The following is a 72,089-nucleotide window of genomic DNA, read 5'->3' as shown; positions in this document are numbered from 1 at the left end:
GAATTGATCTTAACCTCCCTGGCGGTATGATTCTTTTGGATTTTAGGTGCTGAAAGCGGTACCATTATTTTGCATGTAATTCTTGTGAATGAGCAGTCCAAACCAACTGTATACATTTATTATATATATTATATATATAATATATATATATATATATATATATATATATATATATATACAGTTGGTTTGGGCTGCTCATTCACAAGAATTACGTGTATATATATATATATATATACACGTGTGTGTATATATATATATATATACATATATATGTATATATGTATGTATATATATATATATATATATATATATATATATATATATATATATATATATATATATATATATATAATGTATATGTGTATATATATATATAATGTATATGTGTATATATATATATGTATATATATATATATACGTATATATATATATATATATACTGTATATATATATATAACTGCAGGAAAGGGCACTGGGGGGCAATGTAATGTGATTTTATTTTATTTTGAACGGTATCAGTGTGTTTGGTGCATTTTACATTTGAATTTGCCGCCGGTTCCACCCCCTGGCGGACGTCACGTCGCCGGAGACGGAAGCCGGGGCTCGCAGACGATCGGGAGGAAGCTCTGCCGCCGCACACCGCCCGCAGACATCGCTGGATCCCCGAGAAAAGGTAAGTAAAACCTCCTCCAGCATCCAGCGATCTTCTTAGCGCTACCCCGAGTGGAGTGTGACTCGGGGTTACCGCTTTTGGCACGAAAATCTTACCCCGAGTCACACTCGGGAATACCGCTAGGAAGGTTAAGGATATGAGAGGACAGGAATATGACAATGGAGCTAATATGAAGGGAAAAAACAGTGGTGTACAAACCAGAGTGCGAAAGTTAAATCCCATGGCCTTTTTTGTCCCGTGCATTTCCCATTCATTGAACTTGGTCATCAACGATGCTGCCTCAGCATGTTCTAAAGCTTCCGAATTCTTTAATGTAATACAAACTATATATGCAGTTTTCTGTGCATCTACCCACCATTGGCAAATCCTAAAACAACATCTTGGACATTCACAGATTACAGTGAAGCCACTGAGCACCACACAATGGGAGAGTCGCATGGAAGCAGTGAAGGCTATCCAAAACCAGGTTGGAAAAATGTATGATGCCATTACTGCAGTTATGGAGGATGTTGCTGTACTCTTCCATATAAATATTGTAAGCAAAACCCTGCAAGGGATTGATGTTGATATTTCTACAGCAGTTCAACAACTTCATGACAAAGTAATTCCTTCACACATATCGGTCAGATGAGGAGTTTGAAAAGGTTTTGAAAAGTGCAGAAAAGATGTCAGAGGAACTTGACAAGTTGACATGGAGACGACTTTTCCCTTTGCAGAAGTTCGGGCTTACTGCAGAAAAACCCATATTGACTATGAGGCAGAGGATGAAAGCATCAGTGATCCTAAACAACAGATGAAGGTCATTTTTTTTTCCCAAGGTCTAGACTCTGCTATCCAGTCACTGGAAGAACATTGTTTGCAGCTTCACGAACAAAGCAATATCTTTGGGGTGCTCCATAACATTCCCATACTCAAGGAAACAATACCTGAAGACCTACTCCAGCAGTGCAAAAAATTGGAAAGCGTTTTGTCCAATGATAACATGCGGGATATAGATTCCAATGATCTCAACGATGAACTGAAAGCTCTGTAAAAATATGTCCCTGTAGATGTGTCGCCAAAGGGTGTGCAGGAGTATATCTGCACAAACCATTTGACTGCCCTCTTTCTTTTTACACTCCCTGTAACCGTTGCTAGTGGAGAGCAAAGCTTCTCAAAGCTGAAGCTAATAAAAACATACCTGCCCTTCACAATGACAATTGAGCGCTTAGAGACAGGCTTGCAGTTGAAGAAAATCCCAGGTGAAGAAATCATGGACAGTCACATAATAGCAAGCAGGAGGCTCCACAGTAGGTGAATAACGAGTAAAATGAAAGCCTTTGTGGATGGCTGCCTCGATGCATGACCTTAATAACTCAATGTGTCAGTGTCTGCATCCCTGTTGTACAGCTGAGAGGGAAAGCCACGGGTGCAGAAGGAAGGCCAGGGACCACGTGCAAACCTCCAGGCAGGGGACACACTAGAAGTTCCAGGGGGATCCGTTTAACTGTGTCTTTTTTGGCTGATTGAAGCTAGTACATTTATTTCACCTACTGTGGAGCCTCTTGCTTGCTATTATGTGACTGTCCATGATTTCTTCACCTGGGATTTTCTTAATCTACAAGCCTGTCTCTAAGCGCTCAATTGTTTAACATGCATTTTGACTATTGTTCTCCTTCCCATGGAAGTTACCTTGAGCAGCTAAAGATGAGTTAGGCTGCATTATTTCACCACTATCTTCTCAGCGGGGGCCAGATCGTTTTTGTGGATTCCCATTTCATTCTTGGACCCAGGCAGCACGATGTCTTGGGCCAGCCCTGGTTGATGGGGACAAGGGCCTATTCCTGACAACCATGGGCGGTGGTTGTGGGGATCTGCAGGCAGGGGGCTTATTGGAATCTGAGCTATGACGAAGGACATTCTTCATTTGTAATAAATAACTTTTCGCAAACCGTATCTTGTTTTTTGTAACACTACACTTCTTTTTTTCCAGTGAATGGGTAGAGGTACAATGTACCCCATACTCATTCACATAGGGAGGCAGGAACTGGGGGCTTCTAGATTCCAAGAAGCCCCCTGCCCACAGACCCCCACAACCACTGCCCAGGGTTGTCAGGAAGAGGCCCTTGTCCCCATCAACATGGGGACAAGGTTCTTTTGGGTGGGGAGAGGGATCTGGTATGGTCTTGGGGGGGGGACCCGCGCCATTTTTTTTATTTTGGCGAGGAGTTCCCCCTCAAAATTCATACCAGACTCAAAGGGCCTGGTATGGTTGGAATAAAGTTGTATCTGTTCATTGAAATTACATGGAAATTGGACATAAAGTTGCAGGGCAAAGTCAGATAAGAAGTCATATGACTTTCGTGTTGGATCAGTGTGAACACGCCTAAAGGAAGTAACACTGGAGAAAGGCTGGCAGTGAGGTGTGGCCAGTTGAATGTCTGTAGCTGGAAGAGTGATCCGGAGAAAGGCTTGGAATTCAGGAAGCGGAGACAGTGTCATCTACCAATTGCTGAGGCTTGGAGCACAGTGAGCTGGAACTGCTCTAATCCAGACAAGCTCAGTGTGGTCAGTCTTTTGGCATTTCTACTGTGGAACTGGTATGTTATTTTTGACACCATGTATTACAGCAAGATTGTTTAACAGAGAGAAGTCTAGGAAGATCAGAGCTAAGTTGGGACTGCTTCTGGAAAGTAAACCATGGACTTGAGATATCTGTATACAGTATGTGCAAGAATAAGTGAAGGGGAATTCTGGAATGTTGTCATTTTTTGTGTCTATTAATGTCAATTGGGCACAGAAGGTGATGGAATTTGGTCAGTTGTTCTAACTAGGATTTAGCATGTTTTACATTATATACTATTGATTTCTGTACATATTTAGTTCCCCCAGTCTCTTCTGACATGTTTTATCCCTCAAACCTATACCCACTTTGTTGGCTATCGTTGGACTTGTTCCAGTAAGATCTTTAGAAAAGGACACAGTATTCTAAATCAAGGTCTAACTAAGGATTAGGAATGAGCAAAATTTTGATCAGTCAAAATCCATGTTCAGCTGAATACAGAAGGAAACTGTCAGTGTTGCCTCAATAATACATAGCCAGTGCTGCAGCTGCTCTTGCTCTTCCTGCCTGCTAATATACAATGAACATTTCCAGGGCTGTGTGCCACAGAGAGAACAGAGTGAAGCCCTGCCCACCACCCAGGAAAACAAAGAAATCAGTAATGCTGTTGCTGTGCAGCCTGGGAGAGGACAGAGCCTTCTGAAAGAAGAAAGCACTTGTGGGAGATATAGTCCCTATAAAGGCTTTACCTGGTACAGAGTGTTTTGGAAATACACATCCCAGCATGACCAGAGTTCTGAAGAGGACGAAAAGGAAGACTGTTTCTGGGCTCCAGGATATTGTAGTCCACCGTTATGCAGGCTGCTGATGGAATGATTTGCTTCAGTGTCGGGGATGTCTGACATCTTATGGTCTGGTGGAACACAATTGCCAAGTCTGGTATCGCCACCTGATCGAGGGGGGGGGGGGGCGGCATCACAGCAGCAGAGCTCCAGACAGAGAAAAGGTGGAGACAAGTTGTCATCCTATGTGTCGGTGAAAGACTGATGGCTGTACATTCTACATACTATTAAAGTGAACAGTATTGCCACTTAGAACAGCATTTAGGAACTTACACCCAGGTGGTGGGACTCACATTTGAGTGCTCCAACGTTGAATTTGGGCCTCAATGCACTGGTCAGTGGGAGAGAGTTTGCCAGAGACTTTTGGACCACTACTTTGGCATTGCTCATTAGTCAGGCCCCCTTAACATAGAAATTAGGGGTAAAGTCATTGGTCCGCTTGTTATTTACTGAGTCACACATCAATTTGTAACTGTTTCTATAGCTTAACCCCTTTGCCCCTAAGAACAAATTTGAAACGTTGACATGTGGTAATAAAATTGAACATATAATCACAAATACTTTGTGCATTCAGGTGGATTATATTGCATTTTTTTTTGCAGGACAAATTGGGCTTTCTTTTGGTGACAAATGGTAATAGAAATTTCCTGATTATCAAAGGAAAACTGGCCCAAAATAGTAAAAAAAAATAATGTTTTTTTTAAATTTAGCTGTATATTTATTGCTACTACCATAACCTTCCACCAAAGAAAACCCACATTCTCCTGCTTCTGCCAATTTCAGTGATACCACTAATGTGTATGTTAGTTGTTTTTTGTACCCATACTACAGCCCAAAAACAATAGTGCTCATTTTACTTTTTTGTATCCTACCTAAAACACAGTGATGCAGACAAAAACTGATATAAAAAAAAAAAAATCCCAGTAAAAATAAAGGAATACTGACCCTGACCTTTGACCCTGACCTTTACCTTTGACCCTGACCTTGACCCAAACACTAAAAAACCATGAAAGAAATAAACAACACCATTTAACTACTAGATGCCAGTCTAAAGAATATCTTTTGCACTTGTTTGAGTAAGTACCAAAACACACATCTCTGTCTACAGGTGCTCTAGGGCAGCACACAGTAAGTGTCAAAAGGGGCACAAACTAGGCAACAGGGTTCTTAATAGTTTTTCAAATTGTTGTCTTCCTCCTCCCCCCCCCCCCCCCCACATTTGGCACCTTTTGGGGGGAGTGGGTACCTGGTTTTGACATGTACCCGCTCCCACTTCCCAGGCTAGCTGGCCAAAGTCCCCCCCCCTCTTTTCCCTGCAGTCTTCTGGAACAATTCACAGGTCTCAGAAGACTGTGGCCCATTCACAAAGCACAGAGCATTTCGCTCATGCGCAGTTGGGAACCGGCTGTGAAGCCGCCAGGTTCCCCTTACTCAGGTTGGCAGCACCAGCACCTGATTGCTGACTGAAGAATTGGCTTTGGTGAGGACACCGCTGGGTGCCTGGACAGGTAGATTCCCTAATTTTAAAAGTCAGCAGCTACAGTATTTGGAGGGGGGGGAGGAGGAGGCGAAGAGCTGCTCTTTTAGGCTGAATTCCAAAATTTCAGCTCCTTTATAAAAAGTGTAGTCACACTATGAGTTAAGTCCAAGAAGCTGCATACCATCTCCTGGGCTTACGTCTGTTATTTACATCTGACAGTTTTATTGCATTGCCAGAAGACGGCTATCCAGGTATTTCAGGGAGCCTGACGCTGATGTTTCAGGAGTAAGCATCTTCAATATGAGTCGGTGCAGTTGCTATGCCTGACCCTCCCCTCTTCCTGCCCAATCACAGAGGCATTTGTATTATATGATTATATGTATCACAAAATACGAAGACTTCTCTGAATGGGCAGCATAGGGGAGGGGTGGGCATAGCTACTCTACTGTATGTGCCTCTCTCTTCACTCTCACAGCCATTATTGTCAGAGTATGCTTTAGCAGAGTCATAAACCTGTCAGATATAAATAACAGAGATTAGTTCAGAAGATGCCATGCACCTCCTTGGACTTAACTCATAATGTGCCTGCACTTTTTACAAAGCCGCTGAATTCCTGACATTCAGCTTTTAAAACATTTCCAGAACAGTTTTGAGTGTTTAAAGTAAATACACATTGTTAAACTACATCACTGGACGAATTTAACCACTTTAAGACCGGAAGATTTTTCCCCTTCCTGACCATGCCCTATTTTGCGATTCACACTGCGTTACTTTAACAGACAATTGCGGGGTCTTGCGACGCTGTATCCAAACAAACTTTATGTCTTTTTTTCCCACAAATAGAGCTTTCTTTTAGTGGTATTTGATCACCTGTGCGATTTTTAATTTTTGTGCTATAAACAAAAAAAAAAAGACAATTTTGAAAAAAAAAAAAACAGTATTTTTCACATTCTGCTATACAACATTCTAAAAAAATAAATAAAAAAAATCTAAATTTTTTAACATTTTAGGCCAATTTGTTTTTTGATACATTTTTGGTAAAAAAAAAAAACCCAATAAGCGTATTTTGTTTGGTTTGCGCATTTACTAACTACGGGAAAGATTTATGTCATTTTTATTGTTTTTTCTTTTTTTTTTACTAGTAATGGCGGCAATCTGCGATTTTTTGCGTGACTGCGACATTTCAGCAGACAGATCGGACCCCTAACTGACATTTTTGACACTTTTGGGGGGGGCAGTGACATTACTACAGTAATCAGTGCTATAAATATGCACTGTTACTGTAATAAGGACACTGGCAGGGAAAGGGTTAACCCTATGGGTGATTAAAGGGTTAAATATATGCCTCATGCTTACTGATGTGTGGGGGGAGGGAGGGGTCTGTGACACAGAAAGAGATCGCAGGTTCAGCTATGCTGAATCCTGTGATCTCTCCCTGTCTGTCACTGAGAAGATCAGCCTGCTTTGTTTACATAAGCAGGTGGGCCTTCTCACACTTTCCCCTAGGATCAGGGAAGGGAGGCGGCGATCACCGCATCTCCTCCTCTGGCCCGACTCCCGCGCATGCGCGCGCCGCCTAGACCACTAGGAGTCCAGCGACGTAGGTCTACATCGCTGGACCCAGGGGAGCGACACTGCACAGTAGGATTACTGTGAGCAGTCGGCAAGTGGTTAAAAAAAAAAACAACTGTGTTTAATAAATCCCCCCTTGGTACATTTTACTTTAGATTTCCAGTTCTTTAGGAATTAGCTTTAATGAATAGTAACCATTCTAGTACCTGAGAAGGTGCAGAACTTCTGGCTGTCACAAGAAAACCACAAAAGGTGTCCTAAATGACAGTGAAGGAAGTGGGTGATTTTCTAATAGTAAGCGAAAGAACTGTGTGAAAGCTGCTACTAATGAGCAGGGCTCCATTTGCACCATTAACACTGGAAAAGCTGCAGAATCATACTCCTTTTTGTGTGTTAACACTGGACCTATTTCAAGATTTGGGTAGTTGAAGCCAAATGAAGCAAGTTGCCAGGCAAATCATTTGCATTACAGCTGGCTCTACTATGGCCCCTCCTGGAGTCATTGTCACTGTTGATTACCCAGATTCATATAAATGTGAGTAAAGAAGCAGATTCACAGATGGGATGAGCGTGTATCCACAAATTAGTAGGATTGCAATTTGATCCTGACTCCCTTATGCGTGTATCATATCTTTATTTAACCCTGTAAGCCATATTTGTCATCAGCTTTACTTTGATATGTGGCATCTGCAGATGTTATACTGCAAATTAACTGGTTATACATGCAGAAAGCTAGTAGCTATTAAAATTAGCTAATACAACAATTTTCTATGTGATATTGCTTGCTTTTGTTAAAACAAATGACTGGTACTTATGGGAGCAACCTCCAAATAACACCCTAGAATACAATGCACCTAACTCATTATAGAAGTGAAGAGTGGGGTGAAATAAAATCAACCTGCACTCATGTGTAACATTCAATCATATGCAGGAAAAAGTTACCTTCTTCTCAGGGCCGGATTAAGAGCATCATGGGCTTGGTGCTGAGGATTTTGAAGGGCCTTAAGGGCAGGGGAGGGCTGGCAGCCTTAGGCCTGGGGGGCAAGTCCAGTCAAGTGGCCCATTGAACCATGGAATCAGTTCACCATCCATGCCCACCTGGTTTTGGACTGACAGTTGTATACAGTGTCTGGCCCCTACATTAATCCAGCCCTGAGTGCAGCCTTTTTACTCGTTTTTACCACTTTTCAGAGTGGCCTGGGGGGCAATTGCCACCCTGCCCCCCTTGCCAGTCCTCCCCTGCTTAAGGGCCGTTCCTTGGCATGCACCCAGAGGAGGAAGGGTGCAGCCATGCATGCCTAATTCAACATGGGATGCTGTCTCTGAAGCCCATAAACACATCCATGCATCTGCAACTGTCCCTCCTTGTCCGGCCTTCGTGCTGTGTGGGGAGGTTCTGAGGGAGCTGCCTGGGGAAGCGAGCATAGAAGCCAGACTTCTGTGTTTACAAGTGACAGAAGAGCGGTAACAGTGAATATGGCCAACCCGGGGCCTATATAAAGGTAGGGGCCTGGAGCTGCAGCTCCAATAGCCCCTACGTTAATCTGGCCCTGCTTCTTCTTTAACAACTTCTGGACAAAAAGATTTTCCCCCTTAATGACCAGGCCATTTTTTGCGATACAGCACTGTGTTACTTTAACTGACAATTGCGTACTTGTGCGACACTGTACCCAAATAAAATTGATGTCCTTTTTTTTCCTACAAATAGAACTTTCTTTTGGTGGTACTGTATTTGATCACCTCTATGATTTTTATTTTTTGCGCTATAAACAAAAAAAGAGCGACAATTCTGAAAAAAACAATATTTTTCACTTTCTGCTATATAACATTCCCAATAAAAAAAAATTAAAAATCAAATTTTTTTATCATTTTCGGCCAATTTGTATTCTGCTACATTTTTTTTGGTAAAAAAAAAAATCACAATAAGTGTATATTGATTGGTTTGCGCAAAAGTTATCGCGTCTACAAACTAGGGGAAAGATTTATGTCATTTTTATTTATTTCGTTTTTTTTACTAATGATGGCGGCGATCAGCGATCTTTAGTGGGACTGCGACATTACGGTGCACAGATCGGACATCTAACTGACATTGATGCTTTTGGGGGGACCAGTGACATTACTACAGTAATCAGTGCTAAAAATATGCACTGTTACTGTACTAATGACACTGGCAGGGTAGGGGTTAACACCATGGGCGATCAAAGGGTTAAATGTGTCCCTAGTGGGTGCTTTCTAACTGTGTGGGGGATGGACTTCTGGAATGAACACAGGGATCTGTGTTCCTAAATAGGAGGAACACAGGAGCCCTGTGTTCATTGCTGACAGAACAGCAGTCTGCTGTGTTTACAATGGCAGACTGCCGTTCGGTGTCCAAGGGGAGCGATCGCGGGTGCCCAGTGGCAAGAGCGGCCACTGGTCCCGCAAATCAGCTTCCCCCCTGACGAAGGGGCGTGCGCGGGTATGTCGTTGCCACAGTATATGTATGGCAGCTGGTCGGCAAGTGGTTAAGCCAAACACCGCTTTTCTTTTTATTCTAAATGCCCCCCCACCCATTTAAACGAAAAAAAAAAAACACGTTTAAAAACTATTCACATTCCTCATAATACAGCACTCTCCTCCTTACTGTGCTCTGTTGGTGGCATCTTCTCTTCCCATGTTTCCAGACTGTCAGTGATATCCAAAGTGGAATGCTAAATACACCAACACTTACACGTCACAACTTGATCACCGGTGTATGGAGAGGTGAGGACAGTATACTGTTGATGTTGATGAGAAAGAAGTAGACTCTTTGTCATCTGACCACCACCTAGAAGACTCTTAGAATTATGGTAGTATACTTTATTTAATTACAAATTAGGTGTGAGGAGGGGTTAATAGAGGGGGAAAGAAAGGGACTTGAAGGCAGGAGTAACCCAATTCTAGCCAAAACAGGGGTGGACTGGCCGGTTGGGCACTTCAAGCGTGGTCTAAGGGCTCGGCCGAAAAAAGGGGTCCACCACCTTATGGAAAAAAAACTTGCGGCCACAACAGTCATCTTTTTCGGGCCTGGGCCCTAGCGCGCACTGTAGCCTCATCATAGGAAGATGGGGGGCCCGGGTAGAAAAAGCCAGGACTCAGAAGGTTTGCAGCCCAGTGCACAGAAGTTCGGGGCACACGCACATGACATCATTACGTGACGCAGACATCTGTACGTATGTTGCACCGTCGGCCTCCGCTACCTGGATCTACAAGCCTTCTGAGTCCTGGCTTCTTCTACCCGGGCAGGCCCCATCTTCCTATGATGAGGCTATAGTGCGTGCTGGGGCCCAGGCCCCAAAAAAACTATCTTTTTTTTACGTTTATTTGAGCCAGCCAGTCACCCACAGGAGCCAGCCACAGTGTATGCGGGAGCCAGCTAGACACCCACCAACCCACAACAGGGAGCCAGCCAGCCACAGTAGGGTGTCAGCCAGCCACACACCCACCCACCCACCCAGAGCAGGGAGCCAGCCACCCACAGCAGGGAGCCAGCCACTTAGCCACCCACAGGAACCAGCCAGCCACAGAGGATGAAGGAGCCAGCCAGCCAGTCACCCACCCACAAAATACTGTATTTTACTTGTAAACAACAAATGTCAGAAAAAGGTCTGGTCTAAAAGTGACTAGAGAAGAACATGATACTAAAATTATCTACATTATTTTAATACATAATGCTATGCAAATACAGGTTTAAACAGAACCAGTGTTGACTGTGTCAATGCCAAACATATAGTTATGCAATAATGAATTACTAAAATTGTGCATACTTACACATGCATTTACACATTCACCCATATCCTCCTCCATATTCATCCATGTTAGGTTTTTTATGCTTTCTTTGTGACTGCCACTTGAGTTTGCATCAGGGCAACAAAGGTTCCCTAAAGTCTAAAGCGCTCAATATCTCAATCAAAAGTAAATTGGCCAGACCAATGAGTCCTTACTACAAAAGTCCGCCCCCCCCCCCCCGCACCGCCTTATATTCTGCTGTGTTAAGTCAGCTAAGTTCAAAGTTACAATTGGAGAGAAAGGCAAACATCCAAGCAACTTCTGCTTTGTTCTCAATTAAGCAAACCCCTCCATTTCTGTTAATCCTGTGTCATGAAGGTGCCCTATATTAGGTGCCTATTTGTAAAACAAAAACTTTATGCAGCTGTTGTGTAGCAGGGAAGCAAGTCTGCTTTTTAATCCATTGTTGTCCGGCTCAGGTTACACATGTGACCCCCTGAAGTCCTCTAATATGGGGCTCTCCAGCATCCCCAGCATTTAACCTGTAAGGTGAACGTCCTGAGAGTGACACAGCCTTGTGACTGTGACCAAGACCCCAGGGCCCTCTCCAACCCACTTCTGCTTGCTAACAATAGACCCTGATGTGACCCTGATCTGTAAATCTGTATAGCCATGAAAATGTATGAAATACACAATGGTATTATTCAGATTATCTCAAGTGTCCTATAAATTGTGTAAATGTATTGTCCTCCATATATGTTTACATATGTTCTTTTGCAGTGAAGGCTTGGCTGTTAGTGCAGCTGAGGCTTGGCTACTTGGGCAGTAGAGGCTTGACTGTGTGTGTTCGTTGGGGGTTCATCTGAGGCTTGGCTGAAAGTGCAGCAGAGGCTTGGTTGTGGGTGCACTGGAGACTTGGCTACAGGGGCCCCAGAATCATGGATGCAGGTGCGTCTGAGACTTGGCTGTATGTGCAAGGGAGACTTGGCTGTGGGTGCAGTGGTGACTTGGTTGTGGGTTGCGGATACTAAGGCTGCAAGATGAGGCATTTGCATGCTTTGGAACTTCATGAGAGTATAGGCTTCAGTAGCTCATGGGAGCATAATGACTTTTGCCCCGAGCACTACACTAACAAAGTAACCTGCTTGATTTTAAATTGTGGATTCAGCATCCCAATGTATTATGTGAAGTGGCACACAAAGGGTTAAAACCTTTAGAAGCTTACAGCCTGCCGCTGCACTTCCAGTTTGGAAGCTCCAGTGTTGGACCTCAGAATGTAAATGACTGCTACACAAATAACAACATGATATTAACATTTCTTATATGACTGCTGCATATGAGTATTTTATCTTTAGAGTGTGACAAATGCAGGAGAAAAGTACAGATGGATGTCTAATCACAGAAAATCCAATTGCCTTCTGATATTCTTATTCCTATATTCTTACAGTGGGGGTAGATTACTCCTGAAGTGAGATACAGTATATATATATATATATATATATATATATATATATATATATATATATATTATAGCTACATAAACTATTGCTAATATAATAAACTATTGGAGAAAAGTAACCTTTGCAGTATACGCAAAGCAAAAAACGCTATGGCATTGCCTTGTTAGGCAGAAAAAAAATACATTGTGTCGAGCAAAGAGTTTCTGAAAAATGATGAACTCTCTACTTACTCCAATTAATCCTCTAAAACTTTAGCAGCATTGCTGTAAAAAAAATAGATGTCTATAGGTAATGATGAAAAACGATCTATTCAGACTATAAATCAGTAAAATCACCATGATGATTCAAATAGTACACCACACAGCAGAATATACAGATTAATTTTTTAAAAATACTTTCTCAACCCGTGCAATGTTGTCTCCCCAGGATGTAACCCTGCTTGTCATATTAAACATTGTAAAACTGATTTAACAAATGATCTCATACGAGCAAATTTGATGTGCTGCTTTAGGTATTATAAAAACCTAAGAGCATGCACATATGTAGAGATCATTAAAGATTGACACTTTAGGGCTGCCATTATCAAACAGGGTTCTGTGTAACCCTAGGGTTCCTCCAAAGGTTTCCTGGGGCTTCCTTGAGGTGTGGTTGGTTAACTTTTTTCCTGACAGTTTCTGCATAGTTCCAGGACCAGCATCTCTTGGCAGAGTCATCGGTATTACACCAATCATCTTTTTAACTGTCTGTTAGAATGGCAGCCTTGTAAGGGTGGCGTGCTTCTGTCTTGCCTCCAACGTAAGGACCCTTTTTTGTCTGGCCACAAATGTAATAGGCATTTTCCCCACTGAACTGGTATTAGTAAGGATTCTCTAAGAACCGAGAATCATTTCATGGGTTTCTCTGGGGTAAAAAGATTGAGAAAGGCTATTAATGGGGCTAATTGAGATGAGATGATAACTGAGTTACTAATGTGAGAACTCACATCAAACAAATGAGCTTGCAAGGACTCAACCACTTGCTTTCTTCTTTTTAAGGGTTTCTTGGCCAGTTTTATTAAAAGAAAGTTCAAAAACAAAATATGAGTTTCACTCAAAGGGGTATTCCGATTGCTCTTCCATCCAAAAAAATGACATTGAGCCTTTTGGCTTACACATACAGCACGTTGGTTCTGTCCTTACTCTTCAGGCACTTATCAGTTTCATATTGACTGACCTCTCACAAACACATGCTTTGTCCATACAACTAGCAGCCCCTTGCTCTAGCTCCCACTCCTCTCCTAGGTGGAGCCCTCCTAACTCCTGGGCGAAGACTTCCTGTCTTCCAGGGTTGAGCCCAGAACCATGGTCAGGTCACTACTAAAAGCCCTGCACACACCTGTGCAATCAGTGTGCTGGCTGTTCACAAAACCTGGACCCAGGATTGAAGATCTCATCCCACTTGGATCTCTAAGAAATCTCCAGGGTCCAGGTCCCAAAACTGGCTTTACAAAACAATCGGGAAACTAAAAAGCCAGATTCCTCTGCATTAAGTAAACCCTCTGGAGCCCCTCAACCAGTATGGTTTAAAATCCTGAGTAATAAACTCTATTTAGATCCTGGCAGGGTACCACACTGCCACACTAAACATAAAAAACTTCAGAATGACCAAATCCTAATGCTGATCATAGAGAATCCACAATTTGGCTGGTTTAGCAGGGACTTGCCAAATTTCGATCAGTGTGGGGCCATATCTGGTCATTGAAACAACTTGGATCATGGGTTAGGTTGAAAAACCTTTGTTGATCAGCAGCTGCAGCCAGTCAGTTGAAGCCCCTGATCAGTGTATTCTGACAGCACCAGGTCCTGCTGTCAAAATACAATGTTTCAGCAGGGGGGATTCTTCCATCCACCTCATTTGTGTAGATGGAAGAATCTGTTCAGCTGGTGGGGAAAAAAAATACAAATTCATGGTCAGCTTTAGGTGGTCATTCGTAGAGTCACAATCTGTTCACCCTCTGGACAATTCGCCTACCAAACCCTGCAGGGTGCTCCATGAACATTTATCAGGTTTATATGTAGTTGACGGGAGCTGGAGGGAGTGTGCAGAAAGAGGCAATCAGGAAATTAATTAAGGTTCCTGCCCCATATTCAGGTATCCAGAGACATGACAAGCTAATGTCATCTACTGTATGTCTATGAGTCCATAGATGACAGATGAACAAGATGGACTGGAGTCTTTAATCAACCTTACGAACTATGCAACTATGAGTACCTTAAAGTGGACCTAGCATTATGTTACATGCATATTTGCAGCAGCAATGGGATGTGTCAGACCTCAGTAGAGAGAACAGTGTTTCCACACAAACACCTCTGCAATCAGCATAGCTTATTTTCCTTGGTGATTGAAGAACTCTAGATTTCATTTAACAGGGGTTGTATCTGGCCTCTGCTGAAAGAACAAGGGTCCAAGGGGACAGCATTTTCTACTCAGGCCGTGTCTGTTTTTTAAATAAAATTAATTAAAAGATTTACTGCATTAAACTTTCGGTGCACTTCAAATGTATTTAACTGATTTAAACAGAAAGTTTGGTTGGGCTATAAGGTTGGAATTTTAAAATGTTTAAGTAGAATTGAACTGATTCCAATGTAATCTGTCAATGTCACATAAAACTGCCACATCTACAATTCTATAGTTTATACATTGAAAATAAAACTGTAAACTTGTTTTGTTATCAGTAGTCTGTAATAAGTCCACTGACAGCCTTCAGTCTAAGCCATCCTAAACCAAAAAGTCAATTATAGAGCAGAAATACTTTTTTTCCTGAATTTACTTGGATTTTTAAAGTAAAGAAAGTTTGACTTTTAATTCCCCAGCACATGGCTGCATTCTAAACAATGTGAAACTTTATATATGATTTTTCAAAAAGATCAATACTTAATTGTAAAGGTAAAGTAGAAAATCCTTTAAAGAAAACCTGTGAGAATATGTAGGCTTCCATTGGTTACTTCTTCTTCTAAAGTTCTAGCTGTCTGTCATGTCAGTGCTCTGGCATAGTACATTCTACAGCTGGCCATACACCAGTAGAATTTTGTCAATACATTTGGTTTTTGGAGAGGTAGTGATTAGTGATGTCAAATCAATGTTTAATTTCGACTGTGAAGATGAAAAATCAGGATGGAAGTTTTTTTCTTCAGCAAAATTCTATCTGTAAGTGGGACTTTTGTTCAGAAAAATTGTACATACTGTAATGAACCCTGTTTAATATGTCTGATTTTCCATTCAACGAGCAGGTACGGATGACATTTTAAGGGTTTTCAAATTAAATTAGTTGACTAATGATGGCAAAAATGAATGTTCTGATGAACCATTTTTCTATGAATGCTTGAATTCTGTATTTGGCCAGATTAAATTTAAAATGTAAGCCCACACGTTTCCTTCATGGTAGGTGTACTTTAAAGTGCAATAGTGAATGGATTGGGTATACCCACGCTATGGAGTGTATTTATACAAAATGAATATGAAATGGTGGTTTTGCTGCCTCCAACCTACCGCTAGGGTAAGAAGTGAATAGGGTTAAAAAGTGTTGGTATGTGGCGCTACCACCATGCACAAAACTAATTGTGCAAAATGCAATTGTTTTAAAACTATAAAAATAGACAATTATTTTTAAACTATAAAACAGTGCACTGTGCTGAAAAGAAGGTTATCCACTTGGCCAGTGTGTACTGGATTAGAAAAAAGGGCACTGTGCTAAAGGATATTAATGTGCCAGCTTGCTGGATGACAATTCCAGATATGGAGCGGACAGCTGGTATTGTGAATAAGGTGCACTGTGCAAAGAGCAATAATGTGCCAGCTTTCTGAATAGCAATACCAGATATGAGGGAAACAGCTGGTAGTGCATATATATATATATATATATATATATATATATATATATATATATATATATATAGTGCTGAGATGAGAGATGGGGCGAAAATAAATAAATAAGTAAACCGTGCTATAAGAATAAATTTATTGTGATATTAGTAGGGGGTGAAGAAGCGGTAAATTATTCGGGTGTTTTAGCCGTTAGAGTGATAAATGCTGATCTTTGCGTGGGTGACACCCACTGAACACGTGTTGGGAGTGCAAGTGCTAATACCCGTGACCCCACTAGGTAAAGCACTTACCAACCTGACTCCCCTGTTCCAGATAGGGCTCGATAGGTAAATGTCCCACTGATTCACTCTGCCTTCCTGCTGTTATGAGTTTTAAGCTAGTATGCAAGGCTCAGCTTGTGGGAGAACTCAAAGGGTTCCTCAGTTGTTGTTCCACTAAAGGATCAATATACAAAGACAAGAGACTTCCATGGCGTAGTATATCTGTAAATTGGGGGAAATATAGTATCGACTCACTGTTAGGAAGTTCACGATCAGCTTCTCGGGTGTCCGGCCGTCTCGGCGCTTCCGCGTTCCACGGCCCGGAACCACCTAACCGGAAGTGACGAATGACGTTTTGTTGCTGCTCTACGCGTTTCGTCACTGCGATGTAATCTGGGGGGGTCGGGGTGAGCCAATTGTGATTTCTATGCTTGAATACCTGTGTCAGTGGAGACACTTTTACATGTGAGTGCAAATTTGAAATAAACCTGGAATGCTTTAAAAAGGTTTTTTACTATGCTGAGTTTTCTCTCCTATGTCGGGACATTCCCCTTCTGAGATATTCTGAGGTTTTCTGCAGATGATTGCTCCCTAAAAGGTAATACGCATTTTTGCTGGTTTATACAATACCAGCAAATACATTTGGAGAGTGATTTCCAACATAATTGGTGGTGGATATTTCACAAGGTGTGGTGGAAGCAAAATATAAGAAGATAGAAGCATCTTATAAACAGCTTGTTTTTCAGATTGAATTTTAAGTACACACGGGAACTGGAGGGAGTTATTTTGAAATAGTTTTTAGACATTGTTATTATTACATGTTTAGGAGTAAATACAATTCACATAGTGACACCAGAGCACTTTTTTTGGGTTATATGTAAACATATAGGAAATATTTCAAGATTTGGAAGTTTTTAGTTTACTTTCTATATAGCACTTCAGCACTTCATTGTGATTGAAATATTGCACTTATTGGAATGTGTGATCTTTAGACTTACAGCAGAATAAGCACTTTGTGTTAATTTATGATAAGGGTTGTTTTTATTTATTTATTTATTTAAAGTATAGGATCATTACATATAGGAACACTTTTTTCACAGTGCTGTCATTCCATAGATATTGGGCAGAGGGATACTACTACTGAGCAGGGGGGGGGGGGGACTACTGAGCAGAGGGGGGAGGATGGAATGTAGTACCCTATGCCATGGAAGCGTAGGATACTACTGAGCAGGGGGGAGGGTGACTATTTGAGATTGGAATACAGAGTAGTATCCCCCTATTCTACTGAGCTGGACGGTGATGGAGATTGTACTACTGAGCATGTTTGGTACTACTAAGGGAGGGAGGGGGCTATGGGGAACACCTAAAAAAAATCCTTGTTAAAGCGGTAGGCACTTTAATGTGTGTTGCTAATCAACACAAATATAAACTAGCCCTTAGTCTGCCTGATTATGTCCCTGACATGTCACATTGTACTATAACAAATATTTTTTTAACTCTACTTTACATTAATCATTTCAGCCCCAGAAGGTTTACCAGGCCATTTTTTGTGATACAGCACTGAGTTACTTTATCTGACAATTGCGCGGATGTGCGACGCTATACCCAAATAAAATGCATGTCCTATTTTTCCCACAAATAGAGCTTTCTTTTGGTGGTATTTGATCACCTCTGTGGTTTTTATTTTGTGTGCTATAAACAATGCCGACAGTTTTGAAAAAACAAACAAACAATATTTTTTACTTAATGCTATAAAACATACCCAATAAAAAAATGTAAAAAACCAATTGTATTTATTAATTTAGGCCAATATTTATTCTGCTACATGTTTTTGGTAAACAAAATCTCAATAAGCATATATTGATCTGTGTGCGCAAAAGTTATAGTGTCTAAAAACTATGGGATAGGTTTATGGAATTTTCATTTTATTTTTTTTTACAAGTAATGGCGGTGATCACTAATTTTTAGTGGGACTGTGACATTGCAGCGGACAAATTAGAACACCTAACTGACACTTTTTTGGGGACCAGTGTCACTAATACAGTGATCAGTTCTAAAAGAAAATGCACTGTCACTGTACTAATGACACTGGCAAGGAAGGGGTTAACATCAGGGGTGATCAAAGGGTTAAGTGTGCTCCTGGGGAGTGCTTTCTAAATGTGGGGGGGGTGGCTTAACTTGAGGAAGACTGAAATCCGTGTTCCTGCTTAGCAGAGAAACAAGATCTCCATCTTCCCCTCTGACACAATGGCAGCCTGCCTTGTTTACATAGGCAGGGCCAGTGCTTCCACTAGGCAATCTAGGCAGCTGTCTAGAGCGCATTGCCACCTAGGGGTGCAGCCAGGAGTCGGCACTCTCTCTCCTTTATTAATGATCCTTGTGAGCTGAAAGGGAGGGGCAGCAGTGGGGGAGGAGGAAGGGACAGAGGAAGATGCCAGTGGGGCAGTGGCGGAACTACCAAGCCTTGGCTTTGGGGGGGCCCCAGAAGGCAGGAAGGGAGTCCACCGGAGTGCTGCCTGCATGATGATCCTCTTCGTCTGGAGCTGAGCGGCCTAAACCCTGGGCAGGAAGTGATTCTCTGCACTGAGCTGGTGGGCAGCCGTCATTTCCCTGGGTCGGTATTAAGCAGGGAGCGGAGGAGAGCTGAACCTGAGTCGGAACTCGGCACTGGAGGGTGACACCTTTACTGGAGCAGAAGCGACGAGGCACCGGAATGGTCTGAGAAGGTTGGTGATGAAGGATGTGCGGAGCTCTCTGACTGCTGCTTCTTCCTCCACCAGGAGCCTGTTGGAGCTGTGGTGAGCACTGTGGTCCAGAAGAGGAGTGTCCTGGGAAAAGGAATCACAGTGAAGAAGGGGAGAGTGCAGGCCACTCTCTTCATACCGCCCAGTGAGTGTCCCCAGAACAGGGGATCCGGGTCCTTGGGTGTGACATGGAGGATCCCTGGTGTGAAAGGGAATTGGGGTCACCAGGTGTGCCATGGGGAATCAGATTCCCCAGGTGTGACATGAAGGATAGGGGTCACCGGGTGTAACAGGGGTTCGGGGGTCACCAGGTGTGCCATGAGGAATTGGGGTCCCTGGGTGTGCCATGGGGGATTGAGGTCCCCAGGTGTGACATGGAGGAATATCAGGGTCCCCAAGTGGGACATGGAGGAACATCAGGGTCCCCAGGTGTGACATGGAAAAACATCAGGGTCTCTCTGGGTATGACATGGAGGAACATCAGGGGCCCCTGGGGTGACATATAGGAACATTGGGGTCACTGGGTATGACAGCATGACATGGAGGAACACGGGAGTCCCTGGGTGCCACATGGAGGAACATCGGGTTCAGTGGGTATGACAGCAAGACATGGGGGAATATTGGGGTCCCAGAAATGTGACATGGAAAAACATCAGGGTCCCTGGGTGTGACATAGATGGACATCAGGGTCCCCAGGTGTGACATGGAGGAATATGGGGGTTACTGTGTACGACAGCATAACATGGAGGAACCATCAGATCAGGGTCACTGGGTATGACATAGAGACGTTTTTAACCCCTTCCCTTTTTATTTTTTGGGGGGGGGGGTGGGGAGCAAGTAGCTGGTCTTGCCTAGGGTGTAAAATAGTCTAGCACTGGCCCTGTACATAGGTAGACCACCGTTCTGCCTCTCCTGTGAACGATTAGTGGGTCCTGGCAGACATTGCATCCGCTCGTGCCCCAGACCTTGTGCACAAAATCAAGTACAGGTAAGGGATTTTACGCAGGAGGGCCGTCCTGTAGCAGTATATCTGTGTGGGGCTGTCCATAAGAGGTAAAGTTAAAAGTCCTTGTACAGCTGTCAAGTGACTTCTCCTTGGCATAAGCTGTTAAGTTCTGCCTGAGAGAACCAAGAAATATGATGCTTTTTAGGGAAAATAGAAGATCAATAAATTCTCAGGGGTTTTGTGGTCTATGTATGGGGAAAATATTTCTGCAAATCTCACGCATTCACATTACTTAACACACATGTATTTAATAAGAACTATATCTGATGCTAGAACTGTCATTTTAGCTGAATGTATTAGTCAACAGAGTAGGAGAAATCAAGCTATTTTTAGTGATTGAGGGTGGAACGGGCTTTAAATAGCTCCCGAGTGTTAGAAAGTCGCCTTGAATTGTCCTGGCAAAAAGACACATCAATAGATGAGAACTTGGTGTAGGTCATTGTAATGAACATGGCGCATTGTAATGTTATAATGTCATTGCTTGGCCCCGTTAGACATCCACTGAGCCCCAGGGTCCTGCCTAGTGTACCTTGAGGATGATCCAGCTCTGCATGGCAACATCAAAAAGAATAGGCAAGGTTGGGAGCAAGTTGGTTAAGAGATGGACATATCAGATGCAATCAGGACAAGTTAACACACTGAAGTCCACTCGCCACTGAAATACCTCTGATTCAGGTTTATATAAGTTATGTGACACAAATACAAGTATTGGATATGTGCATTCCTATGTAAATATGTGCAAATGTGTGGATGGTAGTGCACACATACAGGCACTGGTGCACTTTCAACCATTATCTAGGTGGTGAGACAACTTTCACAATGTTTCCTTCTCTGCATTATCTGTTTGTAGCACCCTATGACCTATTGTGCTGAATTTATAAAGACAGTCCCAACTTCTAAAGTCAATCTTTAAAGGAGCCTACACCCATTTCTGTCCCTGAGTAACAGAACATCTCCAGAGGTAAACTAATACAATTTATTGTCTAAAGCCTCGTACACACGCAACGATTGTTGGCCGACCGATCGGCCGTCTTTTTTATAGTTACATCGTTAGCGAGGTTGAAAAAAGACAACAGTCCATCCAGTTCAACCCATGATGTGTGTGTGTGTGTTTGCTTTTAACCGTACATTGTATACCCCTGTATGTTGTGGTCTCTAAGGTGACCATCTAACAGTTTTTTGAAACTATCAATGCTCCCTGCTGATACGACTGCTTGTGGAAGAGTATTCCACATCCTTACCGCTCTTACAGTGAAGAACCCCTTACGCATTTTAAGGTTAAACCGCCTTTCCTCTAGCTTTAGTGAGTGGCCACGCGTCTTATTGTATTCCCTTACTCTGAATAGTTTGTTCCTTATGCCAGGGTCGCCAGTACAGTATTTGTACATTGATATCATATCCCCCCTCAATCTTCTCTTCTCCAGAGAGAATAGGTTCAGTGCTTGTAGCCTTTCCTCATAGCTGATGTCCTCCATTCCCCTAATTATTTTTGTTGCCCTTCTCTGGACTCTTTCCAATTCCAGCACATCCTTCCTGAGGACCGGTGCCCAGAACTGGACAGCATACTCCAGATGTGGCCGGACCAGAGTCTTGTAGAGAGGGAGAATAATCTCTTTATTTCTGGAGTGAATCCCTTTTTTTATACATCCCAGTATTCTGTTGGCTTTACTTGCAGCAGCTTGGCATTGCATGCCACTGCCAAGCCTGTTGTCTACAAGTACCCCCAAGTCTTTTTCCATCTTAGACTCACCCAGAGGCCCCCCCCCCCCTAGTGAGTAGCTTGCTTTCTGGTTTTTGGCCCCCAAGTGCATTACTTTACATTTTTCAACATTAAACCTCATCTGCCATGTAGTTGCCCACCCCGTTATTTTGTTCAGGTCTGCTTGTAAGGTTTCCACATCCTGCATAGAAGATATTGGCAAGCCTAGTTTAGTATCATCTGCAAATACCGAGATTGTACTAGATATCCCCTCCTCTAGATCATTTCTGAATAAATTAAACAGGATTGGTCCCAGGACCGAACCCTGGGGGACCCCACTTTCCACACCCGCCCAATCCGAGTACTCCCCATTAATCATCACCCTCTGGACTCTCCCCTGGAGCCAGTTCTCTATCCAGGTACTCACCTTATGGTCCATACCTACCTTCCTTAGTTTGTACAGTAAGCGTTTGTGGGGAACGGTGTCAAAGGCCTTTGCAAAGTCCAGATACACCACATCCACCGGCTTACCTTTATCTAGGTGGCAGCTCAGTTCATCGTAGAAGGTTAATAGATTGGTTTGGCAAGAACGATTTTTCATAAATCCATGCTGATTGCTACTAATAATACAGTTTTCATTACTAAAGTCTTGTATATAGGTCCCTTAATATCCCCTCCAAAATCTTGCAGACTACAGATGTTAGGCTGACCGGCCTATAGTTCCCCGGGATACACCTCGGCCCCTTTTTAAATATTGGTACCACGTTGGCTTTTTTCCAATCAGCTGGCACCATACCCATCTGTAAACTATCCTTAAAGATCAAGAATAAGGGTCTGGCAATCACCTGGCTGAGCTCTTTAAGAACCCTCGGGTGCAAGCCATCCGGTCCCGGTGATTTATTTATGTTAAGTTTCTCTAGTTTAGTTCTAAGTCTATCTTCTGTTAGCCATGGCGGCATTTCCTGAGGTGTGTTGTTTAGTTCGGCCTTACAAGCTAGGTTCGTGTAGCCCCCCGATTCTTTTGTGAAGACTGAAGAGAAGAAATGATTTAACACTTCCGCCTTTTCTTTCTCCTCAGTGGCCATATTACCTTTGTCATCTTTTATGGGGCCAATGTGTTCTGGCCTCGCTTTCTTACTGTTTATATACTTAAAGAACTTCTTGGGGTTCTTTTTACTCTCCTCCGCTATATGTCTCTCGTGTTCTATTTTAGCCGCCCTGATTTCGCCTTTACATTTCTTATTACACTCTTTGTAATGATTAAATGCTGCCAATGACCCCTCAGTCTTGTATTTTTTGAAGGCCTTTTCTTTAGCACTAATATGCATTTTTATGTTGGAGTTTAGCCACCCAGGGTTTAATTTTGCTCTTTTAAATTTATTTCCCTTTGGAATGCACTGGTCAATCCCCTTGTTAAGTATGCTCTTGAAGCACTCCCATTTTTCCTCCGTGTTCTTTGTTCCCAGGGTTCTATCCCAATTGACATTTTCTAGCAGCGAACGCAGTTTTGGGAAATTGGCTCTTTTGAAATTCAGCGTCCTTATATTACCCCTCTGCTTCCTATAACTGTAATTAATACTGAAACTTATTGACCTATGGTCACTGTTTCCTAAGTTGTCCCGTATTTCTATATCTGTGATCAGGTCTGAATTGTTGGTAATCAGCAGGTCAAGTACCGCATCTTTTCTCGTCGGTGCATTCACCATCTGACCCATGAAATTGTCCTGCAAAACATTTAGGAACTGCCTAGCCTTGGCTGAGTGTGCGGTTCCTTCTGCCCAGTCTATATCTGGATAATTAAAGTCCCCCATTATAATGACGTTTCCCGTCCTTGCTGCCAATCCTATCTGTAAAATGAGGTCCGCCTCCCCCTCCTCCCTCTGGTTGGGGGGCCTATAGCATACGCCCAATATTACCTTCCCCACCGTGCCTTCCCTTTGAAGCTCTACCCATAGGGATTCTGCCTCGTCCTTAGCTCCATTATTAATATCATCCCTCATATTTACCTGTATACTGTTCTTAATATACAGACATACCCCTCCCCCTTTTTTACCCTCTCTATCTCTGCGATAAAGGGAATATCCCTGAATGGTCGCCATCCAGTCATGAGAGCTGTCAAACCAAGTCTCTGTTATCCCCACAAAATCTAAGTCCTCCTCAAACATCAGCAGCTCCAGCTCTCCCATCTTGTTGGCCAGGCTTCTGGCATTGGTATACAAACCTCTTAATTTTGACCTGTTACATATATCCTCATTTAATGTTTTTAGGCTACTCTCTTGATTTTTCCCCATACCCACCCTGGGTATAGGAGCTCCGAACACCCTACCGCTAATGCCCCCATTTCTGCCCTCTGAAACTTGCTTACCGCTGGCTAATTCTACATCTGTACCCTCCCCCCCATTCCCTAGTTTAAAAGCCCCTCTAACTTTTTGGCCATCCTCTCACCCAGTACGGCTGCACCCACCCCATTTAGGTGCAATCTGTCCCTACCAAAGAGCCGGTGGCCGACTGAGAAGTCGGCCCAGTTCTCCAGGAACCCGAAACCCTCCTTACTACACCAGCTCCTCAGCCACTCGTTAACTTCCCTAATCTCCCGCTGCCTCTCTGGTGTGGCTCGAGGTACAGGTAGTATTTCGGAAAATACTACCTTGGAGGTCCTTCTCCTCAACTTAGCGCCTAATTCCCTGAAATCGTTTAGGACTCTCCATCTTCCTCTGCCTATGTCATTGGTACTGTAAGATCCTGGTACCTGCGGTACCCTTCCAGCCTATTATTTGTACATTACATTCCACCATATAGATAGGTGGAACGCATCTAGTACCTGTCCCTTTAAATTCCATGACCTCATCAGTGAGTGCCGCTCTGAGCGGCTATTTCAACCGCCGGCATTCACTCACATGTGTTCGTGCAAACCACTTGCTACAGCATTACCTAACGCTGCCGAATCCTCCAGCTATTCCCTAATACCTGGATTGAGCGAAGACTTGCTACAACATCTTGTATCTCGCTACAAGATCATTACCTCACCGCCGGAACCCTCTCCTTACAAACCTACCAGTGATAAGTACCCCACAGGGGAAGACCTTCCTAATCTACTTTCACTACTACTCTGCTTACTAAAGACTATTGCTACTCTAAGAACTATACTGTTACATCTAACATCTGCACCGCTACTTAGATTGCAAGCTCTTGAGCCTATTACCATCTTGTCACTGCACTAGCCTAGCATCTCCTGTACACTTCATCTGCTCTTCACTACCAACTGTTACCTGTACATGATTGCTATCCTAAGTGCTTACTATCACCATCTGTTACCTCTTACCATTGCTATCACTATCTACGCCTGTCCCCTCAGTATCACCTCTATACTTTCACATATAAACATATCACTCCAGGAACATCTTTAATGAGTGTCTGTGTTTGTGTATGTGCTTGCTGAGACAGGCTGATGCACAATGATGAGTCTTGAGAGTTGGATATGGTAGTTCAACACATCTCTACATGACTACTGAGTGTAACTTCCGCAGCTGCAAATCCACACCACACAAATAAACGCCGGAGCGTTACAGATTGCACGAACCAGAAAAATGGATTCAGCGGAAATAGCTACACATGTGATACAACTATCACAAAAGGTAGATTCATTAATTCTTTCACTTACTGAAGTGAAAAATGAAAACCAGACCTTGAGACAGCAGATAGCCCGTGTTTCACAGCTCACTGCTGCCCAACCCCGTGAGCCCAAAATAAACCCTCCACAAGTGTTTACGGGTGATCGGAAAAAATTACGTGAATTTAAAAACGCATGTCAATTGCTTTTTAATCTAAAACCTCGTACTTACACTACAGACCAATTAAAAGTCTGCACCACTATATCATATATGTCAGGTGATCCACGGGCTTGGGCAGACTCTCTTATTGAGAAAAATGACCCTCTTCTCAACTCCTATCCTACGTTTTTAGCAGAGCTCTCTAGCCTATATGAAGACTCTAATAGGCAAAGTACTGCTGACAGCCAATTGAGGGCTTTAAAACAAGGAAGGAGACCTGTTGAAGATTTTGTAGCAGAGTTCAAGAGATGGACCCTTGATTCAGGGTGGAATGATGCATCTCTGCGAACCCAGTTCAGGCTTGGGTTATCTGAAGCCATAAAAGACGAGCTCGCCCGAGCGGATTTACCTGGCACCTTGGATGCCTTGATACAACTTAGTATCAAAATAGACAGACGATTGCGAGAGAGGAAGGCTGAGAAAATGGGAATCCCATTACCGAACCCTTCTCGGGAGTCGTCCTTCGATCCTACTCCTATGGAGGTAGGAACCATCCGCCCACCAATATCGTCTACTGAAAAGGCCAGGAGAAGAACAGAAAATCTCTGTATGTACTGCGCCTCCGCCGAACATTTGATAAGCGTTTGTCCCCTTGTCCACAAGAAAAAGGGTGAGTGTTCACAGGTCTTGCTGGGGGGATTAACGACTTCTTTTACTAATCCCTATCTCTTTATTCGTTTGATCCTACAGTGGGACCAAATTAGGATCACCACCAAGGCCATGATCGACACAGGATCTTGTGGGAACTACATTGACACTAGTTTTGTTGCTTTAAATAAAATACCTATTATTTCAAAACCCAAACCTGTCTCTGTTAGTTTGATTAACGGTATTCCATTATCTTCTGGTCCAATTACCACTCAGACACAAGCACTCCTTGCTACTGCTAACGAGTCTCATGTTGAGACCACCACGTTTGATGTGTTACCCTCACCACATTTTCCCATTATTTTGGGACTTCCCTGGTTACATATACATCAACCAACTATTGATTGGAAGACACGGTCCCTAACCTTCCCTTCTCACTATTGCGAGACCACGTGTAACCTCCAATCTCAAAAGAAAATCTTGTCCATGGTGTCAGAGGAAATTACACCACCACCATGCTATCAGGATTTATCAGAAGTCTTCCTTGAGAAAAATGCTCAAGTGTTGCCTCCCCATAGGGACTACGATTGTTCTATTGACCTACTCCCTAATAGTAAGCTACCTTTCGGTCATGTTTATCCTCTTTCTCAGGATGAACTTTCTCATCTCAAGGAATACTTGGATGAGAACTTAGCGAAAGGGTTCATTAGACCCTCTACTTCCTCTACAGCTGCAGGACTTTTCTTTGTCCGCAATAAGGATTTAAGCCTTCGGCCTATTATTGACTATAGGCAATTAAATATTATTACGATAAAGGATCGCTATCCCTTACCTCTCATCCCGGAACTGATTGAACAAGTGCGTGGAGCCACTTACTTCTCAAAGTTAGACCTTAAAGGGGCTTACAATCTCATCCGCATCCGTAGTGGGGATGAGTGGAAGACGGCATTCAGAACTAGATACGGACTATTCGAATATCTAGTGATGCCGTTTGGGTTGTGTAATGCTCCCGCAGCATTTCAGCGGTTCATAAACGACATCTTCCGAGATCTACTCGATGTCTGTATAGTAGTATATCTGGACGATATACTCATTTACTCTCAATCCTTGTCTGAACATAAAAGACATGTAAGACTTGTGTTGTCCAGATTGCTCGCACACAACTTGTACGTAAAACTGAAGAAATGCCTATTCCATAAGGAAGAGGTGTTATTCTTAGGATACATCATATCCAAGAACAGCATCAAGATGGATATGAGCAAGATATCCTGTATTATGGATTGGCCTGTACCAACAACTCGTAAGGCCTTACAACAATTTCTTGGATTCTCAAACTTCTATAGGAAGTTCATCAAGAACTTCTCGTCTATTGTGAGACCACTCACACAACTTACAAGTGTTAAGCAAACATTTAAATGGTCTGAAGAAGCAAATAAAGCGTTTCAGCTTGTTGAAATCAAGCTTCATTACCGCTCCCATACTACGCCATCCAGACCCATCCCTCCAATACATCCTGGAGGTAGATGCGTCAAATATGGCTATAGGAGCAGTTCTTTCCCAACGACCTACGAATACTTCACCACTTCATCCAGTTGCCTTCTTCTCTAAATCACTAAGTAACCCAGAGGTGAACTACCCAGTGGGTGAAAAAGAGTTACTTGCCATGAAGTTGGCACTGGAGAATTGGCGACATCTACTTGAGGGCACCCGGTTGCCAATACTCATATATACAGACCATAAAAACCTCCAATATCTCCAGACCAACAAGACCCTTTCCCACCGACAGGTACGTTGGTCGCTGTTCTTCCTAAGATTCAATTTCTTAGTGACCTATACACCTGCAGACAAAAACAAGAAGGCAGATGCGTTATCACGGTTAACCGAAGATAACTGTGCCGAAATTCCTTCATTACCTATAATACCCCATGACCGTATTATTGGTGTTGTTCGTCCCTTAAAGGTAGAGATTCTGTACAGTCTAAGACTGGATTCACCACCACCTCAACTAAGTACTGATGCAGAAGGCTTCCGCTACTTTAACGACAAACTCTACATACCTCCCGGTATGCGTACCAAAATCTTGGAGTTATCCCATGATGTACCTATGGCAGGACATATGGGTATGACTAAGACATTTAATTTGCTCACTAGGCAATTTTGGTGGCCTGGGATGAAGACATCTGTACAAAAATTCATTTCTTCATGTGACATCTGTGCAAGGTCCAAAATTGACACTACAAAACCTTCTGGTTTACTTTGCAGTCTACCAATACCCAAAGTTCCATGGGAAGTTGTTTCTTTAGACTTCATAGTGGAATTACCACCGTCCAAGGGATTCAATACCATCCTAGTGTCAGTGGACCATCTGACAAAAATGGCACATTTCATTCCTATTCGCAGACTACCTTCATCTAAGGAAACAGCGGAATTGCTAGTAAAATATGTGTTCAAACTACATGGAATTCCAAAGACTCTTTTATCTGACCGGGGCTCGCAGTTCATCTCTAAGTTTTGGCAAGCTCTATGTCACATACTGCGCATTGAGCGAAAACTTACTTCCCCCTATCACCCGCAGACCAACGGACAAACTGAAAGAGTCAACCAGTGTATTGAACAATATTTGCGTTGCTACACCTCATACCTACAGGATGATTGGGTGGACCTCCTCCCTCTGGCAGAATTTGCTTATAACAATGCAACCCACAGTACTACTAAGCAAAGTCCGTTCTAACTGAACTATGGGTTCCATCCCACAATTCTTCCACCACGCATCCTACCATCAAGTAACCCAATAGCCTCTGACTATCTCACCCAAATAAAAGACTCTTTGGGCTTACTTAACACCACCATCTCACATGCTCATAGCCAACAAAAGAGGTACTATGACCTCCGCAGAAGACCTTCACCTCAATATGCTATTGGGGATCTTGTTTGGCTATCTACGAGGAACTTGAGGTTGAAAATTCCTAGTAAAAAGCTTGGACCTCTATTCCTGGGACCTTTCCCAATTGAGAAGCTCATTGGGGAATCTGCAGTTCGACTCACTTTACCGGCAGATCTTAAAATACACCCCACGTTCCATGTATCTCTATTGAAGCCACATACACCCAACCAAGGGATTAGACCTACCATCGCGCCTCCACCTCCAATACAAGTTGAAGGTGGAGAAGAATTTGAGATTAAAGAAATTTTGGATTCTCGTATCCACAGAGGAAAGCTCCAATATTTCATAAGATGGAAAAATTATGGTCCCCAAGATGACACCTGGTTGGATGCTTCTGACGTCCACGCACCCAGGCTTATACGAAGGTTCCACTCCAAATACCCAGAGAGACCAGTGTTATAGGCCTTCCGGAGCCGGCCTTAGGGGGGGGGTACTGTAAGATCCTAGTACCTGCGGTACCCTTCCAGCCTATTATTTGTACATTACGTTCCACCATATAGATAGGTGGAACGCATCTAGTACCTGTCCCTTTAAATTCCATGACCTCATCAGTGAGTGCCGCTCTGAGCGGCTATTTCAACCGCCAGCATTCACTCACATGTGTTCGTGCAAACCGCTTGCTACAGCATTACCTAACGCTGCCGAATCCTCCAGCTATTCCCTAATACCTGGATTGACTGAAGACTTGCTACAACATCTTGTATCTCGCTACAAGATCATTACCTCACCGCCGGAACCCTCTCCTTACAAACCTACCAGTGATAAGTACCCCACAGGGGAATACCTTCCTAATCTACTTTCACTACTACTCTGCTTACTAAAGACTATTGCTACTCTAAGAACTATACTGTTACATCTAACATCTGCACCGCTACTTAGATTGCAAGCTCTTGAGCCTATTACCATCTTGTCACTGCACTAGCCTAGCATCTCCTGTACACTTCATCTGCTCTTCACTACCACCTGTTACCTGTACATGATTGCTATCCTAAGTGCTTACTATCACCATCTGTTACCTCTTACCATTGCTATCACTATCCACGCCTGTCCCCTCAGTATCACCTCTATACTTTCACATATAAACATATCACTCCAGGAACATCTTTAATGAGTGTCTGTGTTTGTGTATGTGCTTGCTGAGACAGGCTGATGCACAATGATGAGTCTTGAGAGTTGGATATGGTAGTTCAACACATCTCTACATGACTACTGAGTGTAACTTCCGCAGCTGCAAATCCACACCACACAAATAAACGCCGGAGCATTACAGGTACCCACGTGTACCATGACAGCTGGGTCTTCCCCAGCCCCACCCAATAATCTGTTCACCCGATCCGCGATTTGTCCAGTGTTGTTGTTGTTGCCATATGGGGTTTAGGCGTAATCTCTCTTACCGTGTTGTGAGGATGAGGGGTTTATGTATAAAACTCCATCAGTAATTGTAAATATATATATTAATGAAAGTAGTAAAGGTACCCATTTTTGATTGCAAACTCATACTTGGGAATTTTAGTGTAGATAGATTTGCGTGAGCCAGACGGACTGGTTTTTAGTAATTAATTAATCCAGGGTAACACATTCCTTTGAAAGGCCAGCTGGCTATTTACATATATATACCTACGGATAGTATCAACCCATGTTTACATCCTGGAAGTGAGACTTTCTGGAGCCAGGACACATCTTGCATATCTTAAGTAGCCATTTCAGAGCTACTCTACAGTGAGGAGTAAACACACCCCCCCCCACACACAGAAAAAGGAGTGGTTAGAAAGAGGCGTAACTATGGGAGGGGGAAATGGTCCAATCTGGGAAGAGATACGCCCACAGGAAGTGACAAGCAAGATAGCTGAACCAATGAGAATGGCCCTATACAAGGCTATGGGATATGGGTCTATATTAGGTTCGGTGAGACAGGGTGACTTCCTGTTTGGCATGGGAGAGCGAGAGCCATCACTAGAGGTAATTATGGAGTAAGGATTAAGGGTACATTGTATATTTTATTTGTGTCGGTCATAGTGTGTGTATATGAGTCTATACTCTATGCATTGTATTTGTTTAGTTGAACCCAGGAATATTTTACATTTTGTAGTATGTACAATAGTTATTATTGATGTAAATTATGTAGAATTGGCAAACCTTATACAAATAAATAATTGTTGTGTTAAAGTTTTCACACAGTCATAGAACTCTCATTATTAACCCAAATATTGTCTGAGATGAGATTAACTCTCATATATATTTTTGGTAACATAATTGGCAACCATGAAGCATTGATCAGTCTGAAAATATTTGATACAGCAAATACTAAGATTTGTGTAAGGTTATAGAGCTGGGTTTAAACTGAGGCAGTTTCCCGGTAGTCCAAGATTTGTGTAAGGTTATAGAGCTGGGTTTAAACTGAGGCAGTTTCCCGGTAGTCCAAGATTTGTGTAAGGTTATAGAGCTGGGTTTAAACTGAGGCAGTTTTCCGGTAATCTGAAGGCCACAACAATTAATCTAGGAAAAACAATGAAAAATTGTTTTAGTGGGTATTAGGAAAGATACACCACAGAGTTTTTTTTAAGAAGAAAAATTTCCCATAATTATGGTTAAATATGTCAGATTAACTTTTACATAACGGTCAATGTAATTGGGAGGATATATCTTTAACGGGAAAATTTTTGTTTTTTTTGTTTGTTTTGTTCTGTGTAAGCTTACCAAGCATCATTTCTTGCGGTGGCTACATGAATTAAGTTGTTATTTGAAAACCACCGAAAGTGTTTCGTTTTTATTGTTGAGTTTTGAAAAATCTCACAATTTCTAGTTTTTGTTTTGAAGACACAAAGGATTTGCTTGTTGCAGGCTTCCTCTGGTGTTCTTTTGTTGAAAAAGGGTCAACAAATCGGTTGGTTCTAAAAGTTTTTTCTGCAATTTTTAATATTTTGGGTTTTGTTTTTAAAGACACAAAGGTAGCTTGTTGCAGGCTTCCTGTGGTGTGCTTTTGTTGAGGAAAAAGTTCAACAAATTGGTGTTCTTGGTTTTAATAGTTTTTTATTCAATTTTTTAAAATATTTTGGTCTTTTGTTATTTGTCTTTTAACTATTTTGGTTTTTGTTTTCAAGACACAAAGGACTAGCTTGATCCAGTCGTTCTCTTGTGTTCTTTGTTGACAAGTTTCAACAAGTCTTAGTCGGTTTTAATTTTTTTAGTATTTTATTTTTGTTTTTAATCTTTGTATTATTATTTTTTTGTTTGTGTTTTTAATAACAAACAAACTTGATAAGCTGGTCTTTTCTTGTGTTTGGTGGTGTTGATGAAAAAGTTCAACAAGTTTTGGTAGGCTTTGTTCATCATGGTGGTCAGATTACAAACTATCTGGCAGAATCATGGTACAGTAAGTCGGATCGGGGTTAAACCACGTTAAACTACCAAACTGGGGAAAGGTGGTTATTGAAGCTAATATCAGGATAAAAAGTTTTTTTTTAAAAAGTCTAAAATAGGTTGCATTCAGCATAATCTTTAGATGTAAGTCTGTTTACCTTTTGCAAACTGAATTGGGAGGTAACCCATTGGTATAAACACCACATTGTTTACCATTCTATTGTCTACCTAGAGGTTTGTTTCTGGGCGTAGCTGGCTACGTGCTCTATTGTACGTGACCTATTGTGTTCCGGGTGGAGACCCAAACAAGGAAGGTGATAGATTATTGTGATAAGTATCTGTATGTCTCCAAGAATATAGAGTCACATTTTAAGTTTTCAAACTTGTTTCGTTTCTTTGTTTGGGGTTTCTATCTATTTATTGGTATTTTTCTCTTTTCTTTCTAATATTTTTTTTTTTTTTTCCTCCTTCTCTCTTTCTTTTCTTCTTTTTTCTCCTACTTGCCTTTACTCTAAGTGACTGTATAGTACAGGGGAAAGGTGACTTTATTTTTAGCCTACCAATTGTGCATACTTTCTAGGAGTGATGGCGGCCATGCCCAGTTTAGAAAGTTTTGTAGCAACTTATACTCTTAAACATAAGAGTAATGATTTTGTCTGTGATGCTAAAATTAAAGAATCTCCTTGGGCCTATGTCCAGGAGTTATTTGAAGAACAAGTAAACACCACCAAAAAGAATAAAAAGCCCAAAAGTCTAGCCATAGCAGGCATGTATGCTGCTTGCATGTCTATGAATGCTAAAAAAATCTCTATCATTAGACAGAAACTTGTGCTATGCTGAGCAACTCAGGGGTGTATAGAGAGGTGTATATATATATATACCTAAAAACACACACACCTAACAAAGGTAATGTATTCTAGGCTAGGTACTAGGAGTTCATGGTATTATTCTTTTTTTATGTTTCTCTTTATTTCAGAAAGGTTAAAAATTTGGCAAAACAACAGACTTGCTGTGTCTGTTTTCTTTTAGGCCATAGTTAAATTACATGTAAGTTTTTTTTTCCATGTTTTATTTCCGAATGTATGGTTCTTTTCTCTACTCCCTATCCATAATGTATTGCATTCAATCTCAATGAATGGGTGTGTCTGTGTGATGTAATGGAGATGTAGGAACTGTCTATGAGTAAACTAACATTTTTTTCCAGGGGTCTGAACAGACCATGGGTCAATGACCATCAATAAGAATTGTGATCACAATAACGCGCATGCTTTCGCTTTTAATTTCTTTTGTAATGAGCTCAGTACTGGTACCAAAGAGTTTCTAAAATTTAAAAAAAAAAAAAACTGTGCACAGATAGGCGATCTCAATCATTAGAACATGCAGAAACTGTAGGAATTTTTTTTTGTTGTTGTCTCTCTTTTGTCGTTTCCGGGGGATTGGAGTGAAGGTTCATTCACTCTGATACTCAGAAACTACATAACACATTATTTTGTACCTTATGGCATCTTATATTTTGTGTTTTGTAGAGTATATGTGGGGGTGTCTATACCTGTTTTTTTTTTTTTTTGATGTACCGTTATTAAGAACCTCTCATAGAGGTTGAGTAAGGTGTTATTAATCATCTCTTAGTCTTGTATTTTAGGAACAATACACAAACCAACATCGGTGGACAAGGCAGACATGTCCCAGACATGACAATATTGTTTAGTAATAAAAATAACACAGAGGACCGTATAGCATGTTTTTTTTTATGCATGCTTTAAGGAGAAGCCTCTGAATTGGAGTAATTACATTCAAAAATATATATATATATATATATATATATTTTTTTTTTTTTTTTTTTTTGGAGTCTATTTCATAAACCAAAGTTTCTCTCTGTACGTTTTTTTTTTTGTTTCCCAAAGCCTTAATTACACAGGGGTTGTTTTGTTTTTTTCAAAGTCTGACTTACACAGTCATGTTAAAAGAATGCTAATTGATATGGTAATTCCCTACAATACAGGGAGTGTCTTTTTCAATAACTGCAAAGGGTACAAGCATTTTGTTTTTTTTTGTTTTGAACAAACATACCACTTCATTTCTCTGTAAAAAGAGAACGGTGTAAGGCAATGGTAATGTTGAGCCAGCACCAAATCTGTACAATTTTAATTTTAATTTTTTTTATCTTTATTTTTTTTAATATTTCTTTTTTTATTTTTATTTTTAATTTTTATATATTTGTTTATTATTGATTTTATTTTTAATTTTTTATTCTAATTTTTTTGGTAACTATTTCTCTTTCTTTCCTTTATCACCTTAATTTGTAGGGGGATTCCATATTTTTGGTTTTTGCTAAAAAAAAAAAAAAAAAAAAAAAAAAAGAGGGGAGTATGGGGAACATTATAGTGAGAACAGTGAAATGTTGGTATAGCATATTAAAGCTTCCATAGAGCATTGTGTTTATGGGCCAGTTCACAACAGTTTTGTATCCCTTCCACCATGGAATAATTGTGTTGTATACATTTATTGAAGCTCCCTCTTGTCATTTAGCTATTACCAACTATGGCAATAGGAACGATAACACCAGGTTTTGGGCAACAGTCACTCAACAATTGTTTTTTTTTTGTACATGGTACACAAAGTCCGCTCTACAGCTCAAATATGTGGCAATCATCACATGTAGTCAGTTTTTTTTTCTTTCTCTCCAAATTAAAATCATTTGTCAATTTTCTTGGGTGCCATGATTAAGTTCAAAGAGCATCGCTTGCATATCATATAGATATACTAGGACTTGTGAGACTCATAGTGATTGGCAAATAGCTGACCTGGTATAGTACAATTGTACTTAAAAGTAATGTAATTTAGTTTAGTGATTCCCGAAGCCACGAGTAACTGGTGACATCACACTTATCTGCATTTTGACATTACGTCATTTTGTCTGCTTGGTTGACACTGCCTACTCTGTTCGGAGCCTGCTAAAGGAATGACCTCTGTCTCACAGCCTGCCAAAAGGCATGACTCCTACTGTAGCTACATAAGCTAGCAAAGGACAAAACTACGGGCACAATTGTGTGGCACCAGCGAAGAGCCCATCGGGGTTTGGATAACTGAACACAGTTTCAGTAAACAGAGTCAGTGGTGAGTTGCCGGTAGCAACAGAACCCCCCTGGAGACTTGAAGGGTCACACACCACACAGTGGTAACCAGCAGAAGGCAGGGCAGAGTTATCTGCAGGCATATGACAATGGATGAATAAAGGGGGTGATGAAAATCTAGAAGCACCTGGCTGAAGGGGGTAACCATTCAAATTGATAAAAAAACATTTCAATGAAAAAGGGTCTCACTATTAGGTCACAGTAAATCTATAGCAAGGCTAAACAAAGGTCCTTACTACTCATATTTACCAGATAAGCAGTCAGTTGAATGCATATGTCTGAAAAGTACACGTGTTTCTCTCCCTACCTGTGTCCACAATAATAAAGTATAATCACAGAAAGCCAGGAAAGCTGGTCCATAGCCTTATACGGAATATGCTTTCTCCATTTGGAATCTCCATGGAAGGCCGTCCCAGAAGCAAGAGCAACAGGACCAGATTGGCATTATGGACTTTCATACTATTATTATTGGACTATTGAGAACTCTTATCCTCATTTTTTTGTGGTTTGGACTATTAGTATTTTTTTTTTATTTTTTTTTTCCTTCCATCATTATGGAGGTATTACATCCAGAACAAGTAATGAACTGATGACACTGAGATCCAGGAATGTGGGTCTGTAGAGACGGAGAGTTTATAGTTTTTTTTCCAACTAGTTTTATTTCAGATAGAGTGACAAACGCTCAAAAGGAGATTACACCTAAACCATTATGTTATGTGGGGCCTTTGCTTTCTGCAGGCCCCAAGCGGGCATCTGTTGCCATATGGGGTTTAGGCGTAATCTCTCTTACCGTTTTGTGAGGATGAGGGGTTTATGTATAAAACTCCATCAGTAATTGTAAATATATATATTAATGAAAGTAGTAAAGGTACCCATTTTTGATTGCAAACTCATACTTGGGAATTTTAGTGTAGATAGATTTGCGTGAGCCAGACGGACTGGTTTTTAGTAATGAATTAATCCAGGGTAACACATTCCTTTGAAAGGCCAGCTGGCTATTTACATATATATATACCTACGGATAGTATCAACCCATGTTTACATCCTGGAAGTGAGACTTTCTGGAGCCAGGACACATCTTGCATATCTTAAGTAGCCATTTCAGAGCTACTCCACAGTGAGGAGTAAACACACCCCCCCCCCACACACAGAAAAAGGAGTGGTTAGAAAGAGGCGTAACTATGGGAGGGGGAAATGGTCCAATCTGGGAAGAGATACGCCCACAGGAGGTGACAAGCAAGATAGCTGAACCAATGAGAATGGCCCTATACAAGGCTATGGGATATGGGTCTATATTAGGTTCGGTGAGACAGGGTGACTTCCTGTTTGGCATGGGAGAGCGAGAGCCATCACTAGAGGTAATTATGGAGTAAGGATTAAGGGTACATTGTATATTTTATTTGTGTCGGTCATAGTGTGTGTATATGAGTCTATACTCTATGCATTGTATTTGTTTAGTTGAACCCAGGAATATTTTACATTTTGTAGTATGTACAATAGTTATTATTGATGTAAATTATGTAGAATTGGCAAACCTTATACAAATAAATAATTGTTGTGTTAAAGTTTTCACACAGTCATAGAACTCTCATTATTAACCCAAATATTGTCTGAGGTGAGATTAACTCTCATATATATTTTTGGTAACATTGTGTTGGTTGAAATGTGCTCTAGACTGCACACGAATTTAATCGGCCAACAAAAACCAACTTCAGAAGTGATGTCATGTTCCGTTTTACTTTTCATGTGTTTTTTCTTCTCTGAGCATGCCCAGTCTTGCTCATCAGATTTTTGTCTGCCGAAATCTGTACTGACTGACGAACAATCAGCCGTTCTGTTGACGGCCAACAAAAATTTTATAGCATGCACACCAGATTTTGTTCGGCCGAAAAGTCGTAGTTGGTTGTCGGAAGCATCATACTAACAAGCCGACAATCGGCCGATCGGACGTTGACCGAAAATTCACGGCCAACAATCGTTGCGTGTGTACGGGGCTTAAGTGAGAAGATTTGATTTTCACCTTATTAAGACAGAACCTTTTACAATCAGATAGCTAAATTAGACATTTTCATGAGTTAACCAGTGAAGTTACAAGATCTGCCAACGTATGGCTGTTATTTCAAATTAAACTGTGAATGCATTTGATACAAAATGAAAAAATACATAGTGTACACAGCTTTTCAATTATGGAACTTCAATACCCAGGTGCAGATCCCTTCCTTCTCGCAAGGCTTCTACTTTTTGTGCTCACATGAAAGAAAATAAACTGCTTTTGATGCTCCAAAAAAAAAAAGGAATATGAGTGTTTGTGATCAAAGCAAGCAGAAGCTCCTCTCAAAATGAATTGACACGTAGGTTTAACGAGATGTGAATGTATAAGTTAGAGCTAGCACGCTTACTGACATCAATCAACTTGGACAATAAAACAGTCTTCTCGATTTCCTGGATGAACTGCGTGAATATACGCGTACCATTGAGTGGCCCAGGCATCAGGTTAAAATCTAACTTTAAACCCACTTTGAAAGATGTGTAAATGTTAGCACCCCAAGGAATAGTCCACCTAATGATTCTCATTACCATTTTAAACAGTCCTTTTAAAATATTTATTTTTTTTATACGTTAGATGGCTATCCATTTAGAAGCCAACTGAGGTCTAAATCCCATCCCATGCATATAGATAAGGCGCTCAGGTACTTTTCATCCACACTTAGATAAAGGGAAATATAATATGAGCACAAATAAGGTCAGTGAGGTATAGTCACGTTAAGTCTTTCCCGGGAGCCATGTAATAAGTGTGTTTGTTACAACAGGCACATTTTAGATTAGTCCACAACTAGAAACCATTCGAGAAGAAGCAAAATATTATAGGAATATAAAAACATCTCTAAGTATTTTTTTTTACTTTGATCTAAAAATTAAACTATAGACTTGATCATTATTTGATAAAATTTGATTTCCTTTAAAACGAATAGAAAATATTCATGTGTAGCAAATAATAAATGAGTTCTGTGCCTGAAATAACACAACTGTTCAGACAGATAGTCACAGGCTGTGCCTGTAAGCCCCTTTGACATATGAAATATGGAAGAGATTTTTAATACCAGTAGTCTCAAGGGTCCCTTTAGTAGCTGAAACACTAAGCAATCAGATGTCACACTAAGAGATGGTTATTACTGAACTCTCAAGTCTAAAGATTTCTTTTTTTTTATGTAACGCTTTCATTATATAGTCTTTCTTCCTTCCCTTCAGTCCTTTTATGAATTTATTTCATTTTACTTCTGGGCTCTTTGGTACTTTTCACACTTTAAGGTCTCTTTTCAGATACATAATTCAGTATTTTTTGCCAGCTAGCCCCATTATTTTTACAGTTCTAATTAATTTCAGAGGAGAAATGAAACAAGTTTATCCAAACTAAAAAAGAAAACAAATTAGATTTTGGAAGGAGGGAAAAAAAGCACATCTCACTCATGAGGCATCCACACGTATCAGATAACTTTGGCCCAAAGCTAGGAGTTTTGATAAATCTTTTCAATAACTGTACCAAAATTGTGGCGGATTACTTTGAGACACCAAGAAAGGAATCTCTCAGAATTATGGAAACGACTTCTGTTCTCATTATTATGGCCATGTAATCATTGTCAATATTCTATACTAAAAACAAATGTGGTAACGGATTTAGTCCCTATGGAACTGCTGAAATACAAATTATTTTATTTTAAACAGACAAAACTGAAACTAAACTTAAAAGGCAAAAGTAAAACGGCATAAAAATGGCAATGGCACCTGTCACTAATATTAAAAGAGAAGTCCAGCTCTTGAACTAATTTACATGAATGAAGGATGGGTAGACGATTGAAAGGTCTTCCCCTAAATTCATAGATGCTCTCATTCATAGAAACTGTAATAAGTAAAGTCCCTTGTGCTAATTTGTTTTTTGTTTTTTTGTTTTTAATTTGTGACTATATTCATGCCTTAAAAGAGATCTCCAGCTTTTGAACTAATATACATAGTTTGTTTGGGCCGAGCTGGACCAATTAAACTATGTCTTTCCCTAAGCTGTTAGCCTGCTGCATGTGTGGTAAAACTCTATGTAGCTACATAGCGGCTACATACAGTATACCACACTGTGTTTCGGGTGCAAACTTAGACTTCCCGGAACAAAGACGCGTCTAGTCTACAACAGTGGTGCTCAGCAATGTATTCTATTAATAAATACAAAGCCTCCTCTGATTGGCTAAGTCAGAGGTTGTGACATCATCAGCCCACCTCTCTGATGTATTCATTAACCACTTGCCGACCACCGCACGACTATTTACGGCGGCGGTCAGCCCCTCACAGGCAAAGCGACGTAGGGCTACATCGCTAGCCTGTGAGGCTCTAGGGAGCAAGCGCGCACCGCCGGAGGTGCGTTCCCGCTCCCGCGCAGTCACGGACTCTCCCGCGCGTGTGCCCGGAGGACCCGATGTCCACCGGGCACTCGCGATCGTCCGTTACACCGGAAGAAAGGCAGGTGGCTAATGTAAACAAAGCCGCCTGTCATTCTTCCCTGTGTAAGACTGGTGATCAAACGGTTCTGCTATGTAGGACCGTTGATCACTGTTCTTACACATCAAGCCACAGCCAATCACAGTTAGAAACACGCCCCTAGGGACACACTTAAGCCCTCCCTCTCAAAAAAAAAGTTAACCCCTTCACTGCAAGTGTCATTTTTACAGTAACAGTGCATATGTATAGCACTGATTACTGTAGTAATGTCACTGGTAACCCCAAAAGTGTCAAAAATGTCAGTCAAGGGTCCGATCTGTCCACCCCAATGTCGCAGTCCCGCAAAAAAAAAATTGCAGATCGCCGCCATTACGCGTTAAAAAAAAAACAACAAAAATTACAAAAATCTTTCCCTTTGTTAGTAAACGCAATAACTTTTGCGCAAACCAATCAAAATACGCTTTTTGTGATTTTTTTTTACCAAACATATGGTAAAAAAAAAAATTGGCCTAAAATGTTAAAAAATTTTGATTTTTACATTTTTTTGGGGGGAATTTCATATAAAAAATTGTCAAAAATATTGTTATTTTTGCAAAATTGACGCTCTTTTTTTGTTTATAGCGCATGCTCAAAAAATCCCACAGGTGATCAAATACTACCAAAAGAAAGCTCTGTTTGTGGGAAAAAAAGGACATCAAATTCGTTTAGGTACAGCGTCGCACGACCGCGCAATTGTCCGTTAAATTCACGCAGTGCCAAATCACAAAATAGGCCCTGGTCAGGAAGGGGGTAAAATCTTCCGGGGCTTAAGTGGTTAATAGAATACATTACTTGCTGTGATTGGCTGAGCGCTGCTGTTGTAGACCGGACTCTAGACTCGTCTGTGTTACGGGAAGTCTGGGCTCCTACCCGGAACACAGTGTGGTATACTGTACGTAGCCCCAGCTACATAGAGTTTTACCACACATGCAGCAGGCTGACAGCTTAGGGAGAGGCATAATTAGTTTGGGCCAGCTTGGCTCAAACAAACTACGTAAATTAGTTTAAAAGCTGAGGTTCTCTTTTAAGGGTTCTCTTTTATAGTCACAAATTAAAAAAACTAATTAACACAAACTTTACTTATTACAGTTTCAATGAATGAAACAGCATCTATGAATTAAGGGGGGGGGGGGGTGGGGGCGACCTTTCAATCATTTACCCATCTTACATTCATTCAGATCTTCAGATCACATTTTACTCATAGAAGCGAGTATGAATGGATAGGGTGAGTGGAAAGAGCGAGCATAGTCGGCACTTTTGATGACTCCACTGAAAGATTACAGCAGCAGGGGTGGCTGGAATCGATGAAGGAGGATTTCAGGTAAAAGGTGAAACAATAACACAAGGGGCCATCCTACTGACTGTAAGTACTGACCCTACTGGTATTTTTGTTTACCACTTCCATTAGAAGGGTGACAAAATTGTATGTTCAGTGGTGAAATCAATAGCATTCTTACCCTGTGAAAAGAGTAGTCTTACATTGACATGTACATTTACACATACTTTAGGTAAGGGATAAAGAAATGAAATCCCAACTCCAGTTAACACTTTTAACAACTTCTGGACCGAAAGGATTTGCCCCTAATGACCAGGCCATTTTTTGCGATTTGGCATTGCATTACTTTAACTGACAATGGGCAGTTGTGCGACGCTGTACCCTAGTACAATTGATGTCCTTTTTTCCCACAAATAGAGCTTTCTTTTGGTGGTATTTGATTACTTATTACATATAAACATGAAAAAGTGAGAATTATAAAAAAAATAACAAATAAAACAATATTTTTCACTTTCTGCTATATAACATTTCCAAAAAAAAAATAAAAATAAAAATTTTTCATCCTTTCAGGTCAATTTGTATTCTGCTACAAATTTTTGGTAAAAAAAAATCCCAATAAGCGTATTTTGATTGGTTTGTGCAAAAGTTATCATGTCTACAAATTAGGGGAAAGATTTATGTCATTTTTATTTATTTATTTTTTTACTAGTAATGGTGGCGATCTGCAATTTTTAGCGGGACTGCAACATTGTGGCGGACAGATCGGACCCCTAACTGAAATTTTTGACACTTTTGGGGGGACCAGTAACATTACTACAGTAATCCGTGCTAAACATATGCACTGTTACTGTAATAATGACACTGGCAGGGAAGGAGTTAACCCGGGGGGTGATCAAAGTGTTAAGTGTGAGCCTAGGGGAGTGTTTTCTAACTGTATGGGGAGGGGCTTGTGGAATCAACACAGAGACCTGTGATCCTAAATGGGAGAATTTACAGGCGCTCTGTGTTCATTCCAGAGAGAACAACAGTCTGCTGTGTTTACAACAGCAGACCGTCCTTCTCTCTCAGCGGGGAGCAAACGCGGGTGCTCGGTGGCAATTATGGCTGCTGACCCCCGTGGATTGGCTTCCCTGCTTCCTAATGGGGGCGGGCGCGTGTCTCCAGTAGCGTACAGGTAGGGCGTTTTTGTGCAGCCGAGACCTGCGGTGGGCGGTCAGCAAGTGGTTAAGGATTTAAAGCGGTTGTAAACCCTAAAAGATAAAAAAAAATAAAAACCTGCAAGACAAAGGCATAATGAGCTAGTATGCATCGCATACTAGCCCATTATGTGTAACTTACCTTAGAACGAAGCCCCGACATGGACCCCCGGACATCGCTGCGGGCTTCCCTGCTTCCTAATGGGGGCGGGCGCGTGTCTCCAGTAGCGTACAGGTAGGGCGTTTTTGTGCAGCCGAGACCTGCGGTGGGCGGTCAGCAAGTGGTTAAGGAGTTAAAGTGGTGATGATTGGCCGGAGCCGTGATGACGTCACTCTCGCGCATGCGCGCGGGAGTGATTTTCCGGCAAGCTCCCGGCAAACTAATTGAAGGTCCCCCTGGACCTTCAGAGAGCATGCGCCACTCGCGCGAGCGGCTGCATGAACTGTAAATATCTCCTAAACCATGCCGGTTTAGGAGGTATTATTTGTTCCTACAGGTAAGCCTTACTATAGGCTTACCTGTAGGTAAAAGTGTCAAAAAGCGGGATACTACCGCTTTAAAGCAACAGATTTTTATTTCTTTTGGGAAAAAAGGTTTATACTATATGAATAAAAAACGATCATTGTAAGCTGTGTTATATAGCTTGTCTTAACCTATGTAACTGCCATTTTTGTTGGACAGCTTGGACTGCAAGTAAATTCAATAATTTTGGCAAAAGTATCCTTTTAAAGTAATAATACACTTTTGCATAAGCCCACTGAAGTGACTATTCTCAGGTGATACACAGACATGAAACAAATCCTCCTACATAAGCTGTACCTATTTATCTGCAGCCCCCTCTCCTCCACAGTCTTCCAAAGTACAATTTTTAGATGGTATTTTTTAGCTTACAGGAGGCAGGGAGCAGGGGGCAGGGATCTGGTGCCAGACACTGCACAGCACAGACCTGAGAGTAATCTGCAACCTGAATGGAAAGAATGGACACACACACATGCACATTTAAAGCTGTCAATCACCTGCTGTGTGTTGGTGGGGAGGCTCACTAGGGATTCCATGAGGGCAGACAGGATTCACACAAAGCAATATGGAATGAGGCAAGTACACATTATATTAAAATATGTTTTGTTCATTTTCCCTATAGAGGTTTAAAACCACTTATAAGTGAAATGATCACCATTTCATTTTTTTTTTTTTTTTTTAAGAATAACTCTCTCTCACATTTTCCCTTCTTCTTGATTAACGCAGAGTGTAGTCATGAGGAAATGGTTGAAAGGCAGCAATTAGTGTTTTAAACACTTGTCATTTAGCATGGGTCTTATACAGGATGACCTCTGGACTGCTGACTGCTACCACACATGGTCCTCAGACAGGAATGGGTTACCCTCTACTAAGTTGTCATTCAGTAGCTTGAATGTAAGTATGTGGGTGGCGCTCTTGGTGACGCGTGCTGCAGCGTGGAGGAGACGTGGCGGCCATCTTTTTGGTTGTCGACGCGAGGAACGCCGAGGAACACCCTGGGGAGGTTCACAGACACTGACCAGAGATGCGAGATTGCATCATATACTCTGTAAGTGTGATTTTATACATGTGGGAATAAATTTTAAAGCAGTCTGCGCTATGTGAGTGTCCCTGCTCTTTTCATTCCATATTGTACTATTCCATATTCCATAGAGTGAGAGTCTTCGTTCATAACCTGTTTTCTGGGCCTTTGTGACCTCTGTTATGGGGGTCAACTTCAGTTGGTAAGCAGTGGTGATATTGGAGTGCTTTTTGGTGGCGGTTCTTCGACTTTGAGGTCACCTCATCTTTCCTCAGTGTGGAGCTACATTTTTATGGACTGCTTAGTGCTCATTTATTTGGGAAAATTTTACAGGGTTTAGCGCCACAGTTATTGTTTTCTTTTGAATGTAAGTATGGTTATTTTTCATTTTTGGAAAAAAACACTGCCAGCTTTTAATGAGATCCCATGCTCCTGCTTTTTTATCTCTATAGCATAAAGGGACTGCACATTGTCTTTGTAGGAGAATCACCAGGTATTATTTTATTGAAATATGTTGACTTATAAATATTGGGCATGACTACTGCAGTTACCGGTACTTTAAAATGCTGAAGTATTTATGAGATTTTAGTGAATGTGTGTACATATGCTTTAAGACTTAAATAGCTGCATTTACATTTAGCATTCAGTATGGCGCCATACACCAACCTATATACAAGAATCCTGTTGTCATAGCTGTTTCATAGACCACAGATGTGTGAAGTAATGATTTTCAGGTCTCTAACAATAAACCCATTATTATTATTATAATTTGTAAGGGAGTGACGATATTCAAATTTCCTCCATTACTGGAGTAGATATATAATATAAATGTTATGTGCTTGTGGTTTGAATTTCCCTCCCTAGTTCTGCACCCATGCAGCATTGCTGCTGCAGGGAACGGAACCAGGAAGTCATCAGACCGACGGAGGAGCAGCGGGGATCTCGGCTGGCGATCACAGCAATGGGAGATCATCCCTGGATTGCCAGGAGAAGGTAAGAGACAGCGCTGCAGGCTCTGCTCATCTACCCCGACTCGGGGATACCGATAATAGCATGGAAAATCCACCCTGAGTCACGCTCGGGGATACCGCTAAGCAAGTTAAAGAAATTGTATTTTATGAAAAAGCTGTGCCCCTAAAAATCCCATTTCATATCTTTTGTTGCTTTTTTTGGTTTAGTCATATAGGGATGTGGCACTGTATTTTTAATCTATCTAGGATATTTGTTATCTGTATTATAATCAATACAAAAACAGGTTTTTTTTTTTTTTCTTGTTTTAGACAGGAAAATTTGAAATTGATAAAATGAGGCTGAATTTCAATAGGAAATTAACATTTTTACTAAATAAATTGAGTTAATATTCACCCTAATTATCCATTCCTGTAAAAAGCAAATTAATTTATGATCTGCATTGTGTTCAAAATTAAACAGGGATTTGCTTCTCACTTAATTGGATAATTGAAGTAAATATTCCCCTAATTTATTGTGTGAAGATTCTCAACTCCTTTAGTAAATCTACCTCTATGTTGATAAAATCAGCCAGCTGGTGAAGGTCTAGACTTCCATTATTTCCTTTTCCACCTGCCATATGTAGAAAAAAAAAAGTCTTCTGCTTCCAGAAATCAATAGCTCAAGGTAAATTTACACACAAAACTTAATGACACAGTAATTTATCTCTTATCAGAAATATCACACATAGAGAGCTAGCTTGAATAAACGGAGATTATTAAAGTGGCTCTAAAGCTAAAACGTTTTTTACCGTAATGCATTTCCTGCATTCCCTGCATTCTCTGCATTATGTAGTCTCTTTGCTAGAAGGACTTGCTCTACTGTGACGAGGGGACATACGTTTTGCCTGCTACTGAGCACCGTCCACCCTCAATCTCTGTCTGCTCCCAACTGTCATGTTGACCATGATGAGGCCTTGTAACAAGATTCGGCTCATCAAAAGTGGGAATGGAGTGCCTTTACCCTGCATTTGACCCCCAATATGTCTGCCAGTTTATACTGCTCGAGTCCTTCTTTGAAAATTGAGGGCCTAGCCTTTTTTCTGTTCTTTTTGTTCCCTGTTAGAACCCCCTACTAGCAAAGTTTCTCAGATTTTTGTGCCCATGCAAGTCCTGTTGCACCTTTGTTTTGTTTTTTAATAATCTCTTTTTTCCGTCACCTTTTGCAGCAAGTCCGCATTGCATGACTCCAGATCAATTTTATTTGCAAACATTCTGCAAGTTTTCTGCAAGTTATGGTTCAGTTATGTTGTGCAATAGTCATCCCACCGCAAGGGTCACTGTGGCTGAATTTTTAAGCTGTAGACTTGCAGAACTCTTTCTGTAGACTCACCACTGCAACTTTACTCTTGCTAGAGACTTGCCAGGCAAATTTGCTACAAATTGGAAAAGTGTCAACTAGAACCTGTGCTTTATGTTCTCTGCAAGTGTAAAATGTGCCAGTGAAAATGTGCAGCAAGTTAAAAAAAACTTACAGTTCAACATTGCCACAAATTTGTGGCAAGTTATCCTTGCTATCTGGGTAGCTGCAAGTTTTAATATGACTTGCTAAGCTATTGCTAGTGTAGCACACTCCCAGGTAGGTGCTGGGAAAACATAAAAGGGGGGCCCTGCCTGCTTATCAGGGGGGCCTGATTGCTCAGCTAGGCTGTCATGTGCTTCCAGGTGTGCCTGTTGAGCTTGGGAAGCCTCCCCACTGTGTCTAATGAGGGCTCTCATTGGACAGTGGAGGAAACCTGGCCAATATCACACCAGGACTTGTATTTATCCCAGAGGGCAGAATCTGCTGCAATGCATCCTGGGAAGGGGTATAAGTATGAGGGGAGCACATGACAGGGTGTCTTTGGCGGGAAGCAGAGTCCCAGGAGGAGGGTGACGGCTGTCTCTCCTCCTGTCAGCGGTAGTGAAGGTGTCCTTGGCGGTCCCTCCCGGGTGGCTAAATACATTGATTTCTTTTTGCAGCCGTTGGTGATGAAAACACCCTCCTTGCTGAGAGACTCTATGCAGGTGATCAACATCCTCAAAGACATAGAGTGGAAGGACAGCTATATTCTAGCTACTGCCGATGTCTCGTCACTCTACACGGTGATTTCACATCGGCACGGAAGGGAGGCTGTTGAGCACTTTTTGGGACAGAGCAGTATGTTGAATTTCCAGTGCCAATATATGTTGACCCTACTTGACTATGACATGGCCCATAACTTTTTTTGGTTTGGGGGCACCTTCTACAGACAGAACAAGGGTGTGGCCATGGGCGCGAAATTTGCGCCAAGTATGGGCAATCTATTCATGGCCAAGTGGGAGGAGGATGTCATCGGTGACGTTCAGAGACCAGAGGTTGTCCTCTGGCGGAGGTACATCGATGACATCCTCCTCCTATGGGATGGTGACTTTGAATCTCTGGATTCATTCATCTCAGAGCTCAATACTAACGATAGGGGCATCAGGCTTACCCATGAAAGGAGCAGCTCTGAGATCCATTTTTTGGACCTCAGGATTAAGGTGGCGGGTAATGTCCTAGAGACCTCTACCTTTTTCAAAGAGACTGACAGGAACGGATTTATTGACACTTCCAGCTGCCATCATGCTTAAATCCGTTCCTGTCAGTCAGTTATTCAGATTGAAGAGGAATTGCTCTAGGAGATCTGACTTTTTGCGGGAGGCAGGCACCCTAAAATCCAAGTTTTTGGAGAAAGGGTATAAGGAGGAGGACCTCGAGAGGGCCCTTGTGCAGGCCGATAACCGTAATAGGGAGGATTTGTTGCAACCGAGAGTGCGGATTGAAGGTGAGGATTTTCAGTATGCCTTTTTTTCCTTATATTCCATCCAGAACTTCTCGGTCAAAAAGATCATCCGCAAGCACTGGCATGTCCTGAAGAATGACAGTGTATTGGGACCTGTTTTGCTGGTAGCCCCTAAGATTATTTTTAGGGGTGTGCCCCCTTTGCGGCTACAAGTAGCTCCCAATATTATAGATCCGCCTAAAACTGTTTCATTCTTCCAAAATAGAGGGGGTTTTTACCCCTGTAGATGCTGTGCCGTTTGTAAAATCAATGCTTGTATGACTAGAAGGGTTGAGTAATTTTTCTCCAACTCTACCCAACAAGACGTAAAGATTAAGCCGTTTATTTCATGTACCACGCGACATGTGGTCTACCTGTTACGCTGCCCATGTGGCCGCGAATATGTGGGCCGCACGATTCGCATGCTGCATGTGCATCTACAGGAACACGTGGCAAATATAATCAAAAAATTCCCGAAGCACAGCGTCTCGCGGTATTATGATCTTTGCCATGGGGGAGACCCCAAAGGCACTGTGTTTCTGGGTATTGATAAATTTTCTGGCAGTTGGAGGGGTGACAATCGCACTAGAGGTGTTTCCCAGCTGGAAACCAGCTGGATTTACCGATTGAAAACGTATGCCCCCCATGGGTTAAACATCGATTGGGACATCAACGCGTTCATTAATAATGCCTAATTGATGTGTCCTCTTGATGTCCCATGGTTTGATTATTTATCATTGCCACTAGCTCTGGTTATTTAGTAGCAGTTTTAAGACCAGTTCATGGGTCTGGGGTGTATTGTGTCTTATTGTTTTAATAAGTGATGCCCTAAAAAACTTTTTAAAATTGTTGTGTTGTTTTTATGTGATATTATTTTATTTTGTTGTTTTCTTGTTATGATTTTGCTGTTTTACGATTGGCACTGTATTTGGTAGAATTGCCTTTGGGGCCTGCTTTCGTGACCGGAGGATGGCCCTGCGTTCTGTAGTGGGTCCTTTGTGGTGGTGCCACCTCTGTGTATCATAGCACTATATGGCACTATATGCATGCATGGTCTGTATGGACGCAATGGAAGCCAAGAGATGTTTATATATTCCCATCGGTTCCAATACAGGCCATGCATAGGGTGATTTGCCGTGTCATGTTTTTATGTGACGTTTATGGCATCCCCTTTGTGCTAATTAATTGATTACATATACCACTGTTATATATATCATATCTTTCGGTTTATGTCCGGGGTGCTGGTTTATCAATAACTGGCATCCGGCATTGGACATTACCTATCTTTTGATGTACTGGTTCCTGTTGTTGGAACGCATGTTTCCGGGGAGCTGGAATGCAAGCGACTGGTACCAGGATATGGAGTGGTAATATCCTGACCCGGTAGTTCCGGTCGTTGGAGCGCATATGCTCGGCTTCCGGTCCCGGGTCTCTGCAGAAGTTCCGCCTCTTCCGTCCCGTCCAGCGTATAAAAGAGATCGGCTAACCGCAGGCCACACCCCCTGACGACGTCATTTACTGATGAAACGCATAGGAGGAGCCTGCGGCACGCCACGCTGGGACACAAGAGGGGACGCGGGGGCCATTTTCTCGGTTGGAAACCAGGTCCCGAAGGCGATATTGGAGAGAGATACGCTGTTTGACTTGCTACTAAATGTGAGTTGCCAATTTTTTAAGCTAGTGCATCAATAAAGACATTCACTACTGTACTTCACTATGGGAGTTGTTCCCTTTTTTCACACATGCACCGTTACCTATGCCTATACCGAGCGGAGTTGATGCGGTCATCGCCACAAGCCGGGTACTGTCTGCAAGGGTTCCATTGATGTGTGCTATGAGCTGGATTTGATCTCTGTAGTGGGGATCTATACATTGCGGTAAGGGGCCATCTTTTCTCTTGGTGGTGGTCTCTATGCACTGATCTATTGGAGTGTGAAGTACTTGGCAATTCTTTTGGGAGCACGTTTTTCTGGAAAGACTTGTTTTCCATCCAAGGATTATACATCTGTATATGGACTGTGGAGTTCATTTTTATAATAATACAAGCGCTACACCTTTCACCTCTACTATTTTCCCATGATCTGTATTTTCTAATGTAAGATCAGGTGTTGGCAGCTGCACTCAGACCTTTTGAGCTTTTATCTGATGTGAATCGTATATGTATGATTTAATACCTTTTATTGTTATAATGTTTTAGCGCAGCAATACCCCCATTTTATGTCCTTGGCGGTCGGCCTGAAGGACACAAGGTTCAGCTGAGCTGAAGAGAGGGATCCAGTGTGCTGAGGACCGAGTGGAGCTGCTGGGGCAAGAGTTTCCAGGAAAGCAGTGTTGTGAGTACTGTAAACTGCCCAGGGACCTGCCTAGGATAGGGAACCACTCCAGAGGGTCAGAGAGATACAGGAGCCAGCTAACCAGTAAAGGGGGCTTGGAAAGAGGGTGCCGGTGCTTAAGCCCTGAAGATAAGTGTGTGTAAAAGAGGGTGCCAGTGCGGGCCCTGAAACGTTAAGCAATGCAGCAGTCCTATAAACAGCTACCTCAGTAAAGAGGGGTAAGGGAAGCTTTAACTAGGACTTTGTGCCACTGAAAGTGTCAGAATTCAGTTCAGCATTAACAGAAATCAAGTCAGCGTTAACCAGCATCATCCTGCGTTGACCAGCATCCAGCCAGCGTCAAGTCAGTGCTAATAGGCGTTTTTCAGTTGTCCCACTAAAATTCTGCACTGTTGAGCCAGAGGAGTATCCCACGCATCCCTTCTCCCTATTCAAGTTCACAGTAAACATAAAAACCCAAAGATACTGGACTGTTCCTTGTCTCAGTGCTCACACTTGGAGAACATGCTTAAATGTGCTGTTGTTGTTAGCGGTAACCCTGGCGGACCCATAACCAGCAAAACGGCTGGGAATTCTGCTACGCTTGATTTGCCAGGCTTCACAAGTTTGTTGCACAATTAGGTTTGCATTGCTTGACTCCAGATGAACTTTCTTTGCAAACATTCTCAAGTTCTGATTCAGTTATGTTGTGCAATAGTCATCCCTTCACAGGGGTCCTTGTGACTTGCAGAGCTCTTGCTGTAGACTGACCACTGCATGTTTGCTCTTGCTAGATTTGTGTCAAGTTATCCTTGCTGTCTGGGCCATCTATGCCTCAACTCTCGACGAGCTCTACTCCATCAATTATCATACCTGTCTGTAAAGGGACTTACGTTTTTATCTCTCTATCCACCCTGCCAAAAGCCACTCCATGTGGAATGAAGCTTGCAACCATGTTGCTGATGTTGCCTCCATACAAGAGACCCACTTTCAAACTGATGTCAAACCCAGTTGTAACCATAAAGCGTATCCATGTTTTTTTTTTCTTGCGCCTCCGAAAAGAAGAGGAGAGTTCTGGCCATTAGGAACTTTGTCTTATTCAGTCTCAAGGAATGTATTAGGGATACCAAAGGTAGATATATTATTCTGGTCTGCTCTCTGAACACCATTCCTTACACCTTGGTGAATGTATATGCACCCAACTCCCATCAAATGAGGTTTATTAGAAAACTTTTTCAGAAAGTATCTGCTGTGCAATCTGGCCACCTGATTATCTGTGGTGATTTTACTATGATGGGGATTAGATTCCACTTTGGAGGCTAAAGGTCATTGTCCTGGTCTAGGGACCTTTCTTAATGCTGAAGAGCTCTTTGACGTGTGGCACTGTCTTCATATCGGGGAAAGGCACTGCACCTTTTTTTCCTCTTGACATTGTTCTCATTCCAGAATATATTATTTGTTTTGTTGACAATTGGTTCTTACAACAGGCCTCCTCATCCTCCAGTCATGACATTACTTCATTACTACAGATCATGTAGCAATTTTGCTAATAGTGGAGAAGAAGGATGCATGTTCTCTGATTTATGTTTGGTGATGTAACATTGCAGTTTTACAAAATACAAACAAAGGCTTTCCAAACATCTCTGTGATTATTTTTTGCACTAATTATTTACCTGACTTGGGTATCTTTATATTATGGAATGCCCATAAAGCTTACATACGTGGGATAATTATTCAAATGTGTGCCAGATTCAAAGGGCAATTCAAAAGTAAACTGATTACTGATTGCTGATCTTTTTAATTTGATTCATACCCTTGAGGCCCAAAACAAATTATCTCCTTCCAAACTTATCTCAGTCTCCCTCACTAAGCTATGATGTGATCTTTGAGCAATACTATGCTCTCAACACGATAATTATATGAGGTGACTTAAACTCCATTATTATGCTAATAATAATAAACCAGGTAAAATCCTGTTAAATAGGCTAAAAGTTTGCAATTCTAAGTCTAGACTACCATTCATCTACCACCCAGTTATGAAGCAGAAGATAAGTAATCCCCAAGATATAGCAAATTCATTCGCTGGCTACTACAGTGCCATGTACCATTTGAAGAAGGATGTGAACACCCCTCTGCCTTCAGGGGATGATATCTGCCCAGGAGATCGACAATCACTTCAAAAATAAGATCGATACAATTCGCGAGGAGATCTCCAATGTGCAGAAACCTCCCCCACTTAACAACCCATATCCACAGGTACAATCATTACTTCCCTTGTTCCACCCTACTAGTATTAACGAGGTTGCTGTACTTTTATCTAACACCCATCTAACCACCTGCCCCCTGGATCCTGCTCCCTCACACATGCTACGCTCACCCTCTGACTCTATTCTACGCTCTCTAACTCCCATCTTCAACCTCTCCCTCTCTTCTGGCATCTTCCCTAGTGCTCTAAAACACGCGCTAGTCACTCCCATCCTTAAAAAGCCCTCACTGGACCCCACCAACCTTCACAATCTACACCCCATCTCCTTACTCCCCTTCTCCTCCAAACTCCTTGAACGATTGGTCTACAACCAACTGAGCGACCATCTGACTAAGAACAATCTTCTTGATTCCCTTCAGTCTGGATTTCGCCCTCAACATTTCACTGAAACTGCTCTCCTTAAACTCACAAACGACCTACTAACAGCAAACACCAATGGACACTATTCTGTACTACTCCTCCTGGACCTCTCTGCTGCCTTTGACACAGTAAACCACCCCCTCCTCCTCAAAAAACTCTACTCCTTTGGCCTCCGTGACCGTACTCTTCACTGGTTCTCATCCTACCTATCCCAATGCACCTTCAGTGCTACTTACAACTCTACTACCTCCTCTTCCTTTCTCTGTTAGGGACCCCCAAGGTTCTGTCCTTGGACCACTCCTTTTCTCAATCTACACTTTCTCCCTGGGTCAGCTGATTGCCTCCCATGGCTTTCAATATAATCTCTATGCTGATGACACCCAAATCTATCTCTCCACCCCTCAGCTCACTCCATCAGTCTCCTCACGCATCACCAGCTTACTAATAGACATATCAGCCTGGATGTCACATCACTTCCTCAAACTCAACCTATCCAAAACCGAGCTCATGATATTTCCTCCCCCACAGTCCACTTCCCCTGATTTCTCTGTCAACATCAACGGCACAATTATCAACCCATCCACCCATGCCAAGGTCCTAGGTATAATCCTGGACTCTGAACAATCCTTTCAGCCACACATCCAGTCACTGTCCAAAGCTTGCCGCCTCCACCTCCGCAACATCTCCAAGATACGTCCCTTCGTAACCAATAATGCCACAAAGCTTCTAATCCACTCCCTGGTCTTCTCTTGACTCGATTACTGCAACTCCATTCTCATTGACTTACCTTTAAAAACACTATCCCCCCTTCAGTCCATCATGAACGCTGCTGCCAGGCTCATCCACCTTGCAAACCGCTCTGTGTCTGCTACCCCTCTTTGCCAATCCCTCCATTGGCTGCCACTCAACCAACAAATTCAATTCAAGTTACTAACCATAACTTACAAATCCATCCATAACTTGGCGCACAGTTAAATCACTAATCTGATCTCAAAATACCAACCAACTTGTTCTCTTTGTTCCTCCCAGGACCTCCTGCTCTCTAGCTCCCTTGTAACCACTTCCCATGCTCGCCTCCAGGACTTCTCCCGAGCTTCTCCCATCCTCTGGAATGCTCTACCCCCATCTGTCCGACTATCTCCTACTTTGTCTACTTTCAGACGATCCCTGAAAACACATCTCTTCAGAGAAAACTATCTGGCAGTGGTCTAAATTGACCTTCTATTTTCCACCTTTGAGTGAGAGAAAGGAGATTGAAGGCACAGTCCTCGATCCCCTTCTCTGCAGCCTCAGCTGCACAGAATGAATGAATAGGAATAGCTCTGTATAGAGCTTCCCGTTCATTCACAAACTGAAGCATAGTAAACACAACTTACTAAGCTTCAGTTATGAATTAACAGAGTCGGTAATCGGTACGGAAAAAGCAGCCTGCAGGAGAAGGTAGGGGGGAGTAAGCCAGCAAAGCACAGGGGACAAGGGGGGGGGGGCACAAGAAGCCAGGAGAAGGAAGCTGGATAGGAAGATCGGTGGTGGTGGAGGCATATAGAGGTACCGATCTCTCCATTTTCCTCCTGCAGCCTCTAAATGCCCGCTTCTCCTCTCCTTCTGCAGGCATTCAGCGGCTGCAGAAGGAAAATGGAGAGAACATATGTAACTGTCCCTGCCACCCCTCCGATCCAGGCATACAAGGGGGCCACACGGCCCCCTGCAGCATGGGGCCAGGTGGTAATTGTGACCCATGTTGGTACGCCCCTGATATACAGTATATTATTTAGTTAAGAAAGGTGTGAGTAGTATACAAAATGGATGCTTAAAAAAAAGTTGCTGTTAGCCTTATGGAACTCTTTAAGGTAGCTGCAGAAATGCTTCATAAGATATTCATATTTTAGAATAATCGGTTTCTGTTCACTTACAGTAGTTCTACTTTGTTAGAAATGAATATGAAACTCCAGACAATGATTTCATTTGATTGCAGAAGTCTGAATAAGTATTGCTTCGCCAGTTACATTTACACTTTCTGCTATCCTGTGAGGTCACAGAACATCCTGACTTTATCAGAAAAATGAATTAGGACTATGTCATTCTTTTTGTTCTCCAAAGTAAAAACTACCTAATATGAATAAAAAATATATACTATATATAGGAGGTGCTGAGAACAGGACCGAAAGAACATATTTACAGCACATAAGTGTGTAAAAGAATGTACAGTATTTACTGTATGCACATTTGTAATGCATATTTACTTAAGTTAAGACTTTTTAAAATGTTTCTACTTTTATTCTGCAATTGTAACACAAGATTTTTTTTCAGTGACACAAAGTGAAACCCCTGGGATTAAAGTAGAACTGAAGGCAAAACTTTTTTCATTTTGGATAGAGTAAGGGAGAGCAAGGGATGGTTATAACCCCTAGCAATTTGTTTTTCCACTAGTGTCCCATTGGGGAGACTTTCCTTCACTTCCCAAAACCATAGCCAAAACAGGAAGTGCGAGGAAATCCCTCCAAAGTGAGGGAATCCCTGCTTGTCACCAGGGTCACCAGATCTAGTGTCCCGGAAGATTTCCCCTCTATTCCTGCTCTGTTGAGAACCCAGAATTTTAGATTTTCTAAAGAGGTGAATCTCTCTAACAGAGGCAAAGACAGCAATAAAAGACATAATATGTATTCTAATCCCTATTCTACCCAAAACTAACAAAAAATAAATAAAAAATTGCCTTTAGTTATACTTTAAAACAAAACCATGTCTATTTAGTAACTCATGTCACAAGCAGCAAACAGTTTGCGGGACAGACTGTTGCTGAGAGGTTACTCCAACAAACTCCTAAAGAGAGCATACAAAAAGGCCCTTATGAGCAATAGGAATGAACTTTTAATTCCTAAAACACGCAAAAACAACAACTCTCTGAGAATTATTGTTGGATATTCTCAGCAACACCAAGACCTATGTAGGATTGTGACCAAATATTGGCACCTTTTGGCCTTGAACCCAACCCTGGGACCGCATGTGCCACAAGTGCCACAATTCACTTTCAGAAGGGCTCCGGCACTTAGGGACAAACTTGTCCAGAGCGAGTACAAAGAACATTCTAACTTTAACCCCTGTAAATACAAGGGGACATACATGTGTGGATCCTGCAACTATTGCAGATATATGTATTCTCACCATAATCCCACATTACCCAATGGCACCAAGTTTCGGGCGAGACACTTCGCAAACTACCGTACAAATGGGGTAGTTTATTTACTACTCTGCGATTGCGACTGCTTTTATGTCGGGAAAACCAAACTTGAACTTTGGGCGGGAACGCATCTACCGACATATTAGACGCATGCAAACCTGCGAGCCTGAGCTGCCATTGGGACATCATGTTACCCTTGTACATTCAGGGAAGTTTCCCAAACCCAAATTTCTTGTTCTAGATCGCATCCATCCTGGCTCCAGGGGCAGAGACTGGAACAAGCGTCTCTTGCAACTTGAGCTAAGATGGATTTATTCCCTAAAGGCCACTGAACCCCCAGGTTTGAAGGAGGCTGTCTCCTTCAAGCCATTTTTGGAGGGTTTCAATTCGGGAGGCATGGAGAAATAAAATGTGGACCAGCTCCATTTGCCTTTCTCCCTGTGTTCTCCTGTGTAACCCAGCTTTGTTTTCGTCTTTTCATTCCTCTTGCCTTTCGTTCCCTTTTCATCTTTTCCCTTTTTTTTTTGTTCTTTGTCTGCTTCCCCCTAAACGCATTGGCTGCCCAATTATGTTAGAAAACAGGGACAGTTGCCCCTCACCCGTGCTGCTAACAATGAGAACCCGTCTTAGAATGACCTATATGAATTCATATTCATTTTGTATATAATTCTTATTATGATTCTATGGTTGTTTTTGTAGTACAAATGACTATTTACGGCCAAATTACTATAATGTTTAATAATTTTTTCCATATTCCAATCTCTTGTAGGTAGCTGATGTGGCTATGTGTCTCCTCGCACTTGACCAACCCGGCACGGGATGAGGCGTCCTCTTCCTGGACGCCAATCAGGCAGCACAGGGTTTCCATTGCTGACACTTTCAAAGTGTCCACCGCGCTTCCTCCGATGTCTCCGCCTGCGCATGACGCAGGGGGAGCATCACATCCATGCCAGTGGGTTGTGAGTTAGCCGACCAGGCCCCGCCCTTTACATCACACATTAGCGTGCGCCGTCTGGTGGGGGCTGGATCGGCACTCACAGCCCAGGGAGCCCGCAGCTGGCATCAATCACGTTCAATCCCGCACTATTTAATCCAGCTCCCGGCGGTGGTCATTTGCACAGCCCACCGCCGGAAGAAGCAGACCATATACCATTTTGATCTACCATTAAATACACCATATCCAGGTATGAGACTTTGGGATCCCCTTTTGATCAGATAGCTGAGCATTGCTTTTGGGACACATTGTTTGTTCCTTTGGGGGCTCCATTGTATTGGACAACCCACTCTGTATACTTTTGTTCTCATGCAGAATTATCTTTCTTTTTGATTTTTAAAAAAAAAAAAAATCCCCTTTTTAGGGATAACTTCACATGTCTTTTCTGCATTTGATATTTATATTTTTTTGATATAACTCTTATAGCTGGTCCCTTAGTCCTATTTAGGATATCAAATTAAATTCTTCACATATCAAATGTTTAGGTTATATCAGGCTTGCCCACCGCCAATTTTTGATGAATTGACACATCTATATACAAACATTTGAGGCATTTAAACTACATTACTATCTTGCCTTCTTTATGCTTGTCCCTCTGCAGTCTTGCATGATTTGATCTGGATTGATCTGCTAAGCACATTGGACTCCAGTTGTTTCGAGTGTCTTGTGGACGTGTCCCCCACCAGCTCTTTGCTCTTTTGGGCATTCTCATCTACACGGGGTTTATCTCATGAACACGTAGCACCGGCCTGGCTCAACTCTTTCCCTGTTTTTACTGCAGCAAGCACTTTGTTATCTATTGTGCAACCAACCATGTAAGTGTAATACATTTTCAAATGATTTTTTAATTATTTGAGTTATTTTTTCTACTGTGTATCATTTTGATGTTATCTTACATTTATAATTTATGTTTACAATTTACTTGATACTGTGATACATATTCTTATAACACTTACAGAGAACACTCCAGAAGTTACCCCTGATGAAGAGGTGACAAACCTTGAAACGCGTCGGGTATACATTTTTGGACTGGATGGTTGAGTTTTGCTATTTTGCACATGTCACTTCTTGCTTGTTTTTAATATGATACATTTGTTTCCTTTCTTGTATATTGCACATGTTTAATAAATATAACTTTTTATCATATTTTTTGGTATTTATATCATATTGTGCCTAAAAAGTCCCAAACCCTAGGGGAACCACAATTGCTTGCTTTCCATTTAGGGATGTGGCACATTTCCTGAGGACCTCAACAGTAGGGATGATCGAACGGTTCGGGTCGACCATCGGTTCGGCCCAAACATTGGGTGTTCGAGGTTCGGCCGAATTTAGAACTTTTTGCCCAAAAAGTTCGGAATTCGGCAACCAGAACCGCCCAAAATGCCATGCTTCAGGAAATGGGCTTTAAAAGCCCGTGATTGGACCAGAACCATTAGCAAAAGCCAATTGAGGGGGCAGGAGACTGCTAGGAATGTGATTGGAGTGACTACGGGGGTCCCTAGACCAATCATTAGTGAATACGCCCCCCAGTATATAAGATCGCCCCGCCATATTCCTAGCATTGTTATACTGGACATGGAAGAGAGTGGAAGCAGTTCTGTTAATTTTACTTTAAAAGTGTCATTTAGCTATTTATTAGTGTGAGGAAAGGGATATCTAGTGTAGTTAGAGTGCTCCTTTACACTTTAGTTAGGTTCAAAAATTTAGTTTCTGTAGGGAAAGTGTTAAGTGTAAGGGGACCGTAGTGTAGTGTAGGGTTAACTGACAGTGACTGCTATGGAAGGGTGACAAAACCCTTCCATAGCAGGGTGACCGCTATAGAGAAATGATCATTTCTCTGAATAGCTTCGGCACAGGCATATGGCTTCTCACCAGCCAAGCATTTTTTATGCTGCAGGGGCTGCCACTGCCAGTGCTTTTTTGAGGACATGTTTGATGTCAGACATGACATCTGAACATGTGTATAGGTGGTATATATAGACATATATGTCTGTATATATACCCCTAGACATATATAGGTGTGATAGTAGCAGAAATAAATGCTTGCGCTAATGAAATCATTTACAGTAATATATTTCTGCTACTATCACACCTATATATGTCTAGGGGTATATATTCAGACATATATGTCTATATATACCCCCTATACACATGTTCAGATGTTTTGCCTGCCTCAAAAGAACCAACAAAAAAAGCCAAAAAAACGCTAGCTTAAAAAAAAAATGCCCAGGTGTGTTTTTGCTGGCATTTTTTGGGGGGTTTTGGAGGCAGGCAAAACATCTGAACTTGTGTATAGTGGTGTATATACACACATCCATATATTTATATACACACCTAGACATATATAGGTGTGATAGTAGCAGAAATATATGCTTGCGCTAATGAAATCCTTTACAGTAATATATTTCTGCTACTATCACACCTATATATGTCTAGGTGTGTATATAAATATATGTATGTGTGTATATATACCACTATACACAAGTTCAGATGTTTTGCCTGCCTCAAAAGAACCCAAAAAAATGCCAAAAAAACGCTAGCGTCAAAAAAAATGTTTTTTTACACACATAGATATATTTATATACACACCTAGACATATATAGGTGTGATAGTAGCAGAAATATATTACTGTAAATGATTTAATTAGCGCAAGCATATATTTCTGCTACTATCACACCTATATATGTCTAGGTGTGAATATAAATATATGGATGTGTGTATATACACCACTATACACAAGTTCAGATGTTTTGCCTGCCTCAAAAGAACCCCAAAAAATGCCAAAAAAAACGCTAGCGTCAAAAAAAAATGCCCAGGTGTGTTTTTGCTGGCATTTTTTGGGGGTTTTTGGAGGCAGGCAAAACATCAGAACTTGTGCACAGTACCACTATACACAAGTTCAGATGTTTTTCCTGACTGCAAAGATCCCAAAAAAATGCCTTCTATTAAACCGGCAAGGTGTTACAGGAGCAGAGCCAACCCCCTGTCAGAAAGTTTTCTAATACAAACGATCTTTTTTTTTTCTGGTTCTGGACATGCTACAGAGCTGAAACTTCACATATACACCTTTTAGACCCCCCAGATCTAAAAATCAAAAAATCTCTTTTTTTTTAATTTTTTCAATAATTGGCTTTTTTTATCAAAAATGACAATTTTTAAGAACTTTTTTTGTGTGATTTTGTGTCTGGGGGGTCTAAAAGGTGTACCTGTGAAGTTTCAGCTCTGTAGCATGTCCAGAACCAGAAAAAAAGATCATATAGGTGTTAAAGTTAAAGGAGGGTCCCGACCCACATCCCTGTTCTACTGAAAAATTATCTTTTTTTTTCATGGTTCTGGACATGCTACAGAGCTGAAACTTCACATGCACACCTTTTAGACCCCCAGATACTAAATCCAAAGTAAAAAACAAAAAATCTCTCTTTTTTTTTCAATAATTGGCTTTTTTATCAAAAATGACAATTTTTAAGAACTTTTTTTGTGTGATTAATAGTTAATGGGGCATGACTCAGAACCCTAGGCACTTTTTAGGGGCATTTATTGGCTTCAAAATGGTGTTTTTTGATTACCGAAGTTTGGGTCCCATTGATTTCAAAGGGGTTCTGAAATCCGAACCGAACTTTTGGAAAATTCGGGTGTTCTGGTCGAACCGAACTTTTCAAAAGTTCAATCATCCTTACTCAACAGGAGCACCCACAAACTCATGTCACAAGTTCACAAATTTGGGCTAGTGTGCAGCTCCTTTTGATGAGAAAATAAAAGGTATTTTTTGAAATCCTTGGTATGGGACACTTTTTGCTGCAATATGCTCTAAGTGTATGGTATGGTAGCTACAGCACAAGGCACCCAATTTTATTAAAGCAATAGTAAACTGCAGCCTTTAAATTTTTTAAACCTGCAAGACAATGGCATAATGTGCTAAAATAGCAGCGCACAATCACAGCTGAAAAAGCTTCCATCTTCACCCGGTCTTCCTTCCAGGTTCACGGGCAGCCTCTTTTTGATTGCCAAGGCCGCGACGACGTGACTTTCGCGCATGCATGCTGGAGTCCCGGCCGCGACAGGGAACGACATGGGTATGCCGTCCCTTCAGAGCGCATACGCTGGTGACGCCACCGCCTGCATGCAGCGTGAATATCTCCTGAGCAGTGCAAGTTTAGGAGGTATTTACTGTACCTACAGGTAAACCTTATTGCAGGCTTACCTGTAGGTACAAGTGAAAAAAAAAAGACTTTACTACCACTTTAATGTGCACATTCTACGATTTGGTGTACTGATGAGATAGGAACCCAGATAGCAAGCAATTGTGCTGCAAGTTTGAAAATGACTTGCTAAGCTATTGCTAGACCTGCCAGGCTTCACATGTTTGTTGCACAATTGCTGCAAATCTTTATTGCGTGTCTCCAGATCAACTTTCTTTGCAAACATTCTACAAGTTTGCTGCAAGTTCTTGTTCAGCTATGTTTTGCAATAGTAATCCCATCACAGGGGTCACTGTGGCAGAATTTTCATGCTGTAGACTTGCAGAGCTCTTGCTGTAGACTCACTACTGCAATTTTGCTCTTGCTAGAGACTTGCCATGCAAATTTGCTACAAATTGGGAAAGTGTCAACTAGAACTTGTGCTATAAGTGCTCTGCAAATGTACAACTTGCCAGTGAAAATGTGAGCAAGTTAGCAGACTTCCAATTCAACACTGCCACAAATGTGTGGCAAGTTATCCTTTGCTATCTGGGAAGAGCAGCATACAAGAAAAATTCACAGTGCTTAAAGTATACTAAAGGATTTTTTTTTCTTAGTTTTGGATAGAGGGGAGGTGAATTAGAACACGTCAGTTTTTATTGCTGTCTGTGCCCCCATAAAAGAAAATCCCACATTTTGGGTTGTCCCCAGAAAAGTAATAGAGGGTAAATATTCCAATGGGAGGTCCCCAATGAATTCCCTTAATTTGCTGGGATTTCCCCTCACTTTCTGTTTTGGTTATGGGACAGAAAGCAAAGGTAAATATCTACAATGGGACAAAGATGGCAAAAATAAATCTTACATGGGTTATTACTAGAGTTACCACCTCATCCCTTTAAACCAGGATACACATTAATTAAAGAGGTTCTGTGGCTGATTAAGGTGGTAATTAAACTCACTTGGTGCCTTATGTGCATTATATTAGCCTCAGAACCTGTGTAATTTATATGTGTCCTGGATTAAAGGGATGAGGTGACAACCCTAGTTATAACCCTCCCTTACTTTTCCCCCAGCACACTGCAATACATATGTTTACATGTGGTTTATTACAATATAGGCCCATGGTAGTGCAACAGGGACGTGCGTTATGGTGCCAGTTAAAATATACATGTGCTTTCTCCTGCATTACCTCAATTATGTAAATCCAGACTTAATATCCACCTAGGAGATTTATGTGTTCCTATTTACATTTGCCTGTTCTAAACTCGCTTGTTGCATTTATATATGAATATGAATTTAATTTTAAAAAAATCCAGAAAGTAGAGTGGTAGCCCTTCATAATGGTCTCAGCAAGTGGGCAAATCCAATGAGCCTCTAAAGGTTTTAGGGTCCTTTCACACTGGCGTTCCGTATGTCCGTTTTTCATCCCATTCTATTGCGGATGAAAAACAGACATAATGCATGTCAATGGGATTGCGGATGTCAGTGGATGACCATCCACTGACATCCGATTTGCGTCCTTTCCGATCAGTTCCGTTTTTTGGAACGGAAGAGAACCCTATTTTTCTTCCGTTAAAAAAACGGAACGGACACAAACACATCTGCAATCCCATTGACATACATTATCTCCGTTTATCATCCGCAAGTGTCATCCGTGTCCGTAAAAAAAAAAAAAGTGCCGTAGCGTATCAAAAAACGGTCCGCCCCGTGTAAAAGGACCCTTAGGGCTCTTTCACACGGGCGTTCCGTATGTCCGTTTTTCATCCCATCCGTTTGCGGACATAATGTATATCTATGACATCCGTTTTTCGTCCGTTCAGTTCAGTTCGGTTTTTTTGAACGGAAGAGAACCCTATTTTTTCTTCCGTTCAAAAAAGGGAACGGACGCAAAAACGGATGTCAGTGTTGTCATCCGCTGACATCCGTATTTACATAGAGATACATTATGTCCGTTTTTCATCCGCACACGGATAGGATGAAAAACGGACATACGGTTTAAAAAAAAAAGGAACTGATCCGGAATAAAAAAATGAACACCCGTGTGAAAGAGCCCTTAAGTAGGGTTGGTTTACTAAAACTGGAGAGTACAAAATCTGGTTCAGCTGTGCATAGTAGCCAATCAGCTGCTAACTTCAGCTTGTTCAAATAAGCTTTGACAAAAAAAAAACTGGCAGCTAATTGGTTTCTATGCAGAGCTGCACCAGATTTTACACTCTCTAGTTTTAGTAAATCAACCCATGTCTCTCTATCTAAAACTGAAATACCAGTTTTGGGTTCGCTCACCCTTTAATATCAGTGCATTTTCTTGATTACAATATTTTTCAAGAATTATGAACAAGACTTTAAATAAGGCATTTAGTATGTAGTCATCACGATCACTTTATCAAACACTACTTGACTAATACACTGTGTTTATCAATTGAAATCAGATGTAATTTTGATATAATATCAGCAATTTACTGGAAAGTGTTTTGTGATGCCTATTTCATATTCCACATGAAATATTTATAGGTATGCATCTTATCTGGATTTCTCAAAAAAAAAAAGTAAATGATAAAACCTCAACAAATCTTCCTCCAAGTAACAAGACAAGTGAAAAATGTTCTGACACATTCCTTTCCTATTTTACTGAAAAGATTAATGTAGCTTTAGAACAAAATTGTTCAACTCACTTGGTTTTTTTTTAATAAACATATTTATTTTGTGAATGTTTATGGCAGAGTTGTTGAATTTGTCTTTGTAGACTGATGTAAGAAAACTGAAGTGTAAAGGTATTATCTAAATAAGACAATGTTTGTTGGTAATAGATTGTATTAATTTGCATGAAAATGTTCTTATTTTATATGTCCACTATAGTAAAACAAACAGAAACATAGACGTGTAATGGCAGAAAAAAGAGCAAGCATTTTTTTTTTTTTTTTTTTAGTATAGATCTATGTTTGTTCAAAGTATGTTTGAATCCACATACTGTTGACGGACTCACTACCTCTGCTGGAAGTCTACTCTGAGGTCATGTCCTGTTCTTCATCTTAGCTTCACAATGAAAATACAAATCTACAAATAAAAGAAAAATAAGGCTACAGAGTGGTGCCACATCCTAATTGTACAGAGAAAAAATTGGGAAAGGGGGGGGGGGGGGAAGGAATACGGACGTTACTGGTACCAGATTAGGATGCCGTGTATACATGTGTTAAAAGAGCAAAAATGTATAAAACAATAAAAAATAACACATATTATAAAAGCAATACATTGTTGTGCTCTCATACTGCATACTATATATTTACAGTATGCAGTATGGGAGCACAACAATGTATTACTTTTATAATATGTGTTATTTTTTTATTGTTTTGCACTAATACATTTTTTCAGTTTTTTTTTTTTTGTTGCAAACTTTTTATTAACCACTTAAGCTCCGGAAGATTTTACCCCCTTCCTGACCAGGACCTATTTTGCGATTCGGCATTGCGTGACTTTAACGGACAATTGCGCGGTCATGCAACGCTGTACCTAAACGAATTTGATGTCAATTTTTTTCCCACAAACAGAGCTTTCTTTTGGTGGTATTTGATCACCTGTGCAACATTTTGATCATGCGCTATAAACAAAAAAAGAGCGTCAATTTTGCAAAAATAATATTTTTCACATTTTTTTATTTGAAATTCCCCAAAAAAAAATATGTAAAAATCTAACTTTTTTAACATTTTCGGCCAATTTGTTTTATGCTACATATGTTTGGAAAAAAAAATCACAATAAGCGTATTTTGATTGGTTTGCGCAAAAGTTATCGCGTTTACTAACAAAGGGAAAGATTTTTGTCATTTTTGTTGTATTTTTTTTAACGAGTAATGGCGGCGAGCTGCGATTTTTTTTGCGGGACTGCGACATTGTGGCGGACAGATCGGACCCTTGACTGACATTTTTGACACTTTTGGGGTTACCAGTGACATTACTGCAGTAATCAGTGCTATACATATGCACTGTTACTGTAAAAATTACACTGGCAGTGAAGGAGTTAACTGTATTGGAGAGGGAGGGGTTAAGTGTGTCCTAGGGGCGTGCTTCTAACTGTGATTGGACATGGCTACTGGTGTAAGAACAGAGATCAACGGTCCTACATAGTAGAACCGTGTGATCTCCATTTTTACACAGGGGAGAATGACAGGCGGCTTTGTTTACATTACATATAAGAAAAAAAACAGCGCTAAAAACCCCTTGGAATGGGTGAACCATCAAACAGATAATAAATATCAGTATTAATAAAATGCAATAATATAATACATAAATAAGTGATAAAAAGTGATCTCAAAGACTTAATAAAGCAATAAATATATAATCATCCAGTAAAAAGGTACAGTGGCAGGTGCAAAACGTGCTGTAATGTTCAGATGGTGTAAAAATGATCAAAAAGCTTAATGCATGTACAAAGTAATCCGTGCTAGAAAAGATATTTGCAAAAAATTATATGTGCAGAAATGAGCGATTGTACAAGTTCTATTGATGAAGAACTGATCAATGGCTCCAACTGAAGCAATTACTGTTTTAAATGAACCAAGTTAATAGAAGTGCCCGATGAAAAGTGAGCCACTGTCAGCTTTTCAAAGTGGAGTGAATCCTAAAGAACGTGCAACAAAGAGCAATTGCACAAGTTCTATGAAAGAAGAACTGATCAAAGGCTCCAAAAACAGAAAAGAAAAAGAAGAAATATAGGGAATGTGCCTTTTGAAAAGTGAACCAATAGTGGTTCTTCGAAATGTAGTGAATCAAGGTGATATTCAAATGAAAATCAAAGTGATATTAACGGTGAATGTGGATAAAAAATAGGAAGTGAAGAACGAAAATCCTGTAATAGTAAACAGACAATGCCCTATGAAGGGCGAACCACTGTGGACTCTTCCAAAATGTGTAAAAAATAAAAAATAAAAAAATTAAAAATGTGAAAACAATAAATATACCAATGGTGATCAAAATTACAAAGTGATAAAGTCCAGTTAATAAAATATCTGTAAGTTAGAAGGAAAGTTCATAACAGGTGCAAAATAGCAGACGATATCCGGTGATCCCAGTGCAAGTGTTAGTGAGCAAAAATTCCTCAAAATAGGTGTAATGGCCGCTCACCTTACTTAACACTCATAAGAGTGTTTCAGGTGTCTCATGTCAACCTGTAGACCTTTGAGAGAATGTTTTCCAGGAAGAAAAGGGGTCTTCACGGTGTAAATCTATTATAGGGATCAGGATCCAGGTCTCCCAAGATGGTCTCAGATTTAGCTGTAAGGCTATTGCTTGGACAATTTAGGTAGATTAATGCAGGCACAATAAGAAGTATAAGCCGCCGATGCGGTTCCAGCGCTATTCCAACAACTTCCGGTCTCGGCCGTAGACCAGGAAGTGACGTCACAACGGCGTCCCGACGCGTTGCTTAACCAATCAAATCACTTTTTCACCCTTGAACCCAGATCAGAATACAGTGGTTACTAGCCAAGTGCTCCTCAGTTTAAATGTTTACTATTATTTCCCATAACAATTTATACTGTATATATATATATATCTAAATACTGATGACAGAAGCATCTCTGTTCCCTTATTGTTGTCTCGCATGCATTATACCAACATACCAGATAGTTCAGTTGGTGACATTGTATGCGTGTGTAGTGGTCACCTTGCTGTATTTTAGTAGGTGAACCTGTTTATAGCAATTGAGTTTATAATGCAGTTCCTGTTAGTCTAGTTAACCCTGTTTCTCTGGTCTTTGATTCTGTAGCACTGCCCCCCGTAAGGACTGCCAGATTTCACTTTACGGGTCCCCCTGAGTTACCAGCATACATTAATGACAGTTTCAAATTCTTACTTTCTCCTTTCTTGGCTCGCTCCAATATTCAGTCCATCGGGTATTTGGTTGTTGTTTTTGTTTTATTTTAAATAGGGGGAAAGGGGAAGGGATTAGTGGAATACTCCTTGGATTAAGTCTCCTTCCTTAAGACGGCTTGGTGACTTCCGGTTCCGGCGCCGCATGAAGAGGGAGTGAAGGGCAGCGGCTCCGCCACACACTGCTTACAAAGCCTTTCCACACTCGCTCGCTGACACCCGATCTGCTTCCAGTCACTGCCGGTGAGTCACCGCTAACATCCCCACTCACATGGACCGTTTCCTCATCCACGGAGCCGGCGGTGTCCCCCAGCAGCAGCACCCGGACGCCTCTCCTCAGGCTTCTCCACAGCCCACTGCCAATATGGCCGCCGCTCCCGCCACGGATGGCGCGAGCCCGCCACCGTTACTGTCTACATCCTGTCCTGTAATGGACCCCCAGTACCACCTCATAGCCCAAGCTGTGGCCTCGATTCTCTCTCCCACGATCACGGAGGCGGTGGAGAGAGCTGTATCTGCCTGCATCTCACAGCTCAGAAAGGAGCTGAGTGACCAGGCTAAACGGCTGTCTGCAGTGGAGCACAGGCTTTCAGACCTTGAGGATGAAGTGCAATCTACCTTCACAAATGAGGCCAAGGTTCAACATACTCAGCAATATCTGCTGGACAAAATTGATGATCAGGAAAATCGTTCCCTTAGGAATAATTTGCGGATTATTGGCCTACCAGAATCATTCAATGCGGGGCTGCTCCCCAACGTGTGCTCTTCCCGCATACCTCAAGCCCTTGGTATTGCCTCTCCTTGCACCGTTGAGAGGGCACATCGCCTGGGAGCGCCCTCAAATGACCGTAAGACCCCCCGTCTGGTCATAGTGCGCTACCTAATCTACGCAGACAGGCTGGCCATTCTGAAGTCTTTTAAAAATGCCAAATCGTTTACACTGGATGGGAGAAAATTATTACTCTTTGCTGATTATTCCCAAGAAGTTGCACGTAGACGCAAGGCCTTCCAACCATCTTGTAATGTTTTGTTTCAGAAGGGACTAAAATTCACCCTTGCATACCCAGCCACCTTGCGCTTCACCGATCAACTTGGAGAATCCAAGGCCTTCACTCATCCTGAAGAAGCTATGGACTATATCCAGACCCACTTCCACTTGTCCATGGATACTCACCCCCCTGCTGCTCCCTCCGCCTCCTCCTCACATGTAGACCTGCGCAGTCCCCGCAAAGATTCCCCCAAGAGGGGAAGGTATTCTGCTAATGCTACGTACAGGGACAAGTTACGCTGAGACATCTCATTCCCGCCTGGAGTATGCGGCTGCATACTGCTCTCTCAATGTCCAGGGTTAATCTTGCCTAAGGGCAATTTAGTTTTCTGTCTCTTTGCCTGTTATCAGCGGATCACGGCCACTGGCCGTCTCTTAGCCATATTTTCTAAGATTAGTTGTTTACTCATGTGGTGTTAAATGCTACTTGTCTGTTGTATTGATTTTGATACTTATGTTTCCTCACACAGCGTTATTATAGTTGCTGACTCTGTTCGCCAGACTTACTGAGGGTATCTAGCCTGACGCGATGTCCGTTTGATATCGCCTGTACGTGCACGGCCCACACCCAACCAGCGAGTGGAACCAGCTGACAATTGGTATCGCTGTTGGAGATAAGTTTTCATGCGGAAAAAAGAGAAGTCCTCATGTATTTTGTTATGTGTCTTTATGTTTTCGTTCTTGCTCCTGGTTTCGCCCCTCTCCATTCTGGGATCCCTGGAATGCAGACGGCATGAAATCTCCCCTATCTATTCACTCTCCCTTCCTGCCATCCCTGAATCCTGGTCTCCTCCCCTGTTCTGTGGTACCCGAGTGAAGTCCCCCTCTCTCATGCTATTCTTTATCATTAGCAAGCCACTATTCCCCTATCTACGTCCCCCTTGATCTAAAAATAATTTCATGGATGTGAAGGGTCTCCGTTCTCCGCACAAGAGAATGGCGGTACTACGTCACCTTCGTCGCTTGGGAGCGGATATTGCATTCCTTTAGGAAACCCACCTCCCCCAGGCAGATATACACCGCATGAAAAAACTCTGGGTGGGCCAGGTGATAGGCAACGCTCCCTCCACGGGTAAAGCTGGAGTCCTCATGCTCTTTCACAAGAGGGTCACGTTTGATATTTGCCCTCTTCACGCAGATGCAGACGGCAGAGTCCAAATAGTCAAAATCTCCTCTAACACTAGCTCCTTTATTTTGGCCAATGTCTACGCCCCTACTCCTTCCTCCACCCCTTTCTTTCAACGCCTCACTGGTCTTCTCGCCCCTCACATACATCTGCCACTTCTACTGGGGGGTGACTTAAACGCGGTTATGGACCCCCTTGCAGACAAGTCGACCAAATCCCCTAATTTGCACATGGGCCCTGTGGCGCTTTCATCTATTCTCCCGACCTTTGTGGATAGCATCCATCTCACTGATGTTTGGCGGCTGGCCAATCCGGTGGAGACTTCATACACGTTCTACTCCTCCCCACACAAATCTTTCTCTAGACTTGATTACTTCCTCTGTAATTCCCCTGCGCTCCGGGATCTACACACCCCTGACATCCATGACATGGCCATCTCTGATCATTCCCCGATCTCCATCCTGCTCACGTTTGCGACGAGTTACGGAATATCTTAGCTGACACTTGGCGTAATTTCCTAGCAGACAATGCCCGTAAGCGATCCCGTGCTGCTGTGGGAGACGGGTAAGGCGGTCTTGAGAGGCCGCATCATCGCCTTTGCTTCAGCTTTCAAAAAGCGAGCGGCAGCTGGCTTCGTCCAGGCTAGCTCCTCGCTCCAGCTTGCGCACACCCGGCTCCGGCAGCAGCACTCCCCCCATAATATTGCCCTCTGGAAAACGGCCAAGCAGGAATTCGACAAGTGGGCAATGACGCAAGAGTCTTTTCACAAGTCTGTCCAAGACCTTCAGTTTCATAAATTTGGCAATAAGTCCGGAAAACTGTTAGCTCGCCTATGTAGAGGCCCCTTCACCACTACCCCCATACAATCTTTGAGGGACCCCTCGGGGAAATTGCATTCCACCCCGGAGGGCATAAACCAGACCATGCAACAATTCTACGCTAACCTTTATGGCCCTGACCCCATTGACGAGGAGAAGGCCCAGGCTTTCCTAGGTGAAGTGCCCTTGCCTCAGATTTCAGATGCCCAATTATCCCAACTTAATGCCACCGGTCACACTTGTCGAACTCCAGAAAGACTTATCCACATTATCCCCCGGTAAAGCCCCAGGCCCAGACGGCTTCTCTTCTGAATTTTTCAAACTAGTAACGGATAGTGTATCCCCTACCTTACTGGCCCTGTTCCAACACATCTTAGATGACGGTTCCTATATGCCGTCGGGCTCCCAGGCCTATATAAAGCTCATTCTGAAACCGGGCAAAGACCCTACTGAACCGAGCTCATACCGCCCAATCTCTTTGATTAATTTGGACGCAAAGTTGTTATCTAAAATTGTAGCGAACCGCTTAGCTCTCATGATGCCCCACCTGCTCCACCCTTCCCAATCGGGTTTCACCAAGGGGCACTCAGGCACCGCTAATATTCGAAAGGTCCTAGCCGTCCTCTCCCACCACCAATCTCAGCCCTCTTCTAATGTAGCCATACTCACGTTGGATGCTGAGAAAGCATTTGATAATGTTAGCTTCCATTGGTTATCCCTTACCTTACAAATATTTGGCTTTTCAGGCCCGTTCCTACACCTCATCTCCTCTATGTACAAGTCCCCCACAGCCAAGGTAGTCACGTCCTCATGTACATCGAATGATATCCCCCTCCACAAAGGTACGCGTCAGGGATGCCCCCTCTCCCCCCTCCTTTTTAACTTGGCCCTGGAACCCCTGTCCCGTTACCTCGCAGTCCATGCCCCGCTAACTGGTGTTCGTTTTGGTCAAGAGGAGCTGCGCTCTGTGCTCTTTGCGGACGACATCCTCTTGTTCACTGCAGATCCAGCACGGGATGCTGGCATCGTCAAAGCCATTTTTGACAGATTCCGCCTATGCTCGGGATTGCGTATAAATTACTCCGAGAGCGAAATACTCCCACTGGGCTCCCCACAAATCCCTGCCTGGGCATCCTCCTCTCCTTTCCCCATTGCTAAAACCCATATTAAATATCTCGGAATACTGATAGGTCGTACCCCTTCCTCCCTCTATCAGCTGAATTATACCCCTCTCTTCACCAAACTCACCAAGGAACTATCTGGCTGGGCAAACCTCCCCCTCTCTCTTATAGGTCGCTGTCACCTATATAAAATGGTCACATTCCCTAAGCTATTATATGTCCTCCAGACTCTGCCCCTCCTCATCAAACATAAAGATGTCAACTCGTTTCATAAATCCCTAACCTCCATTTTGTGGTCTTCCTAGAGGCCCCGCATCGCTCTCCATAAGCTTTACCCTCCCAGGTTCAGAGGTGGCATGAATTTACCAGATATCCGTTTATATAATCTTTGTAGCCTGGCGAGGGTAGGTCTGGATTGGATTCATGGTTCCTCTAACTTCTCCAACTTTTCGCTTGAGTCTCACATAGTTTCACCTTACAACCTAGCAGCTATCTTGCATTGCTCTATGTCTGACATGCCAATTGTACTTCGTCAACACGTTCTGCTGAGAGACACGCGGGCTGCTTGGAAGAAACTACGTAAAAAACTGGGACTACCACAATTTATCTCCCCTCACCTCCCGATTAGCGGGCATCCTGCTAGGGCCCATCTGCAACTGGAGCGGATCTATTCCCATTGGTCATCCTTGGGCCTTCGCACAGTTTCCCAACTCTATGACCAGCCCTCTGGACTACCTCTTTCTATTGGGGCACT

Source organism: Pelophylax lessonae (genome assembly GCF_965119305.1).
Source record: "Pelophylax lessonae genome assembly, chromosome: 5".
Lineage (NCBI taxonomy): Eukaryota > Metazoa > Chordata > Amphibia > Anura > Ranidae > Pelophylax > Pelophylax lessonae.
The sequence above is the reverse complement of the archived record's forward strand: the minus strand, read 5'-3'. Positions refer to the sequence as shown.